The sequence below is a fragment of the Erpetoichthys calabaricus genome, chromosome 5, assembly GCF_900747795.2.
Source record: "Erpetoichthys calabaricus chromosome 5, fErpCal1.3, whole genome shotgun sequence".
Taxonomy (NCBI): domain Eukaryota; kingdom Metazoa; phylum Chordata; class Cladistia; order Polypteriformes; family Polypteridae; genus Erpetoichthys; species Erpetoichthys calabaricus.
In genome coordinates this window covers 24,797,286-24,869,374 of record NC_041398.2, presented here as the reverse complement: position 1 = coordinate 24,869,374, position 72,089 = coordinate 24,797,286, and the positions used below count along the sequence as shown (strand labels likewise).

The following is a 72,089-nucleotide window of genomic DNA, read 5'->3' as shown; positions in this document are numbered from 1 at the left end:
CCAGGACCGACGTTGCCTACCCCTGGTGTGGGGTACGTTGGCAGAGAATCCAATACGCGTAAGGATTGCAACGCGAGGTCCGGACACGTAGGGGATGGCCGTTTTAAAAGGCTGGCTGCATTGGCCGGGAATCGAACCCGGGCCTCCCGCGTGGCAGGGGAGAATTCTACCACTGAACCACCAATGCAAGACGAAAGGCTTAAACCAATACGGATGCAATATACTTTTTGACCACAGCCTTTACCTTGGCGCTCTTCTCCATGCTTTGAAAGGCAACGTCAGCTTGTCTCATTTATCTCTTAACATCACTGCACAGTGGATGGAATTAAACTTTCATGATTGAATGATTGATATACAGCTCAGTTTCAAGAAGAAAATATTCCAACGCTGCTTTCCGCAAATGATCCCACCTCCATCTAAACGCAACGATTGCCACTTATGGGAGTTTCTTAATCTGAGCAACACCTGATGCTCACCTGCAGTATCTTTGTCCATAGTTCAGAATCGAAGTATTCTGCCCTAAGCCTTCTGTTTTACAGAGTGAAATGGAAAGATGGCCAGTAAGTGTCTCATGTGGGGCGCCGTGGCTTAGCTGGTTAAAGCGCCTGTCTTGTAAACAGGAGATCCTGAGTTCAAATCTCAGCGGTGCCTTCTTCACTTTGCGTCCTTCAGTTTCTTTTCTACAGTACACGCACAGCTCAACCGGTGGTAAAGTGAACTTTAAATTAGACTGCTTTCAAACCTTACAGCATATCTGCCCGGATAAACTAATAGGTTATTATGTATTATTTTATAAGTCTTTAAGGGCAGTCGAAAAAGGGAAATAGACAACCTCGATGAAGAAATGACTTTAAGGTGCCTTTGAAGATGAAGACTGCTTTTCTCAGGTACGTGAGTGTGTTGTGTTTTTCAGATGACATCTTGATCGTCCTCATCACGGATTATGTGAACGTTGTCTCTTCATCGAGCGCTTCCTTTGAACATTGGATTCAAACAACGTAAGGCAAAGTTCCCTCTTTCCAGAAGCGACTGATCGTGGAGCTGCTCTTGCTGAAAGTGCGTTCTCCTTTATTTTTTTTTTATTATAAAGAGGTGGAAATTTGTGCATGTTAACTGGCTCTTAGGGATACGAGATCACATTGATAAAAAATCTTCATGGTTTATGGCGCTGTGGCTTAGCTGGTTAAAGCGCTTGCCTAGTACACAGGAGATCCTGAGTTCAAGTCTCAGTGGGGTCTGCTCTTTGTCATACTGTATTTCTTTGATTGGATTTTCATCTTGGCTCTCGGATGTGCCTGGAAACTTTGCGAGGAACAAGTTAGCTTTATCCGTTTCAGTGCGGAAGACGGTGGTGGAGCAGATATCTCAGCTTTAATTCTCTATGCTTTGGCCAGTGAACGAAAGAGAGGAAAGCGAAAGCCTGCCTGCTTGCCTGCCTTCGTGACGTGTAACAGATTGTCTGTAGCAAGGCAGCAATGAGAGAGAACAATTGATCACAATATAAGTACAGATGAAGTGTGCGTGTTTAAACATAGATCGTGGCATGAAGCCTTACCAGATCTGTTAATTTGAATATAGCAGGAATGGACAGAAGGAAAGATGAAGCTTTCACATGACAAGGTGGCCGAGTGGTTAAGGCGATGGACTGCTAATCCATTGTGATCTGCACGCGTGGGTTCGAATCCCACCCTTGTCGTGACTTTAAACCTTAAGAGTCTATTATCGTTTCTGCAGCTATCAGTGCCAGCAGTTCAGTTTTAAGAAGAAAATATTCCGATGCTGCTTTCCGCAAATGATTCCTCCTCCCTCTAAAGCACAGGTGTCGAACTCCGGTCCTGGAGGGCTGCAGGTTTTCATTCTAACCATCTTCTTCATTAGTGACCAATTTTTTGCTGCTAATTAACTTCTTTTGCCTTAGTTTTAATTAACTTTACTCAGCCCCTTTGTTGTTTCTTTTTCCATAATTAGCAGCAAAACAATAATGAGACACAAAACGAGCTGCCCACACAACCAACTATCCACAATATCTGAAAATAAAGAAAGGTGAAGTTCTCAGTAAGACTGATCTCTCAGATCACCAAAACATTTTGACGGTGTTCTTAGAAAAAACAGAAAATCAACAATTTTGGAAATGTCTGCTGTGGCAGAATGAGAGCAGCAAGAAGCCGTGGAATTGAAGAACGAGTTTAATTAACAGCAAGAATCAGCTTCTCATTAAGAAACTGGTTGGAGTGAAATTGGTTGGAGTTTGAAGACCCAATTTAGCTGGTCATCTGTTGGCTTGTTTCACATCTCATTTCTGTTTGGCTGTCATTTAATGAAGAACTTAATCAGGTCAGAGCACTGAATCATTAAAAACAGGGCTATTAAAAGAAAGGGCAAATGAGTTAATGAGCAGTGAAAACTGGTCACTGATTAGGAAAAGGGTTAGAAAGAAAACTTGCAGCCACTGCGGCCTTCCAGGCCTGGAGTTATAATGGAGAATACTTCGATTCTGAACTATGGACAAAGAAACTTCAGGTGAGCATCAGGTGTTGCTCAGATTGAGAAACTCCCATAAGAGGCAATCTTTGCATTTAGAGCAGGGGTGTCGAACTCCAGGCCTGGATGGCCGCAGTGGCTGCAGGTTTTCTTGAATTTAATAGACGATACTGAGTTGATGTAACTTAATTTTTATAAACTTGTTAATAACACTCATCTTAAATAAGTGATGTGTACTTTTAGGTGTAAAAGCTTAAGTAAATTAATGTCCTTTAGCTGAATTAACTTAATAACAGTAAGTATGTAAACACTGTGGCAGTGGAGGGCAGAATTTCAGTCCACTTTACAGAAGACAACAGATTAGAGGTTTTTATTTTCATACACTGTACTCTTACTCTTGGTTTGGAAGCTGATTGAGTTATAATAATCGTATAATAGAAATTATCAAGTAGTTTGTGTTTATTGGTTGATGTACAGTATGAGTTATTGTAATAAATTGAAATGTAACCCATTTTAGAAAAATAAACAAAATAATTAAATAATAATAGTATTGTCTCAGTGAATAAAAAAAAGATAAAAGAACAATAAAGTAGTTAATTACAGAGAAGTACATCATCAGAATTTATTTAAAAAGCTCGGGCATGCGCAGAGAACTGATGAACTATACTTGGCGCGTTTTACGGCAGTCATTTTGTGCACATGCCATTACAAGTTTAGGTGCAGCCAGGAGTGAAGCCTCACGAAGCAGGAACACGTTTGAAGCAATTGTGTCGGAAATCGTATCGAAACTTCGAAGCATTTGACACTCACCTCTCTAGTGACACCTCCTGGCCATTTTCATTAACGTTACACAAACTTATGATCCACTTCAATGACGTCTGTTACAACTCTTATTGCTTTTATTTTTTCGCAGCTACAGACTGACAACGAAGAGAAGGGTTCGTCAGCAGCTTCTAGTGTCTGATGTCTAAAAAAATATAAATATAACTAACGCCGACAGGCAGAATGCACTATACGATAGCAAGAGTTAAAAAAAATAAGACGCCTCACCTCATGGATTCCCGGCTCTTTCAATTAGTATTTACTTTTGAACAGTATCATTATAATCGCTCCTGTTATTAGTATTATAATTAACCCTCATCTTTTCTTGAGATCACATTTAATAGCCTTAAATGTTTTCTTTGGTCTGACTTAATTAAAACGGAGTTGACAGAAAATAGAGGTTTATCCCTGTACTTTGCCATGATATAGGTAAGCACCTTTGAGAAAGAAAAGGTGAAATCCTTAAATCATAGATGTTATTATTCGATCAAGTATTAAAATCCATCCATCCATCCATTTTCCAACCCGCTGAATCCGAACACAGGGTCCTGTTGGAGCCAATTCCAGCCAACACAAGGCTGGAAACAATCCTGGGCAGGGTGCCAACCCACCGCAGGACACACACAAACTAGGGCCAATTTAGAATCGCCAATCCACCTAACCTGCATGTCTTTGGACTGTGGGAGGAAACCGGAGCGCCCGGAGGAAACCCACGCAGACACGGGGAGAACATGCAAACTCCACGCAGGGAGGACTCGGGAATCGACCCCAGATCCCCAGATCTCCCAACTGCGAGGCAGCAGCGCTACCCACTGCGCCACCGTGCCGCCCTAAGTAGTAAAATATTTCATTTATTAATAGGCTACTTTACAACATTTTTTGGAGCTCAAAAGTAACAAGTTCGCTACGAGAAAAGATGCCGTCAGTGGCTCAATTTACTAAGGTAGTTGCTTTTCAAATTCTGAGCATAGTGCTAGCCCGAGTTCGATCCGAACTAAAGGCTCATAATAATTTCAATTGAAGTCTTTATAACCAATTTGAACTAAATAATTTTGAGAGATACTGTGGAAGGATCTCATAAGAGATCTGTTCGGGAATCATCCCCACTTAGAATCGCCATCAAAATGCGCTAAACTAATTGCGTAAGGAAGCTCACGAATTTACATTAATTCATCTTCCATTCATCGTCATTTGACGTCCATGAACCCCTGCATTGAATAAGGTGATAACAAACCCACTGTGGTAGATCAGGTTCAATTTGCTCTGCTGCACCAAACGTTCAAAGGTGTCAATCCGGAGCACATCAGAGAGGCTGAGAGACACGGCGCAGATCAGTCACCGGCACACCGACACACAGACACACACGGGACACTCCGAGGTGAGCAATGCATGGATCAAGCGAGCAGTGCACGTATCAAGGTCGGCTTTAAAGATCCTCTTGAGTGCTGAGGCAACAACAAAAAGCAGCGGGATAAACACATCTGGACCTGCTGCCGAAAAAGCATTTGCTTTTAACAACAATCTGAACACTTTTAACAATAGCATCCCTCCTTAGTGAACACATCTTCAAGGTCTGGATAGGCGATCAGTAAAAAGTGCAATAATAAAACATTTCCTAAAACATATAGTTGTCCAGTCTGTATCATTCCTAAGCAATCTTCCAGTTATAGTTGCGCAATCCCACTTACTAACACATTTACCGTGTAGCTCTCCCCCACCCCGACCCCCACCCAAAGTAAGAACACATTCCACCTTATTAATTTAATATTTAAAAATTTAAACCGCTAATGTATATATGTATGTAATGAAGACAAAAACAATTATATATAGATGTATACTATATGACATACGTTCAGTGTTGCATGAAAACGTTGCATGAGGTGATGAATGGATATTTATGAGAGTATTATAGTGAGAGATGTGTCGTCACCGTCTTTGCAGCATTATGCATTCTACAAGTCAGCATTTGTATGATGTATAATTTATAATATTATTTTTTGCCACAAAGTATTATTGGGCACAATCATTTAACATGTATGGATCATCCACAAACATTCATTTCAATGGGAATTCTGTTGAGTTTTTGAACTCTGTTGATGCCATATGTACTTTAAACGGGAGCTCGATGAATAATGATTCGAAGCACTAAGCAGACATGCACACTGGAATCATCAAGCTTGGTTAGAAGCATGAGATTGCATCATGATGGGTATGCGAAACCTCAGACATGCGTAGTACTGAGATCATGACGGGGCTCCGAAGCCTCGGACATGCGCACTGGGTTAACTGAGGCTTTGAAGCCTTGAACAGATTCAAAGCCTCAGACATGCTTAGTACTGAGATTGCGTCATGACGGGCTTCGATGTGACCTTGAACTTCTTGCACCGCATAGGATCTTTCCCAAGACTACTGATATATATTTCGTTCTCTTCCCTTCCAGGAATGTTAAATGGGGCAATGGAGTTTACATTTATTCATTTGTTTATTTCCTTCTCTCTCTCTCTCTCTCTCACTCTCTCTTTAATTTTATTTATTTATTTTTTTTAAACTTGGAAATGTACAGTTTGCTTAGAATGAAAGGGAAAAATAATTAAAGCAATGCTATCAAGATTAAAATAGATTGCAAAGAGAGAATATCCCTATCTTGAACAAAGGACTTTGAGTAATCTGGACGGACTGTATCTTTTGACTACTCTCGGTGAATGATGGAGCGATATTCATTTCAATTAAAGTTTCAGAGGCAAAACTGAGTAGAAACTATGTTGGCGGTAAATGAATTGTTTGTCTCTAATTGTCAATTACTTTTAATTTGAATGAAAATGCATGGAGGGTGAATGAAAAAAACCTGGGATAAAAATGCGAAGGAAACAGAGCTTAAGCAAACGACCAGTGTTGATCAGATCGTTGCTGGCCCATACGGGGATCGAACCCGCGACCTTGGCGTTATTAGCACCACGCTCTAACCAACTGAGCTAACCAGCCAAGTTATCGTGTGCAACCTCTTGATGAATAATCTGTTCTTTCACTGCTTAACTTTAAGTTTGCTATCGATCTATTATTACCGAGTTCGTCATGCGATCTTAATTTTTCGTGAATCCGAGAATACCTTCTGTGCAGCTGATAGAAGAAGCGTGAAGAAAAGGAAAAGCATTTCATTCTAATCAATCCAGTCTTCAATCATTGTTTGTTCATTTCTCTTCTTCATTTCTCGTCATATCACAGTGAAGAGACGGAAAGGCTGGTTCATTTTTTTTGGCAAAACGTACATGCTTCTACACAGACAATAGCTAAGCGTGACTTTTAAAACTGGAACAAATCTAACGTCTCGATTTTCATACATTTCTGCACGTTGAGCAGTGGTCGCCTGCACTCTGTGCAATCCTTTTCTGACACCTGGAATATCAGACAAAAGAGAAGGTCAGAACGATCCCGATGTGGACATTTTGTTTCTCGCTAGATTCTTGCAGTGTGTAGGACTATTTAAGTTTGGAAACAGCTTTGACGAGTTGGAACGCTAGGCTCATCTTGCGATTTTTCAGATCAACAAGTCATTTTCCTTCAAAGGAAAAGGACTCAACCGCCCAACGTGGGGCTCGAACCCACGACCCTGAGATTAAGAGTCTCATGCTCTACCGACTGAGCTAGCCGGGCAAGGGATCAAGGAGCCACAAGTGTCTCTGTCCAAATTATATGAACGTTAGTTAATCTGGCTCCGATCCTTAGTGCTGCGGATTAGTCACTAACATTGCATTTTTAACAGAAACATTTGCTAGTTTGCAACGGACGTTAAGCATCCTAATGTTCATGAGACCTTGTAGCGATCCCTCGATAATCTGTGTTATTGTCAACGTCACGCAGTAATGTGGAGGGGACGGATGGGGCAATCTCGTCCTATTTGTAACCCGTTGAGTGTCAGATTACCCTCCAGTTAGAGCTGAGAGGTATGAAAATAAAGCTGCTCGTGGAGAAACTTCCATGTTAACTGCCCACAAGAGCACTGTGACCTTGAACTTCTTGCACCGCATAGGATCTTTCCTAAGACTGAATGATATATATTTCGTCCTCTTCCCTTCCACGAATGTTAAATGGGGCAATGGAGTTTACATTTATTGATATGTTTATTTCCTTCTCTCTCTGTCTCTCTCTCTCTCTCTCTCTTTCTCTCTGTTCCTGAAACTTGGAGATGTACAGTTTGCTTAGAATGAAGGGGAAAATACTTAAAGCAATGCTATCAAAATTAAAAGAGATTGCAAAGAGAGAATATTCCTGTCATGCACAGTGGACTTTGCTGCACTGCTCACAGACTGAGGGCTGCACTTGATTGATCTGTGCAATCCTTTTCTGACACCTGAAATATCAGACAAATGAGAAGGTCAGAACGATCCCGATGTGGACATTTTGTTTCTCGCTAGATTCTTGCAGCTTGTAGGACTATCTAAGTTTGGAAACAGCTTTGACGAGTTAGAACGCTTGGCTTATATTGCGATTTTTCAGATCAAGAAGTCTTTTCCTTTATAGGAATCGATTCAGGTTTGAATCCCTCTCATGGCACATTGCTGAATTGAAGAATATATCTCGAAAATATATATATTTTAAACTTTCTCTTCAATGAACGGTGCTTTGAATTCTACTTTGCAGATTTAGTTGTTTATTTTTCTTTTTTGAGTAAACAAAACTGTCTAATGAATGATTGATTTGTCCAGGAACACATGGACAACAAGCATTGTTAAAATCACAATTAAATAAACTGCCTGCAAATTCTATTAAATCATAATTATAACAAATATTAACGCATTTCTCTTACTTATATAGCACCTTTACCTTGGACTGAGACGGCTGCCTAGATAACCAAGAGGGGTACAATAAAAATGAAATAACAATAAGAATGAATAAATAATAGTGCAGTCTTGTGTTTGTATGTTTTTATAAAATGTGGGAAGTAATATATTCTAGTTCATACTGACATTTAATTAATCTGAACTAGGTAAATTTAAATATTTGGAAATATTGCAAAGGGAAATGTTTATATACTTATAGTAAACAGCACAAATACCATTTAGTTAAATATATATATTTAATATATATATATTTATATATTAGAATCGTCTGAGTATTAAAGGTGTAACATCAATGTTAATATAGAGTATAACTATAATTATTATTATTTTGTATTAGCATTGATATGAATGATTTGTGAAATTAGTGTTAAGTATAAAAAATGAAACTATGATTATACAATTCGATGTTTATTATATTTATAATAATAATAATACATTTTATTTATATAGTGCCTTTCCCATGCTCAAGGCACTTACAGAATATAAGAAAGAACTACAGGGTATACAGTATATAGCGTTGTACAAACTAGATAAATAAATAAAGAAGATTACGACAGTGAATTCTGAGAAAAAGCCTAACCAACAACATAATTGATGGTCATATACACATATACAGGTTACAGAGATGCACTAACTGCAGTCAAGAATACACACTACGGCACAATAATAGAGGATGGCCATGGTGACCTAAGGGCCTTGTTCTCTGCGATTAATGAACTACTTCAACCTGCATTTAGCCCAATCACCTGGTCCACTGACGACTTTGAAAAATCCCTTCACTTTTCCTGTGATAAAATTGAAAACCTAAATAATTCATGTAATACAAATACTCAATTCATTCTTTCAAAAAACAACTTAAAACTAATTTGTTCAGGAGTACTTTGAACTTACCCTGACATTCTGACTCTTCTCTTTGCTTACTGTCTCTGTCCTGATACCCAGGAAGATTTGTGTTTGTACCACAAATTATATTATTTGCTTTGGGTTTTCTTGTGGTATTTTGTATTTTTGCATTTTGATTGCAATGCTTTGTATATCCTGTAATCATGTTTTCCTAAGTGTTATATGCAGATATTATTTGTATGTAATATTTTAGGTATCCTGTTGCTCTTTCTGAATTTCTCTGATGCACTTTTAGCATGAAAATGGTATTATATAAATAGAATGTATTATTACTATTATTATCATATTTTAAATATTTTTGTTAATGATAAGTTATATTCAAAAGTAACAGCGATAAGAGAATGTAGTTAAATGCATTAGTAGACTACATTAAATAAATATACTGTGTGTATTTTAATATCATGTAGTTAAAAACAGTCCAAATGGGCTGTGGTGGCTCAATAGTTTTTATAGCAGAGTACAATTCAAGAAATGTAAGAATGGCACTGATTGATGTGCTTTTGTTAGCTGTTGATTGTGGAGTGTGTTTCACTAACTGTATTTTACATTTCTTTACATTTCTTTAAATATAACATTTTTGAAAATCTTAAGTTTAAATTTTTGGCTGCTTTGGCCCATTATGGAGAGCATGTCTGGGGCTTTGCTGATAAATGGTAGTGTCAGAAAAATATTGAATCATTACAATGTTCAAATAATGCTGCTGGAAAGTTTTCAGTGGAACATAAACACTCGCTTGCAGTTCACACTTTCTTTACTCTTATTTTTATATATTGATACGTTACTTTTACGGTTAACTTATCTCAGTCAGCAGGAGAAGTGAGCAGGGGTAGCAGAGATGTAGCTCACGAGTGGGCACTATTCCTGGCGTTTCACAAATATCTATTAACAATTTCTTTTGCTATCTGACAGGCAAGTAAAACAGGAAAATATACAAAATATACATGTTAAAGGCACTACTCAAAAGGCAGATTTAAAACAGTAATCCTTAATTGAAGTCGCACAGAATGTTTCTTGTTTCAAAACAGATGAGTTTGCAAATTTGTCAATGCTTTTCAATGGAATCAAATACAGTATGTTCACAGTGTGCTCTGTTCAAGGTATTTTAACAAAAATGAACTACCTCGACTAATTTCCTTGCAGAATAAGTGTGCCAAATTTCAACAAAGCATGTTTCATTTGTGCAGACAGACAGACAAGGCTATTCCAATGGCACCTTTTCACATTATACACCAAAAAATTAGTCTTTGTCAAAAACGTGCTTGCACCCTCTCATTCAGGCTGATTGGAAAGAAGAGGTGCTGGGATATTACTATTTTTGAAAAAAATATATGACTATCTTTTGCAAGAATTTCAGTTTATTTCAAGTTATTGTTGTATGGCACTTAAAGAGATATGACTATAAAGTGATAGAAATAAACTGTAAAACTTAATATAAATGGACATTTATACTACCTTAAAAGAGCAGTATGTATTTGGACCAGCAGAAACTAATTATGTTACGATAAAGTCAATTAAAAATGACATATGGGATGCTGTATGATTAACATGGAGGAGAGGAAAGAAAATTTGATGGGAAAATTAATTTCTGGGGGGTTCCAAAAGTGCACAGACAAAGTGGGCTAACTAGGCCACTTCTAATTGGGCATTCCATAATCTCATAATCACATAAAGAACCACAAACAGAAACAAATAAAGGATTATTTGTGTATACTGTAAATTTGCCAATTTATGAATGTTCTTCATAGATATACCTCAAGTGATCAAGGTATAAAAGGGGAATAGTCATGCTGATATGTCTAAATCATATATTTTTCCAAACAATGCGCCACACATTTATCATTTTTTTGTATTTGAAGTACAGTGTATAAACATACTATTGCATGTATCTGGAGAAGTAGTAATTCCATTTTGAGGTCTTCCTGCATTCTCAGTCTCCTAATCTCATCAATTCAGTATGGAATGCCTGTGCAAGAACTTCATTTTATGCACATAAACTCATAATGTAATTGTTTTGCCCACTGCCCATAACTTGTGAGCATTGATGAGGATTGTGATTAGGAATAACCAGTTAAAAGAGAAATCACCTGAATCTCGCAGTGTTCACAACTGTCCTCACTGCACTAATTCAATAGTCAATCACACAGTGATCTTTGCCTTCAGTTACATTGATACCTAACCTGTACAGCAGAACACATTCTTTTCAAGGGCAGGAGCTCTCATCAGAATTGTTCTAATATTCTTAAAGTATATATCCCATGAGAGTGTTAGACCACCAGATTTCTATTTAATTGTAATTAATTCTAATTTCTGAATGAAAACATTTCAAGGTAATGGTTTTTGCCACTACCATTAAAACAAATATATTTAATATATTTATTATATAAGATGTTTTTCAGTTGTCTTCTTGGATTCAAAATTAACTCATCAACTATTTCAGTGAGTAATAACAAGTGGGAAGCTGCACAAAAGTTGAGAAATACCAAGCATACTCAAGTCTGACTTCATTCAATATGTCACTAGTTAATTGTCAAGTATATGGAAAATCGTAACATAAGTGTAGCAACATAAATTTGCTTGCATGAAAGTGTAGGAGTATGCAGCTGAGTAATATATTGTGGGAATATGTTGTAATGTTACAGACACATACGGTGATTCAGCAAGGAAAGGGTGGGCTTAGTAAGGAAATACAATGAGAAATCTCTTAGTGTCCTTATGACGTATTATTCTGTTTAAACCTGACACTAGTTTCAATGCATATCACATAAGCATCATCAGTGTCCAAAGGTGAAAATAAGGAGGTATCAAAAGGCATGTTTTATTGTTAAAGGTAAACATACTTGATAAAATATTTGTAACATTTTCCAATACTATTAGTGTGTTCGTGTTTCACATCTATTTATGCTCCAGTGCTGCAGAATATAAATCAAGTAGTCAAATCAAATATAAATCATTGCCTGAAGTATCCAAAAAATAGGAACACTACTCATGAACACAGGGGAGAGTGAAAAGGGATACATGGAAAATGGAAAAATTAAATATTAAGAGAAAGGTCAGTGCAACTGACTGCCCACCATCAAATTTTGAAACAGCTTCACCACTAACTCCCACCTTTCATTACTGGGACCAGATGACATATTAATCTGTGCTACGGTGAGTTTGAGTAAAAGTAAATTATAGAAAGAAGATTTCTAGAAGGAAAAGTGTGGAGATTCAGGGAATTTCCAGCGAAAGGCTAACAATATTTTTGCAGCGATTGTTTCTAAAAAGAGTAACCTCTGAAGGATAACAGTAAACGTAAGAGAAGAAAGGTCTAACAAAAGGAATATATGAAGTACTAGAGGGTTATTATTAGAAAGAATTCAGGACAGCAGCCCAGAAAGTATGAACCAGTGGGAAGTCCCAGAACATGTGTGAAAAAATACCATGAGCTTTTATTGCACACATGTAGTACTAGGGTGTTGTACCGTGTGAGCCATTATGAATGTAAAGAAAAGCCAAGCAAAATGACACCTTTTATTGGCTAACTAAAAAGATTACAATATGCAAGCTTTCGAGGCAACTCAGGCCCCTTCTTCAGGCAAGATGTAATCATCTTTTTTACATCTTGCCTGAAGAAGGGGCCTGAGTTGCCTCGAAAGCTTGCATATTGTAATCTTTTTAGTTAGCCAATAAAAGGTGTCATTTTGCTTGACCTTTCTCTACATTGCACACATGTGACAGTTAGGATCCAAAGTCAGACTGTTGGCATAGCACTTATAGGAAAAAATATAAATGGTATGCCGAGTATGCTGAAAACTACACATTTTTAAAAAACAATTTTCATGAGATATAAGGGACGCAGGAAAGGTTGTGCTGCCAGATTTAATTTATAGGTAAGGACCTGTAGGATCCCCCACAAAGAACTACATCCAGGGCAGCCACCAACCTCATTGTGGGGAAAGACAGTAAAGAGAATATAGAGAGGGTGGGAAGAAGGAGGAGAGGACTGTGGTACACCAGTCACCTTAAGAATACATCTGAGTTATAAACAGAAGGAAGAAGAAGTGGGAATGTTATAAATGAGCCTCAGCGACTGGAGGGTCCTGAGCCCAATGTCATCATAAATATCCCTAAGAGTCAAAATACACTGAAGCATACAAGGTAGGGTTGCCACCAATACATAGAGCTAAATTGCGGAAAAAAGGGTTTGTGAATTACAAACAGAATAATGGCCATGAAACATTCCATCCTTGTGCCACATCCTCAAAGCGTAGGAAAAATTGGGGCCAATAAACAGTAGTAGAGATGGGAAAACGGTGATGAAGCTAGGAGATACTAAAAAAGATTCGATGGAAAACAAGGAGAGAGGATTTTTGGAGAGGGTCTAGCCTAGTGCTGATATTCAGTGACATAATTCCAAGTCTTCCTTTGGATTTATTATAAATTAAAGACTAGTGTTTAATAGAAGGTCTTCTTGTATAACACAAGATTCAGGATGCCAAGGATCTAACTTCAGTCCAGTACCTAGTAGGAGGCGAATGGGGTAAAATTGCATTAATACAATTAAAGTAAGAAACTATATTCATGTTAATAATTGATATTCTGTTGTTACAGAATAATAAAGGGAAAAAAGGGCAGTATACAAGGGTCTCCTTAACAATTTTTAAGGTCTGATAATAATTTGATGATATGGTGCTCTGTAGCAGGGGATAGCATATCAATGTCAAGATATTTAAACCAAGTGAGCAGAGAGACGTGAAGAGAAACATAACTTTATTAGCACGGGGTTTTAAGCAAAGAAAAACAGATTTAGACCAGTTTATATTATAACCTGACAAGATTTGGAAATTAACCAGATAAAGTAAGTATATGGGAGTGATCGTAGGGGGCATTCATAAGAGACAACAAACCCATTAATATTAACATATATTCCAAAATAAGTTACAAAAAACAGGAAAATAAATTAATTAAGATAAGGAAAAAGCCATCTCACTCTTTCCATTCAACAGTTTTTACAATATAACCTAACATTTTATTTGACTTTTAATTTTTTTCTGCTGTACACATTGCCTATACCAGTGGTTCCCACCCTATGGTCTGCAATGCATTATCAGGTGGTTTGTGGCTAATTATTGATTTTGTGTTAAGTAGTTTAATTTTGCCTCTACGTTTATTGGTCATCACAAATTACTTTTGATATGTGGCCTTGTGGATATACCAGTATTTCTTAAACTGTGGGTCATGACCCAGTTAATTTGATGGGCCCTGCAGTCCATGTTAGCCTTTGCAGAAGTACTGTCTTAGTGGCAGGGTTTTATGCTGAATGCAATTTCAACGGGGATGGAAAACTGGTCAGTACTTCAATCAGTTAAAATCTCTAACAGAGATGCAAAGAGGTTTTGAATAAAGTTTATCATGCTTCTCTTAACTCTATTTTAAAGAGGTTAGATAAACCTCAGTCTACTGGTAGGGTGAATGGTGAATTTGTTGGACCATTGAGAACTGTAAAAACAAGGTTGAGACAGGCTGTAAAGTGAAGCCCTCAACAATTCTGCATGGTCTCAATTGGTAAGATTAAATATTTCAAGTTAGACTGTTTCTCCATTTTATTTATTACAATTTATCCTGTCATCCATATAAAGTACAAGTGACAAACACATATTTGTTAGTTAGCTGTGTAACACAAGCTTATTGGATTGTTAAATTTAAATTGTGATGTTAAACTATTAGCAAACTTATTTGGAAGGTATATTGTTAACAGTAGAGGTCCGCTGAAAAATGAAGTTAACGTAAGTTATTCTTATTTACTTCAAGAGGTTGAAGTACATAATAAGAAAGGATAGTTGCATCAGATATTTGAAATATTAAAATGTATGCTTCAATTTAAACATTTAAAGTCTAAATATTCTTGATTGTAATAAAAAAATAATATATTCATAAACACTGGCCATGAAGCAATCTAAAACAATACCCCACATGTTTTTGTTTGAAATTTGCCATTTTTAAACTTCTGGGAGGGCTAGGAACATCACAAAAAAGTAGATTATTAAAAAAAAAATCATAGTTTTGATAAACAATATTGAAATAGGATAAAACAGAACTAAACATGCCTATATCACCAATCCCCATTTTTTCGATATCTTCTTAAAAGGAGTCAACTTGACCCTTCATATCCTATTAGGAGGTGAGACCCTGGGGTCAACTGATGGGCCATGCACAAATTAAAGTTATTTTGATCATTTTTATTGGGAATCCCATTGATTTGTTTTTTATGATGAGGCTGTAATTTTTTGCAGAAAATATGGCCCAGAAAATGGTCTAGAAATGAGTGATTCCTGGATCTGGAGAACGAAAAATATGGAGGAGCCTGAAAAAGCTCAATATCTTACATAACTAGACTTCAAGACACATTGAATGGCATATCATTGTGAAGAACTAATTTCTCTCAGGTTTACTAAAGCTTAACACTAGACATTTACACTGGCAGTGATAATTATTGTCTTATTAACAATATGTTTACTTTCCACTTTTGTCTTTTGGTAAAGGTCACATGAGAAATATGCTTCACTTCTTCAGTCCCCGCAGTTTGGTACTCATTTTCTTATATTGGTCTTTGAATTAAAAAGTTTAATAACCACTGATCTATTGAATTAAAATTATTAAGGGGTTTGCAAAATTACATATAAACTGGTCCACAACTTATATGTGGTTGAAAAAGTGGTCCTTGGGAGGAAAAATGTTGGAAACTACTGGCCTAGAAGATAAGAAGATTGCATTAACCCCAACCCCTACATCCCTTACATTGTCTTCCTGTATTACAATGTCTTATATTTATAAGTAGCATTGGTTTAACACTGTGCACTTTTATACATTAAATACATTTCCCAAATGTTTTTCCATTTCTGAAAACTGTCCAGGTCTTTGTCTGATTTATAATAGCAACAACATGAAGCATCTCATATGTGCTTCACATTTCATCTGTGGAATATAAAGTACACAAATTAGTACAGGTTGACCATCAATTTTCCTGCACCCTTAGATCCTGAGGCTTTTTGACTTACCAATTTTGTCAGCTTAAAACAGGTCATTCAGCAATAATGGCAAAAATGAACTGTAGAAGATTTAATTTAAAAAATGACAAAAATGTATTACATACCGTACTTACAAGGTTTTTGAATCTTTCTTATCTTTTTAAACATTTCACCCAGGTGAAAATATTTCATGTGTTTTGATCTCTCTTTGCATCAAATAAAAATTCATTAATTCCTATTTTGTCACAAAGAAATATTCCTCTAATAATTCGACTAAATCACCAAATATCTCAATTAATTTGTTAATAGCCTTTCAGTTTTATCCATCGCTGCCACATATGTCACCTGCAGTGTTTATATTAGAGTTTGAAACAAATTTCAGAGTCCGTAAGGTCATGCACAGGTGTTTTGTCATCGGTAATCATCCACTCATATAGGATTTTTAATAATGATTACTTGCTGTATCTTTGAAAGCAGGTCCTGTAACGCTTTTGCAAATGCAGGCAAATCATGAACAATCACAGCACTCTGTCTCATCTCTTAATTTTGTCCAAATTAAAAGAATTTCCGAACCTTCTACTGTTGCTCAACCATCTATAAGACTGAATTTTATTGAGTTTTGTGAGTAATATGTATTTCATTTGGATATAGTTTTACTTTAAATTGCCATTCACAGCAAGTAATATAATTTCCTCTACCAAGACTGGGATTGAGAAATAACTTCCCCTGTGATCATATGGCTTTGGTAAAGACTTCCGGTGCTCTTTAAAAGAAAGACCATTCATTCAGCACACTCATTTTTTTGGCAGCATCAAGCAATGGATAACGAAAACCTTTACAAGTCATTGGAGAAGCCAACTGAAGATATTTACACAGCACTAGCGCAAATCTTGGACAGAAAAAGAAATAAGGGGGCAAAAGGTAGGTCTTCAGATACTTAGTCAATAATATGGGCATTAGTAACCTAGCATACCATCAGAATGATCAGATTATATTTAGGTTATGTACATAATAAAGAAGAATATTATAATGACATTGTGGCCCAGTCCATTGTCTAACTGAAAAAATCAAATATAGTATTTGAATCAGTTAATAAAATAAGCTGTCAATAAATAATCTTGAAGGACTATAAAAGTATAACAGCTTAAACTTTGGGCAGATCCAAATGACCCTTTGCATATATAACTGGCTTTTGGATCATGGTGTGTAAATTCTCTGGTGGGAAAGAAGTCGAACCTTGAAAATACTGGTGATGGGTAGAAAGCTTGAAAATACTGGTGATGGGTAGGTAGAAAGATAGATACTTTAAATTATGACTCACATCTACACACAACATTTGCTTTTATTCTACACAGCAGATGAACCTAGTCACAGACCTCCAGCTAGCTGTTGCACAGCTGGAATTTGTACCAGTGAATGAGATATGATATGATTTTATTTATCTGGACTTTCAGAAATCATTTGATAAGGTGCCACATAAAAGGCAGCAGCACTACCACTGCACCACTATGCCACCCAGTATTACGCATAGTAAGTAAAAATGTTAGCTTTGAATACACAATGGGAGGACTGAAAAACGAGATTGCACCTTATGAAAAGAATTTAGGAGTCATACTGGACTCTATGCTATCAACTTTCAGACAGTGTTCGGAAGCACATTAAAACGGCAAACAGAATGTCAGGATATACAGTATAGCACCCTGACGTGTGGAGTACAAGTCCAATTAGGTTCTGCTCAAGCTTTATAATACACTTGTGAAACATCATCTGGAGTACTTTATGAAGTTTTGGTCTCTAGGCTACAAAAATGACATAGCAGCACTAGAAAATGTCCAGAGAAGAGAGACTAGGTGGATTCCAGGACTACAGGGGATGAGTTATGATGAAAGATTAAAAGATCTGAGCCTTTTCTGTTTAAGCAAAAGAAGATTAAGAGGTAACATGTTGGAAGTGTTTAAAGTTATAAAGGGAATTAGTCCAGTGGATCAAGACTGTTATTTTAAAATAAGTGCATCAAGAACATGGTTGGAATATTGTTATGGGTAAATGTCACACAAACATTAGGAAGTTTTTCTTTGCACAGAGAATCACAGACACTTGGAATAAGCTACCAAGTAGCGTGGTAGACAGTTGAACTTTAGGGACTTTCAAAACTTGACTTGATGTTTTATTAGAAGAATTAAGTGGATAGGACTGGTGAGCTTTGTTTGTCTGAAATTTCGTCTTCTTGTCTAGATTGTTCAAATGTTCTAATGAGAGAAGCACTTCACTGTCTCTGTTAGGTGCAGAGTGGAAAACTTTGGTTTCGCATATACTGTATTGTGTTTGTTTTAATTGGGAACATTGAAATCATACATTTCAGGGGCTTTCTAACCCAAATAATTAATTTTTATATATGTTTTTGTTAGGTGGTGTCCTTGTAATGTTATTCATTATTTGCAAAATTGAGCACTGCATCAGTGTAGTGGTCAGGCATTTTCTTTTGCTCCTTGATACTAACCATTCTGTTTTTTTTAAATCTATTTAATATATTTGACTGGTTTTGTTTTGGGGTTTATGTATTTTGGATTATGAATTGTGGATTTAAGTCTCTTTATTTTGTCTACAATTTGATCTTCACTTAGTATAAAGTGTTGCATAACTGATAATTACACCTTCACTGAACTGAAAGAAACTGTCCAAAGAAAAGACTCTCTCATCTATTGAATTGTAGTATTAGTTGACATTCCAGTTTCATGTGTTGAAAAAATGTTAATCAGTTTTTGATTTATTTCTTCAAAGCACATATTAATAGAGTTAAGAGGGACCCCAGTAGCCCTTCACACTTGGAGGAATGTAGAGACACTGAGACAGTCATAAGAGGTAAGATCATTTTGATTGAAATGACTGTAAAGTATGGTTCAGCATCAATGCCAACTCTCTTTTTCCATTCCAAACTTGTCTCCACCAGAGTCTCCCTCTAAAACAATTTGGAAAGGCATTCTACTGAAACTTCTTTTTTTTGTGTGTGGTGCACTTGTGGCTACCTTCATCTTCCTAGTTCTTTACTGTAAGTAACTTCAGCTTACTCATCAAGTCTTTTGCTGGGGCTTATTTGTAGTACTAAACTTAGATTTAAATTATTTTGACATATGGTGGTGTTAAAGCTGATGAAGAAATTACTCAGAGTAATAACAAATAACATTAGTATTTATGTTTAATAAGCCTATATATGGTGAACATATAACTAAAAGTAATATTTAAAATACACCCAAATCCTAGAGAAGATAAGAAAACACAGAATGCAAACACAGCTAATCCAGAGAGTAAGTGAATTTAGCTGAAGGGAATCTCCTGTTCCGTGTCTAGCTTTAAAAGACAGTTATCTGTCTTAGGACTGGAGAGAAAACATTAAAATAAGGAATATCCAGTAACTGATGTATGTTATATTAGTGATTTAACACAATTTATTTAGAATTCAGACATATTTGAAGTATTTACAAATTATATAGTATGTGCAAGTGAAAACTGCATTGCATTTTTGTGCAAATAGAATTCTGGTAAATTCGATAGTGGTGACCCAAAAGGTGATCTAAAATAACTCCTTAACTAATTAGACACTGTAAAAGGCGCTATATAGCGCCCGACCCGGCACAGACTCAGGCAGAGGCACGTACTTAAATAAAACGCTCTTTATTATTTCTTCAGCCGTGGGGCACGCCTTCCCCGTGTCCCACAGGCCCAACACAGTCCCAAATACACTCACAATTACTCTATAAACAACAATCCTTCTATCCACCTCAGCACCACCACTCCTCCTCCTCCTCCTCCTCAGGCTTAGTCCTCCTCCTCCCGACTCTGGCTCTCCCGAGTGGTGGTGGCTGGCCTTTTTTATACCCCACCCGGAAGCGTTCCAGATGCTTGATTACCTGGTCCTAATTGACTTTCCGGGTGGGGCTGACGAGTTGACCAGGTGGGCTGGAAAGTCCATGCAGCTCCCCCTGGCGGCCATCCAAGCCCCCAACCAGGCTGTAGAGGACTCCATCTCCCATGGAGCCCTGCGCCAGGTTGGGGAATCATCGTCCACCAGGGAGGCTGCCACCAAGCGTCCCGGGGGAGGTACTGAGCTGCCAATGGTGGCTCCCCCGGAACAGATGCAGCAGGGGCGTCCCTGCCGGGCATGGGACCCGGCTGTCCTTCACAACACACTTTCTGTCCATTTCAAGGTGATTCATGGTAGCTATGTACTCTACTTGGTCCTTTTTACTTCACTAGGCAGTGGGCTCCCTGTAAAATGTATAGGAGGACGTGACTTCCTCTTTCCTTGACTATTACAGTACTCCTCATTGATATCTGTAGTTGATTATAGTACAATACTCTTTTCCTTTAGATCTCACTGCCTTCAAGCAGACATACAACAATGATAAACTTCAGAAAAATGAGTCCTTCACTAAGAAAGAACTAAAGCAGCTACAATCTCAGTTGGAAGAACTGCAACAGAGAAATAATGAGCTTTTGTCAAAACTAGAAGCCCTTGATGAACAATGTCCTATAACAAATAATTATACTCAAAGTAAGTGAGCTCTGCAAGCAGACCGAGTCTAATTCTTTTCCTTATGTATAGAAATCTGTATATTATTGGTAGATTTACAAGCCTATAGTACTGGACTGACAGCACCACCTTCAGAGATAATAATGAGGCAAGCTGTCTTTTCTACATATTCTTTTATTCATTCAGCTAGGTCACTTGTCTGTCACATTCATGATGAAGTGGCAAACATATGACCTAGAGTATAAGTATGATCATGGGTGGGGAAGAGTGAAGAATTTGTGTTTTAATGCCTTTATTACCAGTTTGATCATTTTTTAACTTCTTATTTTTCTGGTTGTTTATAATTTGTATTATAATTCTGCAGACACCATTTTGTTTTTTTTATTTTTTGGCCTTGGTGTAGTCAACATTATTATGTCTTTCCTTACATTAATATGACCAAATTATAAATATTTTGATATGGGGTCACAGGCAAACTGAGTAAGAGACCCAACGTAAGCCAAGACCTTCACCAAACTGCCCAGGTAAGGCTACACCTCAGGCAAGCCAGTCCTCACATACTAATAGCAGGCTTCAGACTTAGTAGCCCCAAAATGGGAAGCTGGCTATGAAAATGTAATGAACGTGCCAAAATATATAAAAAATGCTTAACAATGGAGTGGTTAACCACAAACAACTGACTAGTAGAGACAATCTGAGAATTTACTGACAAAAATTGGAAAACAGCAAACAAAAAAGTCATAAAAAGGCCAAAAAGGATTTGTCTAAAAGGTAATCTGAGATGAACAGGTCCCAATACACAATCCAAAATCAGTAACCCAAGAGCAAAAGCAAAAATTAAATTAACCAGAAAATTCAATTGAAAGCAACAATCATAAGAAGCTGTATAAACTCAATGATCCACTGCTGGGGCTCTCTGTCTGACCTCAATATAAAGGCCCAAGCATCTCCTTGGGTTCCACCTACAAAGCACAAGGAATGGCAGAACATTTAAAGTCACAGTACAACATAACAAAATAATAAACAAGCAAACCTAACACAAATTATATAAAAATGTAAGAAATAATAATTCAAGATTAACAAGGATAAGAACAAAGACGAAAATACTCAAAAGCCATGGAAGAAACCCTGGCTGAAACATAGCAGTTAAATGTCACTTTGCTGGGTGCTGGACACACTAATAGTAAGTAATATGATGTGTTATGCATCAAGCCCCACCCATTTTAGATGGCTGCACATAGTTTCAGATATTTAAGACTTGATTCACAACTATATAACAACTAGTTGAAGTTTGGGCTGTTTTGATTGAATTAGGACTTTTTTGCTATGTATTTTCTAATGACTTTGGTTTAGTGTTTTGGCTGTTGGTTTTGTTTAATGGAATTCTGACACCAGCCTATTTAAAGACTTTTTGCCAGCTACCTGGTTATTTTTCTTGCTCCCAGTTCCTCCAGAACACTTCCACTTCACAAGGTGAAGCTCTGTGGGAGACCGAGGCACCGCTGCAACCAAGGGGGTTGCCATTTAGCATCTCAGGGGAGGTAACGCTCTGGCCATACTTGCTACCCTGGTCCTCCCAGAGTGGAAGCGTCCCAGCTGGGCAAGAGCCTTGGCCGGATGCTACACTATACTTTTAATTTCATTGTTTGTGTTTGAGAGCTGTAGTAAGTTTTAAAATTCAGGTTATTACATTATTTAAATACGTTTTTAAAAGTTTTTTAATCTGCATGTTAACTGGTTGTCTCATATTTCTTAAATTTTCATGGCTACCTGTAAACTTGTGAGGAAATGTTGGAGGAGTGTTTTTGGAAGATAACAGTTTCTCTCAATACTGTATTGCTTTTGTAATTAATAAATACATAAAATATACTTTTGTGGCTTGTTTAGGACATTTACCAATAGTCAAAGGAGTATCGGCATGAGGGCTCCATTCTTTTTAATAGCTAGTAAACAAGTACACTACAGCTGGATTCTGGAGAGTTTTAGTAATAAGGCAAGAAAAAAAAGAAATTCAATTTACACAGAACACACCACTGAATGGCCATTGTTTTGCAGGACCAGAGAGACAAAATGCAGAAAACAACTTGTGGTGCAGAAAACCCTATTATAAGCTTGAAAACAGAAAGCTAAATGACAGAACTGCATGCACCTTGCTTTAGTTTACTTCACTTCTGATTCTGTATAGTCAACACGAGTGGCTACCTAATTTAACTAACTGTGAAGACAGCAGTAAACCACACAGTGTTGAACAATAAGTTAAAAACTAACAATATTAAACAAAGCAAACAAGATTACAAAAACTGAAAAATTCACATGCATTAATAAGAAAAAGTGTTTCAAATAAATTAGTACTTGAATGTATCAAAGACAATGTCTGATATTCCCAAAAGGATGAAAAAACTAACCAAACTAGCTGAGAAAAACAATTAGTCTACATACACCCTGTAAAGTCATGAGTGGCTGGGCAGGAAATAATGGTGAATGAGCAAGCAAACAATGCAAAATGAAGACACAAACAAAGCAAATTGTAAAAATCATAAAAGCAGCTCAAAATGACCTTAACTGACTACAGTAGTTCATGTTCACTGCTTCACTTGTAATGGTTGCAAGTTTCAGAGTAACTATTAGCATAAGATAATCTGAAAATAAACCATACAGTTTGTATGGGTATGTTGTTATTTTAGGGTAGAAATTATTAGAGCTAGATATGTTGGTAAAGACAGACTCACCCTGATGAACCAGATAGAGTTTTAAAATCATCATGGAGAGATTGTAGCACTATCTTCTACTTTTCAAGTGTTGTGAAAGTTACCTTTAAAAATGACATGCCAATTTCAGTTAGCTCTTAAGGACATAAAGACAAATGAGTAAGCACAAAAGTATGGGGAAACAGAAGCTCTGATGGCAGCAATAGAGCTATCACAAATATTATGAAGAAGATCCCTTTTACATTAACAAGTTACATTCTATTGTTTCTTTGCTTATTCTCAACATTTTCTTTCTGTTTTTGACTGATTTCAGTTACATATATAATCATATATATTATATACTTTTACTCTCTCTCTCTCTCTCTCTCTCTCTCTCTCTCTCTCTCTCTCTCTATATATATATATATATATATATATATATATATATATATATATATATATATATATACATATATATATATATATATATAATTATTGAATAATTGGGAGTGCGGAGTGGTGGCTCTGAGGCTAAGAATCTGCGCTGGTATACCAAAGGATGCCAGTTCAATTCCATGTCACTGCCAAAGGAGATTCTACTCTGCTGGGCCCTTGAGAAAGGCCCTTAACCTTCAATTGCTCCAGGGGCATTGTACAAATGGTTGACCCTGCACTCTGACCCCAAGGGGTATGTGAAAACTAACAAATTCCTAATATGAGAAATTGTATAAGGTAGAATAAAAAAAAAATATTTTTCTTATATAGCACCTTACTAAAACCCAATTAATAATCCAAATTAATTAATTATAAAACATTTAGATGGAAAGAATTAGTTAATTGAGATCTAGACTAGGTCTAGAACTATTTCTAACCATGACTGAAGAAGCATATTTCAGTTATTTAGGTTTAAAATGTCTTTTTAGTTGTGGACTCTGCCCAGGAAACCACTCCCTTATGCTCTATCATTATTTTGTTAATTAATACTAATATTTTGTAAATTAATATTTAATGTCACTCTGCAAAGTGTATAAATTGTCAATTAATGTTCATTATTATTGAATAATATTAATTAAAATATATTCAACATAAAAAATATTGGACCTACTAGCATCTTCCATTTGCAAATTCAGTGACATCTCTTTAGAGACTTCCTTTTTGAGCTCTAGAACAGCTTGGATATTTTTCACAAATAAAATACTCCAAGGGTGGCACGGTGGCGCAGTGGGTAGTGCTGCTGCCTCGCAGTTGGGAGACCTGGGGACCTGGGTTCGCTTCCCGGGTCCTCCCTGCGTGGAGTTTGCATGTTCTCCCTGTGTGGGTTTGCTCCGGTTTCCTCCCACAGTCCAAAGACATGCAGGTTAGGTGGATTGGCGATTCTAAATTGGCCCTAGTGTGTGTTTGTGTGTGTCCTGCGGTGGGTTGGCACCCTGCCTGGGATTGGTTCCTGCCCTGTGTTGGCTGGGATTGGCTCCAGCAGACCCCCGTGACCCTGTAGTTAGGAATATAGCAGGTTGGAAAATGGATGGATGGAAAATACTCCAATGTTTTTGGGTTTTATTTTGCTTGCACACCTACCTGTCACTTAGTGTAATGCAGTGGCTGTTTGTGATGAGAGTTTGATACCAATTGTTTATTTGAATAACCAATCTGAGAGCTTGTTGGGCAAACTCTTGACCATGAGATAATTTCTCCAAATTTGTTTTAATTCTCTTTTTCTTGTTCACAGGCAGGATTTGTTCTGGGTGTCCAGCAGGGTGGGTGTTGTTCAATTCTAAGTGTTACTTCTTCTCTACTGATAAAATGGACTGGTATTTGAGTGATGCGGACTGCAACTCATTGGGAGGGCACCTGGTAATTATTGAAAGCTATGAGGAGCAGGTAAATTATTTGCCTTTATGAGTTTCACAAAAGGGGCCTACTAGGAAAAATAGAGGAGAGGGTGAGGCAGTGTATGACTTTGTAAAGTGGGTATTCCATTCCTGTGACTGTCTATGGAATAGTAGGTGTCATGATGCTTATATCTGGTTGACACAGCAATGACTTTCTCATGCCTCCCTAAAGCCACATGCTCTTTCTATCAGCAACAAGATACCTTCTTTATAATTAAAAACATGCATATTCTTTATTTAAGTTCATTCACAAGTTAATTCTTAAAGTACCTATTGCAGCTGTCATGACAATCTATCTGTATATTGTGATGGGTGGCCAGCAGAATGGAAGGACCAGGGGACACTAGAAGGCAACCCTCCTTGTCGGCTGTGGCACCACAGATTCCCACAGGGCATGCTAGGACTTGGAGTCTAGTACAGCCCTGTTGGGTTCTGTGGGGGCCACCAGGGGGAGCTACAGAGCCCTAAAGTGAACTTCCACCACACTTGGGAGTGATTCCAGGTAATACTAATGAGGCACCTGGAACACTCCCAGGAACTGCATAAAAGGAGCTGCCTCACTCCATTCGAGTCAGGAGGTGGAGGACAAAGATTTCTGTGACAGGAGTGGAGGCAGTAGAGAAAGAGACGAAGAGAGAAAGAAAAAGAAAGAAGGAGAAAGAAGGGACTGAGCATTGTGTGCTTATACTTTTGTACTGTGCCCTGTAGTGGGGAGCGAAGAAAAAGCGCCGCCCCGCATAAATAAAACTTCTGCTGGATAGCATTTGTGTCTGCCTGTCTGTGTTGGGTAGGGTGGCTGGTACGCACCCTTGGTGGTTAACAATAGATAGATAGATAGACAGATAGATAGATACTTTATTAATCCCAAAGGGAAATTCACATACTCCAGCAGCAGCATACTGATACAAAAACAATATTAAATTAAAGAGTAATAAAAATGCAGGTAAAAACAGACAATAACTTTATATAATGTTAACGTTTACCCCCCCGGGTGGAATTGAAGAGTGGCAAAGTTCGGGGGAGGAATGATCTCCTCAGTCTGTCAGTGGAGTAGGACAGTGACAGCAGTCTGTCGCTGAAGCTGCTCTTCTGTCTGGAGATGATACTGTTTAGTGGATGCATTGGATTCTCCATAATTGATAGGAGCCTTTTGAGCGACTGTCGCTCTGCCACGGATGTCAAACTGTCCAGCTCCGTGCCTACAATAGAGCCTGCTTTCCTAACCAGTTTGTCCAGGTGTGAGGCGTCCTTCTTCTTAATGCTGCCACCCAGCACACCACGGCATAGAAGAGGGCACTCACCACAACCGTCTGATAGAACATCTGCAGCATCTTATTGCAGATGTTGAAGGACACCAGTCTTCTAAGGAAGTATAGCCGGCTCTGTCCTTTCTTACATAGAGCATCAGTATTGGCAGTCCAGTCCAATTTATCATCCAGCTGCACTCCCAGGTATTTATAGGTCTGTACCCTCTGCACACAGTCACCTCTGATGATCACGTGGTCCAGGAGGGGTCTGGGCCTTCTAAAATCCACCACCAGCTCCTTGGTTCTGCTAGTGTTCAAGTGTAGGTGGTTTAAGTCGCACCATTTAACAAAGTCCTTGATGAGGTTCCTATACTCCTCCTCCTGCCCACTCATGATGCAGCCCATGATAGCAGTGTCGTCAGCGAACGTTTGTGCATGGCAGGACTCTGAGGTGTATTGGAAGTCCGATGTATATAGGCTGAACAGGACCGGAGAAAGTACAGTCCCCTGTGGCACTCCTGTGTTGCTGACCACAATGTCAGACCTGCAGTTCCCGAGACGCACATACAATATCTTTGTGTCTGCCTTTCTGTGTCGGGTAGGGTGGCTGGTGCGCACCATTGGCGGTTAACAATATCTATCTTGTTTCCCAGTGTATCGATATCTTTGATAATGGGTATACTTGTTTTTTAAGAAACTTTACCTGAATAGTTTAATTTCCATTGTGATATCTCAAATAATGCACACATTTTTGAAATCTGAAAAACTTCTATACAAAATATAAAATATTTTCTAAATCGTTAATCTTAAACCAAAGAAACATTCTGTGTAAACTCAATAACTGAATAATTTACAGTTTCAAATTCACTTTTTTGTTTGTATATTTGCATAGTGATTTTTATTCACTTCATAGTCGCTCACTTACAGCAAAACAGATCCCCAGTACCAGTAGAAGTTTTTGAAACACCAGTAGACTATACATACCTCCGACAACACTCATTTTAGCTGATTTCGTAGAACAGTTTCAAGACAGTTCTGTTAAAGGCTTACTTAACTTGTTTCATTTCTCCATCAAGTATCATCAGGTTTGGTGATATAGTCATATTACATGTAGTACTGTCAGAAAACTGTATGCCAGTGTTCTATTTGTAAACTAATCTAACAGTTCATGCTTGTAGAAGAGAGACTATTTCCTAACTGGCTTACATAGTAGGGTGTTATACCATGTTAGCCATTATGGATGCAATGAAAAGTGAAGCAAAATTACACCTTTATTAACTGAACAGATTAGATTATACTGTTTGGAGAAGGTTGATCAAGCACATTAACCCCACATAGAAATGGGAAAAGATGATGGGGCAGAAGAAGAAGAAGAAGGGGTTGTCCACTTGAACTCAGATTTTAACTAAATGATATTAACAGCAAAAAATTATATCAGTTTTTTTTGATAAAATAAACAAAAGGTAAAAATGCTCCAACTTTTACAACAGTTACATCTGAATGTTTTGCAATTGGCATCTTTTGTAATTTGTATTCATTTTGCAGTTATTATTAAGGATCATATGAAATTGTTCAGTTTTAGATCAGAACAAATTCTACGGCACTCTAAAATCATCTGTCTGATGAAAATTACCGTATATACTCGCATTTAAGTTCTCCCGCAGATAAGTTGGGGCTTGATTTTACCGTATAATTTCTGGTATTTTAAAATATTGGTCGTATAAGTCAAATGTGGAAAACTCACGCTATCCAAGAGATTATGATATGCTAACACCCACCTGAGGGAGTATAACCATGGAGCAGACTGCCTTTTTTTCTATGTATTGTGCCTACATGACCACACGGTAATACCCAAACTATTCCGAAGCGACGTTTGCACTGTTTTGTGTTTTTTGTATCTCACACCCTCATACACCTTTATTGTAAGAGCATCTCTTATCTACGATGGAGTGTTTGATCCGAAGAAAATATGAAACTGATTTTAAATTAAAAGTCGCTGAAGTGGCGAAAGAAATTGGTAACTGTGCTGCTCAATGAAATTTGATGTGTCTGAGAAACTGGTGCAAGATTGGAGGAAGCAAGAAAATGTTAAAAAAAAATAATTAAGTGTTGTATTTTTGAACGGGCATATAAGTCGGGGTCTGATTTTATGAATGATTTTTTGGGTTTCAAAACCCGACTTATATGCAAGTGTATATGGTATAAATGTCACATAATGATGGGAGGATTTTCATTCACAGCAAAATGGACAGGTTTGTGTTAATTTCATTTTATATAACAGCAATGTTTATAAAGCTTTAAATGGTCAATTTCAAAATTTAAGTATAAAACGAGAAATTTTGCTCTGTAAGAAACGTAAAAGAAGAGTGTTACTAAAGTCAAAGGTCTGAAAATATTTTAAGTTTTACATTTGAAGCACAGAAATATTACTGTTTTGTCCCTTATCCAGTTATATACCAATGTATGCAAAATATAATTTTGCTACTGTCTATTCATATGAATTTTATTTTTCTACAGCAATTTTTAAAAAATGAGATTACCAAACGAGGCCATGGGAAGTCCTACTGGATTGGGCTGACTGATTGTCAAACTGAAGGTCGCTTTTTCTGGGTAGATGGAAGTCCATTGGATTCACATAAAAGGTATCCAAACTTTAGAAAATCAACTAATTACTCTGAAGACTCTGTAAAGAAGATGTAAATTATTCATTTAACGAAGAGAATAAAAATAGAACATGTAATAATGCTTTGAAACATACTGTGTAACTTTCTAACTTCTTACTTAATGCTGTTGACACAGACACCTGTATGAAAATTTATAGTAAATAAGAAAGAGAAGGCGAAGGTGGTATCCAAGAATTACTCATGAGTTTCTTAAGGTTTCCAAACACTTTACCTCCAATGATGGCTTCTCTTCTTCTGACCCACTTTGCTTTTGGCTCTAATTTTCTCATTTGCCCCAGCTTTAAATCATCTTTATTTTATTCTTTTAATCTTCTTTGTCTAATCTGTTCACCTTCATTTTTAGGATCTTCTCAAATGCAATCTCACCCTCCATGGTTTCTCCTTCCCTTTGATTCCTTTGAGGGTGTTTTGGTGATCCAATCTCAATTTATAGCACTTCAAATTTGTAGGGTTCATTTTAATGCATTGTGGTGTCGCAGATAAGCCCCTTGTCCACCTCTTGGACCCTCAGGTACCACTCCAAACACGATGTAAAAGCACTATAACTATTTATTTTATTGTTATCATGTGCACAAAGCACCCTCCACTCCACACTACTCATAAATTCACAATCACTACAATAATCACAAATCCTCCTCGCCCAGACACTTCGCCACCCTACCTCCCAGCTCAGCTCAATGTACTGGGCTTCCCAGAGTCCTTTTATACACCCTGACCCGGAGGTGTTCCTGCCCAATCAGTCCACAGTTCCTTATTCCTTCCGAGTCAGGGTAAACAGTCCTTTTCTTCACCCCGGGAGCACGTCGTTTCTTCCCGTCACGTGACCATGATGTACTCCCGGGTTATAGGGCACATACGAGCCTACGAGCCCCCCCTACAGCGACGCCTGGTGGCCCCCAAGGTATCCAGCAGGGCTGCGTATAAAAACTACATAGTCCATGAGGCCCTGCTGGAACTCGGGGAATGTTCACGCTGTTGGGAGAGCTCCTCCTGGCGGCCTGGGGGTGAGAGCCGGAATCGAAAGCCGGCAATCCACCACAGTGGATACTTAGCAGAGTTAACGTTTAAGACTACCTCTTCTCTTTCAGCTTCTGGGACACAGACAACAATGGAGGAATTCAACCAGATAACTGGAAAAATAATGGACTTTCACCAAAAGGAGAAGACTGTGTGCATCTACAGATACTTCCTTACTCTAGCGGCTGGCATGATGGCTTTTGTGAAAGGCAAGAAAAAAGGATCTGTGAAGCAGCTACACAGACAATAACACTTAACATGTAAACAAAGAATAGAAAAAAATTGAATAAAATTACTTCTTAGGTTGGTGGACACTTCTTAAGTGACTGCAAAGGAACCAGTTTATACAAAGAGTGGGATTTATTTGTCAGATTTTAATACATTTTAGATGTTCACATGTACCTCTCCATTGAAATAAGCTGCATCCTCTCTTTGCCCATCCAGATGCCAAGTATTTGCTTTTCCATTTCCTTGGATCTTTCAATAAAAGTCTTAAAATATCTGCTGTACGGAAGCATTCATTTCAAATTACACCTTTTATGGAGATTGTGATAGTGAGTGACGAAACTCATAGTACATTATCATTCAATCTCAGTTAAAGTTAAAAAAAGAAATGTTATAGTGGTGTTGTGAAGACTGGCGGAGTGAGAGGGACATTAGGGGATTTGTGGGGTAGCAAATCAAAATGGTTAAGTAAAGATCATTTAAAGTTCCTGCCACTACATGACTTTTCCAATGATTTTCCATTGTAGCTTTTCATTTTCATGGACAGTCATGGTATGTACTCATGAATGCTAGTGGTGTAGTGTGACTCAATAATAATGATTTGTGACTAGCTATGACATAATCAGAAAGGTTTTGGTAGAAATCGTGGGGTGGACGTTTGTGTGTCCAACAGTTGACAATCTGTGAATTTGAAAGCAAAAGTTGATGCCCAATTAAATCTACCAGAAGAAGAAGAAGGGAGAAGAGTAATTCAAGTTCTGAAAAATAACAACAATCTGTCATTTCTACAAAATTTGACACTGTTTTGAGAATTTGTGATGGACTATTGTAATCTCTCATCCATTGCAATTCTCTGCCATGTAATATGATATCCTCAAGGCAGCGAGATTCAGCAACTGCAGTCATTAAATGTGACATGCTTTCCAAGTCACATGTTGGCTTAGAGTAATTACAATTTTACTTTCCTACTATCATTGTTTCAAAAACTTCAATTTTGTTTTTTAGATAATAGCATGACTAAAATGAACTTAAACATAATGGAATGAGGTATAAATTACCAGGAACACATTACATGATTAGAGCAACAGGTGACGCTCTTGAGATGATCAGCTCAGCATTCAACCTGATGTACCATTAAAACTGATTACTAGGACCCTGGACTTGGGACTTACACCCACTCTCTCATATAAAGTTACAGCCAGGGTTTTTTTCCATAATTTTTGATTATTTTCCTTTTTCTGTGCCTTCCTTGTTTATTTTTAATTATTATTTTTCTTATGTTTATTGTAATTATATATTTTTGTTAATATTAAAGATTATCTATGTATTAAGCTCCTATGTTTTTTTGTAGTCAAGGTTCAAAATTTTATTCAGTCATCTCTATACAAGAAAACACCCTCATACACCTTTATCGTAAGAGCATCCGTTACATCCGATGGAGAGTTCGATCAGAAGAAAATATGAAACTCGTTTTAAATTAAACGATGTTAAAGTAGCGAAAGAATTCAAGGTGTCTGAGAAACTGATCTGAGATTGGAGGAGGAGGCATGAACATGTTAAAAAAATGAACGGGCGTATAAGTCGGGGTCTGATTTTATGATCAATTTTTTGGGTTTCAAGACCCAACTTATACATGAGTATATATACGGTACTTCTAGCAGTTTGATAACACATTTAACCTAAAGCGGGTACATGATACATCTGGAATTTATTTAATATTATCTATGGTATAGCTTACTAAAAGACTTATGGCACTGGGGAGAAAGGAATTTCTGGAACAATTTGTATGGGTTTTTATTTTTATTTTATTTATTTTTACTGAAGTTCACGTTAGCATGTAATGAAGGTCTATCATCAAAAGAGACAAGTTCCTTTTATTTAACATTGCCTTCTGTCACACAATTACCAGATCATCAATGCCAGCCCCAATAGCTTTAGCTGCAAGTTTGGTAATCTGATGGAGGTATTTTTAATTTTGGTTTGTCGGACCACTAAACCAGGTAATGAAGCTGAAAGTGATAACAGACTGGATCATATTGCGATTAAAGGATAAGATAAACACCTTCTCCACTTTAAAAAGTCTGAGATTACATAAGCCCATACATTTAATCGGATTGGCTGGCCCAGCGCTGTCTCAGCTATGGAATGGTCAATAGGGGGAGGCAGCTTGATGGCTGAGGTCTCCAGGACTCTAAACAAATCCAAATCATATTATGTGATATTATCTACTGTTAAATTCTACTCTGTACTTGTAATATTTTTATTTTACTATTATATTGTATTAAGGATTACTTGTCTTCTGTTCTGTGTATTGTATTGTATTGACCCCATTCTTTTTTACACCCACTGCACGCCCAACCTACCTAAAAAGGGGTGTCTCTTTGAACTGCCTTTCCCAAGGTTTCTTCCATTTTTTTCCCTTCTTGGATTATTGCTTCTGTTCTTGGATTTTGATGGTGTGATTGTGGATTAAAATTTGTTGCTGTTAGTTGCCTTGTTAGGCACACCCTTTTTGCCTTTGCATTTTTGTTATTTTGTTTACATAAATAATGTCTTCTTTTATAAAGATTCTTGGTAGACTTGATCCCCAAGCCAATGGTTTTTCATGGTTTTCCTTTCCCATGAGAAACTTCCTGATATATTTTGGGAAACATTTCTAATTTTGCAACAAGCCTGCAGCCTGCCTGTGGAGTTGGGAGATCAGGCTGCTTTGAGTGAGGCCTGTTCTAGGCAGGTTAGGAAAGGCCCTGTCCTAGTTTTATTGGTCTTTTGGAGAGAGCACACCATTTTTCTGTTTTGTATGCTGCTCCATTACAATGTCTGTGATTAGATTTTGGACTATGTGGTAAGATGAGCTCCACATCTCATTGACTTTTAAATAAATAATCACCGCACTTGCGGTTGAAGGAGGGGGCATGGTAGTGTGGCTGCAGCAGTTCCCAGGCGTGATACAGTATGGGTGTTTCCTCACTTAAGTACACAGGTGCCACATCCCCACATATAAGATGAGAAGCGCAAGTGCAAGGAGGGGAAAAGGAAAAAGAAAGGAAATAGATGGAATGAAATTGTTGAGAGGTAGAAAAACAATTAAAGAGCAGTCTTGGGAGGATGATCTGAACTCCTAGAACAGAAAAGTAATACAAGCTGGGGCCCCGCGAAGAAGTGTAGGCTATGGTGCTCTAGGGGCTGCTTCATCCCACTGAATAATGGTGTCGAATGGGGCGAGCATGGCGGATGACCTCCCTATTGATTCGAGGTATGACTGTGGGTGCTTGAAGAAAGATGGGAGGAGAGCCGACCTCAGATGGTCTGGCTGCGTGGTTTGGAGGCAGCCAAGATGGGAGTCGGAGGAATGAAGTTCGTGGCTGCTGTGTATCTGCTGCTGCTGTGCAAGTGATGGGAGACAAAGAAGGAGGTGGGCTGAGATCGGGAGGAGCCAGTGACTACATTTTAACATCTGGTTTTACTGATTAATTTATTGTGTTTTTATCCCCCACTATTCACTTGGTTTTTATAGATTATTTATTTATGTATGTTTTTGAAGCACTGCCCTTTAGACGCTGTTTTTGGTTTGTTTTGATTCTTGCACCTTTGCACTTTTCCATCATTCCCTTGTTCCATGTGAGATTTGTCCCCATTAGTCAGCTCAGTTTGGTCATAACTATCGACGGTGTTGGGTTCGGGCGTCTCCCAAATGTGAAGATGGAGCAGGGAGTGTAACTTTCAGACCTCTCAGTATGTGCAGGCTTCCAGCAATACTTTCACCCCAATGCATGGTACTGTGCTGAGATCAGAGTTTGATTGTGTGGCCAGAAACAGCTGCATCTTCATCAATAAATTTGCTGATGACACCACCAGCATAGGAATAATTAAACAACAATGATTAAACAGCTTCTAGAGATAAGGTCTACCTGCTAATGACTTCAGAAAACAGATCTTACTTCCATCCCCATCAGAGGAAATGCCATGCAGAGTTTGAGCACTCTCACATTATTTTTGAATCACTATAGCCAATAACCTGAAAGGGGAGCAGCTTTTTGTAGTGATCATCAAAGCAGTTAAACAACACCTTTCATTTTTAAGTGTCACGTTTCATCCAGGATTTCTCCCCTGACTGGGATTCAAGTTCATGTTTAATGTGTCTTTTTCATTTTTGATTTGATAGTTTTTGTACTTAATGTTTATTCTTTATTTTCCCTTTGTTTATATGTAGCCTGTGTTATGTACAGTACCATGTGTTCTAGGGGTGGTTCCCCAAGAGCGGGTGCCAGCTGCCAGTCACTGAAAGGAACCGCCCTATAAATCGGGGAGCCTTTCATAGTTTCTGATGGTTTATTTCAAACTGACTCGTCTTTTCAGGCAATCCGTTTTGTGCTCTAAGGGGCTTCTTGTGTTGCAGAACATTTTTTGTTAAAAGTAAATCTTTTATAAAGATTCTTCAAGGCCCCTTTTGTTTCTAGTTGGGGTTTTAATAATAATAATAATAATACATTTTATTTATATAGCGCCTTTCCCATGCTCAAGGCACTTACAGAATATAATAAAGAACGGCAGAATATACAGTATATAGCATTGTACAAACCAGATAAATAAATAAAGAAGATTAAGACAGTAAATTCTGAAAAAGAAACAGACAACATAATTGATGGTCTCGCACACACACATACAGGTTACATGAGCATCTTGACAGAGAAGTAAACTGAGAGAAGGGTAATAAAGTCAAGTAGAGCTAAAAGCCTTCCTGAACAGATGAGTTTTGAGTTGTTTTTTAAAAGAATTCATGGAGTCAGCTGACCTGATTAATTTTGGTAGGTCATTCCAGAGTCTGGGCGCTATACAGCTGAAGGCCCTGTCACCCATGGAGTGTAGATTAGTGAGGGGCACAACAAGATTACCAGAATCAGAGGACCTTAGTGGGCGGGCAGGCACATAGTGATGGAGAAGGTCACTGATGTAGTTTGGTGCGAGGTTATTTAAAGCTTTGTAGGTTATTAGTAGGATTTTATATGCGATTCTGTAGGACACAGGGAGCCAGTGAAGACGGAGCAGGATGGGTGTGATGTTTTGACAGAAATTGCCCTAGAGGCCAGTTTTTTTAAGTATTTATGAGACTTGTGTGCTTTTGGGACTCCCAGTTTACGACATTCAGAAGTTGGAGGAAAGCCCAGACATCTCCTTCTGTGGTCACTATCTTCTATAGGTGTATAGTGGAGTCCATCTTCACTGGTTGCATTACATCCTGGTACGCAACCTGTTTTACTCAAGAATATAAATCATTAAACAGGGTGATGAAGGCAGTATAGAGTGTTCCTCCGTTCAAGACATTCAGGTCACACTTCTCCCATCTCCACAATCATTGGATTTCTGGCTAAGAGCCCCATAACTACTCCCAGATGTAGGTGAATGGGGATAATTACTTCAGGAAAGCCAGGTCTGGCAGCTTATATGTTCTCATAGCTGTAAGTCTTCAGTTAACACTGCATGGTCAGGTCACAGTGTCAGCACCCACACTGATTTTCTTTCAAAGGCACAGCACAGTGTTCTATGATTCTTAATGAGACAGAGAACATTTTGACAATCAAGAGGTGCTGCTGTGACATACCAAAGGTATAATCACATTTTTTGGGATAGTGTTTTGATATTATTTTTATTCATGTACAGATTATTATGAAGTTCTTCTCAGAAAAAAGTGATTGTTGCAAAGAAAATGATCAAACAAATTGTTGTGTATAAAAGAATTAATAATAAATATAAAAACTTTATATAAATAGTCAGGTGTGGTTAACAAAAGGCTAAACACAAAGTGCAAAATTAATAAACAAGATATAAAATTCTGTTGCCTCAGTGGTTCATAACAACAGCTTTGTATCCTAGTCTATCCACTGGGAAGGCTTGCCAACTTGCTTATTCAAAAAAGTGCAACATGGTCACCTTTTTTCCTCACTTCTCTCTCACTTGTGGCCTTGGTCTCTCACTTCCACCCACAAATCAAGCAAGCATTTGTGTCCACAAACCTCTCAAACTCTACACTGGTAATGGTGATGAGTTGGCATTATACCCCAGGCTGGGGCTACTTTTGGTGACAAGAACTACTTCCAAAATCAGGGACACTCCCACAAAGTCATGTGACCTTGTCCCTGACCTCTTCTGTAATTCAAAACATGACATAGGACTGGACATGTACTACTACCCAGTATGGAAGAACTCACGTGCAGCTCTTCCTACTCCTCAAAGCTATCAATTAACCTGAGAGCTAGGCATTCAATCAGTCTTCTGGACTACTTGATTGTGTGTTTTCAGTCTGGGTCACAACTGTTTCATATGTTCGTCAAAGCCCCTATTTACTATACCTTCAAGGGGACCTACAAAGCCCCACCCCCCTATTCAGCTGCTTACCTACACTGGCATTTGGAGAGAGCTGTCCTGCAGGGTCTTGGCCAGTCCTTGACTCTTGTTTTGCCTTTGCTTGATGTTTACTTTCACCTCGTTGCCATCCTTGTACCTTTTCATAATAATGAACTGAAGAAGAAATAGAAGAATATTTCCAACAGAGAGCTCCCAACAGCTCCCTCAGAAGTTAGATAATGTATTGTACTTAGTCTGTTTTCTGTTAATGTTGAGATAAATGAAAGTTAATCAGAATTAATTCAATTAGACTGAAATTATTTCCCTTGAACTGTTTAATAAAATTAAAGAAAAGCATTCCTGTAATCACAATAGTCTCAAATTCTCTACTACTTCTGTATATAGGGACACTCTAATGATATATTACTGCCAAATGTGCAATCTATTATACACATAATATCTTTTGTTTCTGTTTCTGAGCTTGAAACAATTTAGCCTACTTACCATGACCGCTTCCCTTACATGGGGGTCAGGGACCCCTTATGCTTCTATTGCATGGACTCTTGTTTGGTTTCAGGGTCATGGTGGTGAACCCATGTTTCATCCTTATAACAATCCATGAAAAAATGTCAGTGAGATTTTGCCTAAAATCCAAGTTCTTGTGACTAAATTCCTAGTGACATGCTTTCTAACTCAACGTCAGCATTCAGGGAAGCCATTGGGAACTGACCTTTGACATCACCAAAATAGTATGGATGATTATGGAAAGTGTACCAGCTGAAATGCTTGTTTTGTGGGCTATAAAATTACTCTTACTACAATGATCTTCCATAATCATGGCCTCCACTTTTTGGCACACTTCCTGTGAAGAGGGGGCTCATGCTATGGGCATGGTGTTTGCCAATGGGCATAAAATATACGTGTAACTATTTGTGGAATTACAGGTTGGCGTAAATAGTTATATGATGCGATTACCTTGCCAATAAGAGAACTCGGTACTGTGAAACAGTGAAGCAGCTGTATGAATGTGGTGCAGCAGTTGGGGGGCCTCATGGTACACAAAATGAGCCAGCCCGGTCAGGAGCTGTGAGTAAAGAAGAAAATGTGTCTGAAACCGTTTTGGAGAGAGAGGAGGGCCCAAGAGAGAAATAGAAGGTGGTTACTTGCTGGAAGGTAATCAAAAGTTGGTTGGTCAGTGGCAATTCTCGTGCATATTAGCATGAGTATGGATTTGTAGGTTTCCTTTCTGGTTATGGGGCTTAGAACAAACTACATAGAGGCTTGCTGGGTATTTAGAGGGACCTTCAGGATTGATTGGAGAAATCCCAAAGACATATAAGAAAGTGAGAAAGGACAGTAGAAGTCATCTTCTTCATTTTCCATGGAGTCTTTTAGTGAAGGGTAAACCACAAAACTTCTAAGCAGCCTGAATAAAAATAGGAGGAAGTGCACTTACTCTTATTTATTCCCATGAGCATAAACGAGTAGGGATAAATGTTTATTTATTTGCAACCTGAAAAGATGGTGAAGGGGTAAAGGACTAGGATTTTTATCGAGCGTTTGTTTGAAGTTGAAAAGCTCATGGTGGTTTCTTTGAGCAGCCTGAATAAGGAGAAGGGAACGAGTCTAGAATCACTACTGAGATGTGTGAGGTGTTTTTGCTTGGACTTGGAAAGTCCTTAGTGGTCCCTTCTAGCAATCTATACAAGGGAGGAGGGAACAAGACTAGAAAGGTTTTATCTGATGTTGGAATGTTTTTCTTTTTATTTAATCATAATTATTCACATACATTAACTGTAATTTGGGACAGAACTTACCAGCGTGTTTTTTGTTATACTTCAAATTTTGATAAGAATGGGTATTTTCATATCACCTTGTTTTTAATGAAGAACAATTTATTTTTGAAAGATACTGTCTGTGTCTCTCTCACTCACTCTGGTTTATTCTCATTTTGCCCTCATGTCCCATGGTAGAATCACCGAAGGACACGTGTTGGGTATGAGGCACCATCACACTTTAAACAACTCCTAATCCCATTTAAATTGCTTGGCCCATAATCTAACTTTTTAGTACAAAGGCGAATCATCAGCATACACAGAATTCAACCTCTCCTGAATTTCCTTTAACTTCTTTCTTTCCTTTATAAGGACTTTAATGATGGAATGATGCTGCTAATGTGTCAGTTTCTGCATGGACTTGCAGGTTGATGTCTTTGCCATCATCTCTCTCTCACTCTCAAAGCTTGATATGAAATGACCTCAAAGTATGCGGGTGTCATGCCAAGACCTGTCTTCATCTTTAGTGACAAGTTCAGATTTGTAACACAAATACATGATACTCAGGTGCTGTAGGTAACTTATTGAATGCCCCTTCTGTATACATATACAATATATATTAATATTAATTATCCATCAAGCTAAAATATTGCTGGGACTGGCACATCATTATGATGTCTTCACCTTACCACCTCTATAGGGCCAAAACTAATCACTCCAGGTCACAAATTAACAACTTAAGATGCTGTTCTCATCTAGTGCAGCAAAACAAACCCTTCCCTTAATGAAATTAGCACCCAAATGTTGAGGAATAGGCCATAATTTGATTCTTTTTTAATTTATTACTATTCCTTTTCTACTACAGCTATTTTTGTAACAATGCGCATTGAAATATCCTGTTTACTTAAGTATGTTGTGCAACATTTTTTCATAAGTCATGCTAACTGAAAGAATTCTGCAAGCCATTCAAACTTTATTTTGTGATACATCATATTCTGTATAACTATGATAGTGAGTTGTTATGAAAGCAGTAAGGTGACCTGTAGGCTTCTCAGAAATATCATGACACAATCCAAAGCTGCGGACACATGCATATTCAATTATTGGTTCTTCTTCTTTTAAGACTGTAAATGGAGTGAACTCTTTTTTTTCTCTCTCAGATTCCATCACAGAACAAATATTTTTTTCTGTAAGCCATCTCAACTTTATTGATGGTCAGGCCTATAATGGTGGTGTCATCAGCAAACTGAATAACTCATATGTGAGCAAGGAGTACAGCAAAGATGCTCAGCATTCTCCTCTGTGGGGTGCTTGTGCTGAAGATCAGTGTGTAGGAAGTGTCACTGTCAACCTGGAAATGGTGAAGTGTGCCAGTTAAGGAGTCTAAAATTGAGATGCTCCAGGTGTCCCAAGTCAAGGAGCTCTGTTATCAGTTTTGCTGGTACAGCAATGTAAATACTGAGCTGCAATCTATAAACAGGACTTTGCTACACTGTAGGATAAGGCTTGCTAATGTTTCATTTTACATTTCAGTTCCTGCCTCTGCATTGCCGAATGCAAAAGACAAGAACAAATCAAACCTCTTCACATCTCTCTACTCCCCGACTAAATTCACATATAGATATCTCAGATGCCACACGCAAGAATGATAGGGAAAACACAAAGTATAAAAGGAAAATAACAGAATAATGTAAAGCTAAGAAGCCCAATGGGGCTTAAATAGACAGTTTTATTTCCTTTTTGGTAACCTGTTGTGATGGTGACTTCACTCTGCTGTTTTGTCTTCTTGCTTGTCAGAGAGACATTGCTGAGCTCACCCACCAATTCTAAATGTGTTTTATCCAGCCTTCAAGTAGCCTTCAAAATATATACTGTCACATCTGGACCAAGTGGCCAGGATCACTTGTTGAGTTAGGGCCAATCCTTTGTAGTTAAAGTGCCACCAGCTTCCCCACAACCTCGAGTCCTAGATGGCATTTAAAGGACTAAGATTCAAAGGTGCCTTGTTAATTATGTTCTGTCTTAATTCAGTAGCACTGACCCACTTGTCTAAGCATTAAGCTCGCTGCTGTCACCATAGATTTTGTGTTAGATGGTCAGGCACCAAAGAGTCTGAGAAAATGTTGACAGCATTCATTTATTATTGTTGATTATATAAAATATGTAGATTTTAAATTTTTATTCTTTATTTTATTTATTAAAATATAAGAATTATATATTGTTTTAGGTAAAATAATAAAAACACTTCTGTCTTGACACTACTCTGTTTGGTTAAAATGAATCATCTTCCATCTTTCCTCATATCACATATCTCTTAGCCCCCTAATGAGCCAAGTTGTTCTTCTCTGGACTCTCCCTAGTGCTGCTATGTGTTTTTGTAATACGGAGACTAAAACTGTACACAGTACTCCAGATAAGGCCTCTCTAATGTGTTACTTAGCTTAATCTCCCTTGACTTCTGCTTCATATATCCGGCTTCCTAATCTTAGCAGGTGCCGTAACCAATGGCATGAGTTCTCTCAAGACGCTTAGTGATTGTCTTGAAGAAATATACTCATAAACGGGTCATAACTTTCTTTGTCAAATTAAAGCAAATTATAGGTGCATTTATTTGGACCTTCAAAACATAAGGGAGTCGGCTTCCACTTTATATCTGCCACAATTTTTACAGGCTAGTGTATTCTCTATTGGTTTGGTGTCCAAAGAAAATACATGCATTAGAGGAAAAATCATCATGTATTAAACAGACACACAGCAAGCAGAGCTCAGAAAATTATTAGATATATGGGTTGTAGTAAAAACAAAATCACTTTCAGTTGTTTAATAGCCTTAATTTCCCACGACACTTCTGTTAAATGATAAAATTAGGCTTTTGAAATTCTATTTTATTTCTTTAAATATTAAAGATCCAAAGGAAAACTGTGTCTTTTTCTAATTAAAACATACATCACTAGGTTTAATGTGCTTTTTAAAGCAAGAATAAAAACTAAATAAAAAGAAGTGCAAGTCAGCAAAATCTTAGTTTTATTATTCTAAATGTGTATTTTGCATTTGGTGTAATTTATAGGTTTCCTCCGGGTGCTCCAGTTTCCTCCCACAGTCCAAAGACATGCAGGTTATCACCAATGGGTGATTCTAAATTGTCCCTAGTGTGTGCTTGGTGTGTGGGTGTGTGTGTGCCCTGCGGTGGGCTGGCTTCCTTGCGCCCTCTGTTGGCTGGGATTGACTTCAGCAGACCCCAGTGACTCTGTAGTTAGGATATAGCAGGTTGGATAATGGATGGATGGATGGATGTAATTTATAGTTCAAAGTACTATATAAAGTTGAGAGTTTGGACAAGTCATTGTTGTCATCGTGTATATTCCTCCTCGGGCGGACGTGGAGATAGCGAGTGACATCATCCATTCTGCTGTTGCTAAGTTACAAACGCAGCACCCCGAGGCACTTGTGCTAATCGCTGGAGACTTTAACCATGTGACGCTGGACAAAACATTACCTGCATTCTCCCAGTATATGGACTGCAACACCCGAGGAAATAAGACTATTGATTTACTGTATGCAAACGTTAAAGACGCATACAGTGCCACCCCGCTGCCTGCGCTTGGGAAAGGAGATCATAACCTGGTTCTGCTTCAGCCTCACTACAAACCAAAAGTGAGAGTCCTACCTGTAACCAAACGATCATTCAGGAAGTGGACCCCGGAGGCTGAGAATGCTCTGAGACAATGTTTTGGAACTACAGACTGGGATATCCTGCAGTGATCACATAGTGAGAACATTGAAGAGGTTGTTGACTGCACTACTGACTACATCAACTTCTGTATGGACACTTTAGTTCCAGTAAGAACTGTACGCTGCTATGCTAACAACAAGCCATGGATTACAAGTGACATCAAGGGCCTTTTGAACCAGAAGAAAAGGGCCTTTAAAGACGGTGATCAGCATGAGCTCAAGCGCGTGCAGAAGGAACTCCGAGTCCAGCTCAGGGCGGCGAAGGAGCAGTACAGGAGAAAGCTGGAGCAGAAGTTGCAGAACAACAGCATGAAGGAAGTGTGGGATGGGATGAAGATCATCACTGGCTGCAGCTCGAAGCGGGGTGCCACCATCGAGAGAGACGTGAAGAGAGCAAACCAAATGAACATCTTCTTTAACAGGTTTGACCACCCTAACCCACTCTCACCTCGGAGTACTGCACTCTCTACACATCCTTCTGCTGATACCAACATAGGAGAGACATCCCCACCCACAATTACAGCAGCGCAAGTGAGCAGAGAGCTGAGGAAACTTCATGCCAGCAAAGCAGCAGGTCCAGATGGAGTATCGCCACGACTGCTGAAGGTCTGTGCATCAGAGCTGGGGTGTCCTCTACAGCGCATCTTCAACTTGAGCCTGGAACAGGGGAAAGTCCCGAGGCTTTGGAAAACATCTTGCATCACCCCAGTCCCAAAGGTATCACGTCCTGGTGAGCTGAATGACTTCCGGCCTGTCGTTCTAACATCACATGTGATGAAGACCATGGAGCGGCTGCTGCTTCACCACCTGAGGCCACAGGTCCAACACACCCTCGACCCTCTGCAGTTCGCATACCAGGAGAAGGTGGGAGCGGAAGATGCCATCATCTATATGCTACATCGATCCCTCTCCCACTTGGACAGAGGCAGGGGCGCTGTAAGAATTATGTTTTCTAGACTTCTCTAGCGCCTTCAACACCATTCAACCTCTGCTCCTTAGGGACAAGCTGACAGAGATGGGAGTAAATTCATACCTGGTGGCATGGATCGTGGACTATCTTATAAACAGACCTCAGTATGTGCGTCTCGGGAATTGCAGATCTGACATTGTGGTCAGCAACACAGGAGCGCCGCAGGGGACTGTACCTTCTCCAGTCCTGTTCAGCCTATATACATCGGACTTCCAATATAACTCGGAGTCCTGCCATGTGCAAAAGTTTGCTGACGACACTGCTATCGTGGGCTGCATCAGGAGTGGGCAGGAGGAGGAGTATAGAAAGGACTTTGTTAAATGGTGCGACTTAAACCACCTACAACTGAACACCAGCAAAACCAAGGAGCTGGTGGTGGATTTTAGGAGACCCAGGCCCCTCATGGACCCCGTGATCATCAGAGGTGACTGTGTGCAGAGGGTGCAGACCTATAAATACCTAGGAGTGCAGCTGGACGATAAATTAGACTGGACTGCCAATACTGATTCTCTGTGCAAGAAAGGACAGAGCCGCCTGTACTTCCTTAGAAGACTGGCATCCTTCAACATCTGCAGTAAGATGCTGCAGATGTTCTATCAGATGGTTGTGGCGAGTGCCCTCTTCTACGCAGTGGTGTGCTGGGGAGGCAGCATTAAGAAGAAGGAGGCCTCACGCCTGGACAAACTGGTGAGGAAGGCAGGCTCTATTGTTGGCATAGAGCTGGACGGTTTGACATCCGTAGCAGAGCAACGGGCACTCAGCAGGCTCCTATCAATTATGGAGAATCCACTACATCCATTAAACAGTGTCATCTCCAGACAGAGGAGCAGTTTCAGCGACAGACTGCTGTCACTGTCCTGCTCCACTGACAGACTGAGAAGATCATTCCTCCCCCAAACTATGCGACTCTTCAATTCCACCAGAGGGGGTAAACGTTGAACATTATTCAAGTTATTGTCTGTTTTTTACCTGCATTTTTTATTACTTTTTAATTTAATATTTTTTGCTGCTGGAATATGTGAATTTCCCCCTGGGATTAATAAAGTATCTATCTATCTATCTATCTATCTATCTATCTATCTATCTATCTATCTATCTATCTATCTATCTATCTATCTATCTATCTATCTATCTATCTATCTATCTATCTATCTGTTCTTAACATACATGTGAGTGGTTACAAATGATGCCAATAGTCAGTGACCATCCACTTCACATTTTATTTTGTCTTGTCAGATTAAATTCTTTTTAAAATACATTGGATTTTTGATATTACATCTCAAGGTAAAGCAGGTTCAGAAAATGGATGGATGGATATTTCATCTTTCTTTTAAACATTAGAGAATAATCTTTAATTACACACACTAATATATTAAAAATATAACATTTGTGCCTTAAAATTGCCTTTGTTTTAATACCATAAGTAAATTAGTTTTGTGGTGTTAGACCTGTTTTATTGTATTAAAAAAAGATCAGCCTCGGCACAGACAGACACGGACGCCAAATATTCAAAACATGCACACTAAATTGTGCAACACACAACACCAACACAGTGCACAAATCACCACACTATACTCAGTTCTTTTCCTTCCTTCAGCCGCCTCCACTCCTCTCTCTCATGCTCCGTCCTCTTCTACCCGACTCCGGCCTCTTGAGTGGAGTGAGGCGGCCCCTTTTATCACACCCCGGATGTGCTCCAGGTGCTCTGTAATGGTCTTCCGGCAGCACTTCCTAGTTTGGCAACACTTTCTGGTGCTTCCAAAAATATATTTAAACACCCTCACCCCAAATTGTTTTAAAGTTTTGTTTTTTGTTTTCTATTTTAGTTTCACAAACCTGTATATAAATTGAAACTGAACTAGTGCTAATATGGCTGACTGTGTATCAGAGATTCATTTTTATGGAAGAATTCGTATTTTTATAACCAAGCAGCACTAAAACACCAGTGAATTTTTCACCAAACTCTAAGGTTTCTGTTATTTTTTTTATAAATTGCATTAAGAGAGACTTGTTTTGTTGGACCTGAGAGGTGGATGTTGTTCAAGTCTAAGTTTTACCTTTTCCTGTACCTAAAAGTTAGACTGGACCTCAAGTCATGATAAGTGCACATTCATGGGAGGGCACCTGGTGATCTTAGAAGGTGAAAAAGAGCAAGTATGCATGGTGGGTTTTAAACACAGTCAATAACACCAAACCATTGATGCCTAAGATAAATGATGGAGGCATAACATCTGAGTAAGTAGAAGGGACATCCCAGTTCTCCATCCATCCTGGTATGACTGCTGCCTGAGCAGTTTCAGGTAAAGACAGCACTGACACAAGATTTGTTTTATATCTAGAACTTCTTAATAAATCAATGTGGGACACAATGAAGGTGGACTTGGTTTGACAGATCAAGCAAGAAAAGGTGAATTTCTGTGGGTGATTTGTGTTATTATTTGAAATATTCTATTGAATATGGAATACACAATAATGGGTGGCAATTACTTTTGTCAGTTTCAAGTTATTTTAGAGACAATATTGGGTTCTTCTTTTTTCCTGGAGAAGTAAAACAAATTTGTCCATGTCCTGTAAGTAATCTGTTAGTATTTACCAGAGAACTCGTAACGTGGCTCTGAGCTTGCACTCAGTGAAGAACGCTATACAAAAACAAACTGACTTGAATTGGTTCTTCTCAGCCCTCACTTGCTTAATGATTTCTTCTTTTCTTTGCTGCACTGTCTTAGTGATGAAACCACAGCTTCCCTGACACAACTGATTTCCTTACGCAATTAAAGTTTTGTAAATCTTGGCTTCCTCTTTTTTTCTCTTTGTTTTTCTACGAAGCCAGCAACTGAGATGGAAAGCCTTTACAACTCTCAAGAAAAGTCCACAGAAATCCTCTACACCAAACCAGGAAATTATCATGGCAGAAAACCAACAGGACACGCCAAGGGTGAGTGTGGGGTGGCACTGGTCATATGCTATGGATTGCTTGTTGTTTATTCACCAGGGACACTGACTGTGAAATTAATTTTAAAAATCAGCAGAATGCCGTATTGTATGATAAACTGGCCATCATAGACCTAAACATAGGAGACTTTATATTTTCTGATTGTGTTATATTTCTTCTTCAGTTACAAATTTCTCATATGCTATCCAGAAAATGTTCTATTGTTTCTCTTATTTTAAGCAATACCAGCCAGATCTCTTTTTTGTAAAAATTCTAAAGTATCAAGTAGATATTCCTTTAAAAAATGTGCAGCCAGGTCATTTTCTGGGCTTGTTTATCCTACTCAGGGTCACACATAACCAATGCCTTTCCCAGAAGCATTAAGAGAAACCCTGGCCAGAATGAGTGGACCACACTGCACCTTTACAGAACTTCTCTGGACATATGATACTACAGCTAACCCCTGGACCATCTCCAAGTGCCTTCATTTAACTGTTTAAGTGTTGTGTTGTGTCATGTCATCACGTTAGCTAGAGCCCATCCCAGCCAGCATATACCTCAAGGCAGGAACAAACCCCAGGCAGGGTGGCAGTTCTTTACGAGGCAAACACATACAGACGCCACAGCTAGGGCCAATTTGGCGGCACCAATTCACTTAACCTGGATGACTTGGGATTATGGGAGGAGACCCACGCAGACACGGGGAGAACATGCAAACTCCATACAGGGAGGATCCAGGACAAGAACCCTGGTCTCCTTACTGCAAATCAGCAGAGCTACCACTTTGCCACTGTGCTGTCCTGTGTTTGATGTGTTTAACTTTGTGACTAAGTGAAGTCCCAAAAAAAGTGAACCACAGAAAAAAGTAGAGACCAGTAAAATGTTTTAAGAAAACTGAAATATGAGTGGTGGAAATAAGCTTCTGTAGAAGTGGGCTGAAAAAATAAGGGACAGCAAGGTGTAAGAAATTTAGCAATTTATTTGGACTTCCTCAGAACAAGGAACCAACGCAAAGTCATCTCAGCTGCCTGTTTACTCGGACTAATTAGTATATATTTTTTTGCATTTACACATCTGGCTGACACCCTTATCCAAGGTGACTTACAAAATTTATGATACAATTGGTTACATTTCTTTTTGGTTTTCCAAAAAACAGGCAGGTCAAGTGACTCGCTCGTGGTCACACAGTCTCAGTAGTGGGATTTGAGCACACAACCTCAGGGTTTGAAGTCCAAAGCTTTAACCATTACACCACTACCAATTAAAATACCATGTCGGCCAAGAATGCTCAGAACATTTCTATTAACAGAAATTGTTATTTTTTAAGGAGCAGAAACTGCAGTGGTGAAGTCCATCCATCCATTATCCAACTCGCTATATCCTAACTACAGTGTCACGGGGGTCTGCTGGAGCCAATCCCAGCCAATACAGGGCACAAAGCAGGAAATAAACCCAGGGCAGGGCACCAGCCCACCACAGGGCGCGCACCCACACCAGGGACAATTTAGGACCGCCAATGCACCTAACCTGCATGTCTTTGGACTGTGGGAGGAAACCGGAGCACCCGGAGGAAACCCACACAGACACAGGGAGAACATGCAAACTCCACACAGGGAGGACCTGGGACGCGAACCCAAGTCTCCTAACTGCAAGGCAGCAGTGCTACCCACTGCGCCAGTGGAAGTTCAAAATTTACAAGCACAATGTCAGCATCTAATATACAACAGGTTGGAAGATATACACGTGGCGTAACGTTCAGGTCAGGGACTTAGTTAACTGATATGAAAGTCAGAGCATTTTGAATTGTTCTAGTTATTAAATCAAAGAGACAATGGCCATATTTTTGTTTATTATTGCTTTGCATCATTGCGGCATATTAAAAAATAACAGTGTTAATTTATTATCATTAAATGTGTTAGAAGACTATATTAAACACATGCTTTTTAAGAGAACTTAATAATGTCATGTAGTTAAGTACTGAGCTCAGATAAACTTTTCATATTTTCATAGACAGCAGAGTCCAACTCAAAAATCTAAAAACAGCATTGATGGGTGTACTTTGTTAGCTATTGGCTGTGGAGGGTCTGTGACTAGTGGTAGTTCAAATTACTTAAAATAAATAACATTTCTGAAAGTTGTATTCAATGTTGAGTTACAATTTCTGTTGAAATCTCTGACCATGACGGACAGCGCGTGTGGAACTTTGCTTATAAATACTACTGCCAAGGAAATACCAAATTATTATAATGTGCAGATAATGCAGCCATTAGGATTGTTTTTAGTGTTGTGTAAAGGCTGAGGACATATCTGTTCACTCTTTGCTTACAAAAATTCTTTTTCTCTTGCCTTAGTTTCTTAGTTTTGAAAGGATATTTAAAGATTTTTTTCTACAGTAATTTTAATAATTTCTAACACAATACTGCTCTCTATACAGAACAGGAAGCGTTTCATCATTACTGGTATCTGCACCTTCAAAAATTGGTTGTAGAAAAAATGATGACAAGAAAGTTTTTTTTTAATTATACAATCTAGAAAGCTAATCAGTTCAGATACTGCCAATGTTTTGTTTCATTCCCTACTTCAAAACTGTAAATCTAACAAATTGTAAATGACAAACTCTAAGCAGAGAGGAGGGGAGTGAGTAGGCTCACATCAGTTCCTAGGCTGACCTCACCCTCTTTTTTTCTTTTCCAGCTGTGGCACCATCGCCTAACACTGTGAATCACAAAGCTTGTCTGCTCAAGCTGTTGCTGGTGTTCCTGTGTTCTTTGGTTGTGTCCATTTTCATCATTTTGTCAGTATTCTGTAAGCATCTTCAGAATCAATAAATGCTTCTCTTATATAAAGTGTGGGTGCAGACTTTAGAGGGTGTCTTGCACCTCAAACCCCAAACACAATTGACACAGATATAAGTTCTACTTAAAATACATTTTTATTTGACACAGAACCTTCTTCATATGTGAAAACACCACATAAAGTTTTTGCAGACACAACAATCATAAACCAGAATGCTGTACTTCTTCTATTCCTTCCTCCTCTCCAGGCAAGTGTTGTCCTCCTCCATTCCTGCCTTTTAAAAACTGGACCCAGGAGTACTTGTAACATGACAGGGTTGTATCTGTGAAGCGCTTCAAGGTCAGGCAGATGCTCTACATGGTGGGGAGCCTTCCTCCAGTGGTGCCCAAGGACCCCCATAAGGTTATCCATCAATACTACAATTCACATGAATCTCTGCAGGTGTACAAATGGCAGCATTACCATCCAGTGCACTAAGGGAACACATGGTTCTGGGTGGCAGTATTCCACTGTCCATTCATTGTATTTATTTCCAGGGATGAGTTCTCAGTTGAACTGAAGTGAATATGGAGAATCTTCTGGTCTTAAGTCCTTCTGGCAGGAAGAGGCAGGTCCATGTGGATGGACACCAGAAGTGACATCAGTGGTATTATAGCCATCAATCGTCTGGTCTGCAAAGGAAGGAAGAGAAAAGGCATTAGGATACAGAGCCTACCCCTGGAGCGGTGGGGAATTATAATCACCAGAGCTCTTAAGCTGTCCTGCTCACATGATTGACAATATATACTCAAATAATATATATAATAAAATGAGTCAAAGCAAATAAATGGGGAAGCCACATTTAATGTCCTGAATATCTTTAGCGCATTAATAAAAAAATGAATGCCATCATGCCAGGCTCAATTACTTTGACAGGAGCTTTGTTGTTGCTGGCTGCTAGTTATATATAAAACCAGCAAAGCAGGGTAGGGCTTAGAGTGCATGGCAGGAAGTGACTTCAGATCTTCATGTCTTCATGTGACTTCTCCTCCATTCTAGATAAGGAAATAGATGTATGGTTAGTGGTTGCCCTCAATCTTCCTTCCATATTTCCTTTGTTCTGCTACCATGAGTCACTCCAGAGGGTTGCGTGAGTGACTATATATGTCCACCCATCTGTCACAAATGTCATTCGCAGAATCCATTATCACACTGCAGTTTATTATAAACAAAAAAATGCTACAATACAGTAACATACTGTAATTTAAAAGCATGAAATACGAACATATAATTGACCAACACTTTGAGGAACTTTAAAAAGACAAGATATCAATATAGAGAGTACTGAACTGTGGCACTGATAGGTAGTCTGTAATTGGGTATATTACTGTTGTACAGTATGTGGTCATAACCAGTTTATACAGATGCGGATTAAACATGTTGGTCAAATTTTCATGAGAAATTCAATTAAAAATACCTTCAATCTGTGTAGCAACATGAAAAAAAACTTAAAATTTAATAGGCTATTCAAATTCTCTTCAAGGTCATTGTCCATTATCCATATATTTATATTGTAATGTGTGGAACGAGCCCCAGACACAGACAGAGGGACATCGTGTTTGCACCCAACACACGTTTATTTACAATATTTACAATTATTTAAGTTGCACAAACCCCAGTGCCACAGCACCAATCACCCCAGACCAGGCCAAAACCACAGTATGCCTTTCTTCAGACCGGCTCCTTCTCTCTCTCCTCAGACCTTGTCCTCTTCCACCTGACTCTAGCCCTACCATGAAGGGAGGCGGCCCCTTTTAAATGCACCCAGATGTGCTCCAGGTGCTGCCCGGCAATCTTCTACTGGCACTCCCCAGTGTGGCGGAAGTGCCAGCTGCGTACCCGGAAGTATTCCGGGTGTCCCCACTTCTCTTCCCCCCAGCACTTCTGGGTGTGGCGAAAGTGCTGATATCCAGGGCTCTCCAGGCATGGGGGTGCCCCCTGGAGGTGATCACGGGCCCCTATAGGGTTGAGCTTCCCAGCTTCGTACCCGTGGCCACCAAAGGAACCAGGTCGCCCCCTTGTGGCCTTGAGGAGGCACAAGCCCTCCTCCGGTATTCCTGGGCGTCCCGGCTACCCAGCCGGGTGCCACAAATGGTACAGACAAGTTACATCAGCCATGGATGAGTCACCCAAGTATGAGATGGCATTACATCACCAGTGGCAGGGGCGCCTATGTAAACAGCCAACCTGCAAAATTGCATGCTTTACAAACAAGTGCAGCCAAAGGTGAGCAGTCCATTAAAGGATAGAAAGCCACCTCAAAGAGCCACGTAAAGAGTAAAGAATCCATCCACTGGGGTGCTGGTGCCGATGCTATAATACGTGCTGCCAGTGTTTTTATAGGTTTTCCTCTAAGCACCCACATTTTCCTTCTACATCGCCAAAAATGGTGTTCTTAGGTTTATTCTTGATTCCAAATTGTCTTTGTATGAAAGGGAGTATGGGAATGTGTGAAAGTGTGCCTTGTGATGGACTGGCACCCTGTTCAGGGCTGCTTATTGTGTAAAAGACTTTCAATCCCGACCCACAAACCTGGACTGAGTTAAGCAGTTTTGAAAATTTTATGTTAAGTTACCAAGTGATGGTATTCATATTATAGCATGTTTAAGATTAAGCAAGGAATTCTCTATGAGGATAACTTCTCCCACACTCTTAGCTGATTCAACTCATGTTCTTGTCTGTATTTTTTTTTAACCACAGACCTTGGTGGCATGAAAGAAAAAGAGAGGAATGACACACCTTCTGATAATGTCACTGCCATCATTCAAGAGTATACTCAACTAACAACATCATTTAGCGGTCTGAACAGTGATTGCAGTGTCTTATTCAAGGATGGGCTCAGACTAAAAAAGAGCATTGAAAAAATATCGGACCTTTATTCAGATCTGACTTGGAAATATTATTCACTCTATTCAGCTAGAGACAAACACTGTCCTATTTTTAATCCATCTACTCAGGGTAAGTCAGCTGAAGCTAAATCAATTTCTTTCTTGCTACTCCTTACTAATTACCAAATTACCATCTAGTATTAATGAATCAACTCACTGCTGTAAAGCTGGATCTAGCCAGGCATTGTTAAATCTGCGCTATACTCATTTAAAGCACTCCTTTATTAGCCCCATGTCTTTACATGCCTTTCATAGAGATTCTCAGTCTTAGTCTTCATTTACATAAGCTTAATTAGCATGGAAAGTCACAGTGTGCTCCTGTGTTCACTAATCATGTAGTGTGACATTCCCAGAGACTCATTCAGACAAGTCTGTGACTAACCTCAGAAAAATTAAACAGAGCTGATTTTGTTTTAAGTTGTAGGGATGGGTTCATGTGTTTGCAAGAGCTGATACTGTCACAGAAAAAAACTTTCTCTGTCTTCAAAGAAGGCAATTACGAAATCCAAATGAGAATGCAGAACAATTCCTTATCTGCACAGAGTTATGCACAATTGACTCAGTCCATTGAGTGAGCCCTGAATTAAACAATTCATCTGCTTTTATACTTTTTCTGATTACATCACCTCATCTAATACATCACGTTATCTGATTCTTAATATGCAGAACTTCACTACCTCTTCCATTCAACTAATGCCACCAGTAATTTCTGACCTCTGTTATTCTGAACACTGCTTTGTTAAGAGGAGTGTCTAGCTGATTTTCCTATTGATCTTAGGACCACTTCATAGGAGAGGTGTGTGGGCTTTGCCATCAGTTTATCCCTACTTTCTGAAGTGGTGTTTGTCACTCATTTACCTCATTGTAACCTTAGAAAATTATGTTGGTAGCTTCTCGACCTCACATGCTTAAGCTTTAACTTACATTTAGTTAATCCTTGAGTTACATTCAATCCTTTTCCTTATGTTTAATAATTTATTCTGTTGTAGCTTCATATATACTGTATACTTTGTCATGTACAACTTGTCATCCCCCTGCAATTACTAGTTATGTAATATGACATCCTAAAGGTGACAAGATCCAGAAACTGCAGGTCTGATAGTGTGATGCCCTTCCCAAATAGAACTCGTTTAATGTGCTGCTGGTTTTTAGAAGAAACCATAAACTCTGATCTAAATAAAAGATCTGACTAGAGTGTGACTTGGCACAGCTTCCACTTAATTCACTATTATTATTATTATTAGACCAGTGTTTGGATATGTTTGTTTTTACCCAGTAGAGAGTTTCACTGCCCTCCCTGAGCTCACATGGGTGTTCTCTGAACACTTAATTCTCGCCACATCCCAAATTGGCGCAGCTCTAGTTTGTTTGTGTTTTTAAAGTGACCTGGTATGAACAGTTTTGGGTGTGTGCAGTAATGTATACAATTTCTATGTTCAAAAAATAAATGAATGTTCAGATGTTTGTCATATTGGTTTCCCTTTCAAATCAACCTGAAAAACATCTTAATATAACCTCCTAGTTATTTTTTCCCAATGGATATAGAGGAGTATGTATTCAGTCAGAAGTTGACTGATGGTGGCACAGATATTAAGGCCTGCAAGTAATTCTTCTTCTGTATCTGTTTCTTTCTGTCTTTATACAGAAAGGACCTGTTATGTTTGTCCAGAAAAATGGCATCTATTCAACGATAGGTGCTACTTATTCACAAGCAGAATTCGTGATTGGTACTCCAGTCGAGATTACTGCGTATCAATAGGAAGTCAGCTGGTGATTATAGAGAGTGAAGAGGAGCAGGTAAGCCCTTCATTTTTGGGCACTTTGGAAAAGAGAAAATGATCTACAACATTTAAGAAATAAATACAGGTACATCGTTCAATATACCCCTTATGTACTTCAGCCCAGTACATGAGGAGATACTCTAGAAAACATAACTATTTCTATATTTCTAGAAGTCACTATCACTGGTGACCTGAAGTGGACACATTTCAGCTATCATAAAGAAGGCTTACCAACACCTTTCTTCCTTAGACATATGAAGAAAGCCTGAACGTGTCCATCTGTGGTTTACATATGCATAGTTGGGACCATACTCACTTGATATTTCACATCATGGTAGAAAACATCCCAGGGCCACAGTTTGCTAAAGTGCATGATGGAGATGGCCCAGAATATCACTAACACCCACCTCCCATTTGTTCAGGCCAAGTATAATTCCTTCTGCTTACAAAAGACAAATAGTATTATTAAAAACCTCAGCAATCTAATGTAGTCACTTTTCTTTCTCCTCCTTTCTGGCAAACAGTATAAGACCATTAGCATTCATACCACTAGTTGGAGGGACTATTATAATTGCCAGGCTATACCCCGTCAGACTGATAATAGAGTGTTTCTTGTATCATCTAATGTTACATTTACTGTACACTAATCAATCACAACATTAAAACCACTGACATGTGAAGTGCATAACATTGATTATCTCATTACAATGGCGCTTGTCAAGGGGTGGGATAGATTAGGCATCAAGTGAATAGTCTGTTCTTAAAGGTGATGTGATGGAAGCAGGAGAAACTGGCAAGCATAAGGATCTGACTGACTTTGACTATGGCTAAATTGTGATGGCTTGACCACTGGGTTAGAGCTTCTCCAAAATGGCAGGCCTTGATGGGTGTTCCTGGTATTCAGTGGTTAATCTATCAAAAGTGTTCTAAGGAAGGACCATCATTGAACCAGCAACAGGGTCATGGGTGTGCAAGGCTCACTGAAGTGCATGGAGAGCAAAGGCTGGCCTGTCTGGTCATATCTCAAAGAAGCGCTACTATAGCACAAACTGCAGAAAAACCTAATGCTGGCAATGATAGAAATGTGTCAGAACACACTTTGCCTTGCAGCTTGCTGTGTATGGGCCTCCATAGCTACTGACCGGTCAGAGTGCCTATGCTGGCCTTGTCCACTGCTGAAAGCACCTACAATGGACCAGTGAGTGACAGAGCTGGACCTTGGAGCAATGGAAGAAGGTGGCCTGGTCTGAAAAAGCACATTTTCTTTGAGATCATGTAGATGGCCGGAATTGTGTGCATTGTTTACCTGGGGAAGATATGGTAGAAGGATGCATTATGGGAAGGAGACAAGCCAGCAGAGACAGCGTGATGCTCTACGCAATATACTACTGGAAATCCTTGAGTCCTGGCATTCATGTGGATGTTCCTTTGACATGTACCACTTCCCTACTTACCTAAAGATTGTTGCAGACAACATACACCCCTTCATGGCAACAGTATTCCCTGATGGCAGCAGCCTCTTTAATCAGGATAATGTGCCCTGCCACACTGTTAAAATTGTTCAAGAATAGTTTGAGGAACGTGACAAAGAGTTCAAGGTGTGGACTTGGAGTCCAAATTCCCCAGATCTCAATCCAATCGAGCATCTGTGGGACGTGTTGGACAAATAATTTTGATTCATGGAGGAACAACCTTGCAAGTTAGAGGAGTTAAAGGATCTGCTGTTAAAATATTGGTACCAGATACCACAAGGCAACTTCAGAGGTCTTTTCAATGTGTCAGAGGTATTTTGGCAGCACAAGGGGAACCCACACAATATTAAGCAGGTAGTTTAAATGCTGTGGCTGATCAGTATATACTGTTGCATTGTTTGTTGTTCATATTTGACTATTTCACTATCCTGTGGTAGACACGTAAGTACTGCATGAATTCTATTGTACTTGTACACATGACAGTATATTTAAATTTGAAATGAGAAAAAATGCTGATTTGCAAGTTTATGTGACCAAAGGATGTTCTGTGGACACTTCATGGTTGTGTTTATATGTGTGTGAATATTTCCTGCAAAGAGCTGGAATGCTATCCTTTGTTGTTGTTTTTTGCTTTGCACCTAACGCTGCTTTAATGCTTCAATGTAAAATAAATTATACAGAATTAACTCGTAAGGATGGCTAGAAACTGCGGTGGGTTGGCACCCTGCCCAGGATTGGTTCCTGCCTGAATCACAAATTAAAGAGAAAGAAAGTATGCTCTCACCTAACAGGCTTAAACGCTAAAATAGTATTTTTACAGGAGACCCACTTACTAACCAAGGATCAGTTCAGACTACAAAAAGACTGGACTGGAGAAACGTTCCATTCTAGCTTTATAAAGAAAACTAGAGGGGTGGGAATTCTCATACACAGAACAGTTCCATTTGTAGCATCAGATGTAGTATCGGACCCTGAAGGGAGATATGTGATGGTCATGGGCAACGTATATAACAGTAAAATGATTTTGATAAATGTTTATGCACCCAATGTTGATGATAAGGAATTCATGCAAAATCTATTTGCATCCATTCCCAATGTGAACACTCATAAAATTATAATGGCTGGGGACTTTAATTGTGTTTTAAATCCACTCTTAGATAGGACTCCTGTGACAGGGGAGACGACATCTAATACTGCAAAGATAATTACACAGTTTTTAAATGATCACAACTTATAAGACCCCTGGAGGTTTCTTAACCCAAACTCAAAAACATATTCATTCTACTCACCAGTGCATTATAGCTACTCAAGAATTGATTATTTTTTTATAGATAATAATTTCTTGCCTACAGTTAAATCATGCAAATATGACACAATTGTTATCTCTGACCATGCCCCTCTAGTCTTGGAGCTAAAATCATTAAGCCCCTCACACTCACCTCGTAGATGGCGTCTTAACCCTCTTTTATTGGCAGACGAGAACTGCACAGAATTTATATCCAAACAAATCAGTTTCTTCCTAGAGACAAACACGTCCACAGAGGTTTCTGCAGGAGCACTCTGGGAAACTCTAAAGGCCTTCTTAAGAGGCCAGATTATTTCATATCTTTCCCACAGAAATAAATTAGAAACCAAGAAAGTGTCAGAGCTAAGAAGCGAAATTACTAGAATAGATGAAGAACAAGCCAGGCGTCCAAGTGAAGTTCTCCACAGGAAAAGGCAGGCCCTGCATACAGAACTTAACATCTTAACAACTAAAGAAACTGAACAACTTATTTATAAGTCTAGACAGCATTACTATGAACACGGAGAAAAAGCTAATAAGCTTTTAGCTCAACAAATTAACAAACAAGAAGTTCACAATGCAATACCAGTAATCACCAACAAGAATGGAGAAGAAATTATTGACCATAAAAATATAATGCACACATTTAGAGATTATTATAAGTCTTTATATTCTACTGAGCCCAAAGAAGACAACACACAATCTAATGCATTTCTGGATACATCACAGATACCACAAATAGATGCTTTAAGTGCTGAGGAACTGGATAAACCTCTAACGCTAACAGAATTACTAGACGCTATAAAGTCACTACAAAGCGGGAAATCATCAGGCCCTGACGGTTACCCCGTAGAATTTTATAAGAAATTCTCCACTCAGCTAGCTCCCCTCTTATTGGCAACATTTACAGAAGCTAGAGACAACCAAATACTACCTCAAACATTTCGACAAGCATTAATCACCGTCTTTCCTAAACAAAATAAGGACTTGTTACAATGTGCATCATACAGACCAATTTCACTCCTGAATAATGATGTTAAGATACTGTCAAAAATCCTAGCTAGAAGGATGGAGAAAGTGCTGCCCTCGGTAATATCACAGGATCAAACTGGATTTATTAAAGGCCGACACCTATCTTCAAATCTCCGACGCTTGTTTAATGTTATATATTCACCAGCAAAATCAAACACCCCAGAGATATTACTATCATTAGACGCAGAAAAAGCATTTGATATGATTGAATGGAACTACCTTTTCACTGCATTGGAGAAATTTGGGTTTGGCCCGAATATTTGTACCAATCCAGAAGCTTCAGTTTGTATTAATAACATTTGCTCAGACTACTTTAAACTAGAACATGGTACCAGGCAAGGATGTCCCTTGTCGCCACTGTTGTTTGCAATCGCTATTGAACCACTGGCGGTTCACTGCCGAAATTCTTATCAGATAAAGGGGATTATCAGAGAAGGACTGGAATAGAAAATTTCTCTATATGCAGATGATATGGTCTTATATATATCAGACCCAGAAAACACTGTCCCTGCTGTTTTAACAGCACTAACAGAATTTCAAAAGATATCTGGTCTTAGAATTAATCTGAATAAAAGTATACTCTTTCCAATGAATTCACAAGCATATAATATTAGATTAGACACCTTACCTTTTACCATAGCAGATCAGTTTAAATACCTAGGGGTAAATATCACAAGTAAACATAAAGCTCTTTATCAACAAAATTTTGGCGTCTGTATGGAAAAAATTAAGCAAGACTTGCATAGATGATCAACCCGTCATCTCACTCTAGCCGGAAGAATTAATATTGTTAAGATGAATATCCTTCCTAAACTTCTCTTTTTATTTCAAAACATTCCAATATATATCAATAAATCATTTTTTAAACAGTTAGATTCAACAATAACCTCATTCATTTGGATCTCAAAACACCCATGTATCCGAAGAGTGACCCTACAATGACCTCAGGCAGAAAGTGGCATGGCTTTACCTAATTTTCAGTTTTATTACTGGGCAGCAAACATACAAGCCATATAAACCTGGACACAAATAAATGAACATACACAGGCTTGGTCCGCAATAGAAAAAATCCTGTAGTACTTCTTTATATTCCCTGCTCTGCTCTCCAATAAATGCAAGTTATCGCAAATATACTAATAACCCAATTGTCCTTTACTCACTCAGAATATGGAACCAAATTAGAAAGCATTTTAAGAGGGAAAATCTTTTATCTGTGACACCTCTGCAAGAGAACCACCTCTTTCAACCTTCGCAAGTATATCCAGTTTTTAATACCTGGAAAAGTTTTGGGATTAAAATGCTCAGAGATCTTTATATAGACAACATATTTACATCTTTTGAACAATTACGTTCAAAATTCAACCTCCCAGCTACACATTTCTTTTACTATCTTCAAATTAGAAATTTTGTTAAACAGAAATTGCCCGATTTCCCCCACATCGCACCCTCCACAATGCTGGAAAAAATACTGCTCAATTTCGAGGAATTAAACACTATTTACGCAATATATAAAATCTTATTAGAGTCCCTACCTTTCAAAGATCCAAGAGGACATTGGGAAGAAGATCTCTTAATTAATATATCAGAAAAGGAGTGGAAGGTAGCAAAGCAGAGAATTCACTCGAGTTCTATATGCGCAAAGCATAGAATTATTCAACTAAAAATTATATATCGAGCTCATCTGTCTCGCTTAAAACTGTCCAAAATGTTTCCAGGGCAGGATCCAACCTGCGAGCGCTGCAACCAAGCTCCTGCCTCACTGGGTCACATGTTTTGGGCCTGCACTAAACTAACATCATTTTGGACAAAAATTTTTAAGTGCCTCTCAGACAGCCTTAGTATCACAATCCCTCCTAACCCATTAACAGCTGTGTTCGGTGTTCTTCCAGATGGACTTGAATTGGAGAAAGACAAGCAAACTGTGATTGCATTCACTACACTTTTGGCACGCAAACTTATTTTGTTAAATTGGAAGAATCCTAATTCTCCTCTTATAAGTCAGTGGGAAACCGATGTTTTATATTATTTGAAATTGGAAAAAATCAAATTCTCAGTTAGAGGATCTGTACAAAATTTTTTCAAAACCTGGCAGGATTTAATCAATATTATTTTAGAATAAGAGAAATAACTATTATCACATTTAACTCCCTTCTCCATCTCTTATTTACATATATATTTACTTCTCCCTTTCCTTTTGTTTAATGTTGCCTTATTAAAAAGCCTTAAGCAATTTTCCTTTAGCTAAGCTCTCCTTCTCAGGGGTGGGGTTTGATTTGTCTTCAATTTTGTTGGGTTATAAATTGATCTGTTTGTATGGAATGATTACAATGAAAATTAATAAAATAAAAATATAAAAAAAAAAAAAGGATTGGTTCCTGCCTTGTTCCCTGTGTTGGCTGGGATTGGCTCCAGCAGACCCCCGTGACCCTGTGTTCGGATTCAGCGGGTTGGATAATGGATGGATGGATGGATGGCTAGAAATGTTTGCATAATTTAATATTTGCTATTTTTGGAGCTGAAGAAAAGCAATAGCATAAACAGCAACAAACCACATTGTGGTTAACTCTGCTTCTAAAAATGATCCTGCATGATAAATCTTGGTTAGAAAATTTAATTTTGTGGTGTGCATACACTAATATATGGTTAAAATAACCTTATTTTTTTTACATGCAAAAGATGATTTGGCTGAGGATGTAGTATAAAAATTACCTAATCTTTAGTCTCCCCAAACACCAAAAACCATCTCTTACCTTACTGATAATGTTGTCATTTTCAAATTAAGTAGTTTGAGTACTGTCATCTTATAGCTTCTGGCTGAGGTTAAGGGCAGGACATCGGGAAGAAGCTTTGAACTACCTAATGGCAGCTGGCAGAACAGATCCTCACAGGTGATTCTTATTACACCATGGAGGTATGAGTCTGTAGCTAAAAGTTGTCCAAAAAACACCAGAGATGTTCATGATGGCATCCACTTTTCTGTTTTCCACAACAGCCTCCAAAGTGTCCAAAGTCAGTCCTGTGACACTATTCAGGTGTTTTTGCATCGCCTGAACTGAAATTACTTCTCCAGGAGACCATAGCATAGACCAACACAATGGCAACAACGGACTTATAAAACATTTTCAGTTGCTTGCTGCATATTTTAAAAGACCTGAGTCCCCTCAGAAAGTACCATCTGCTCTAGCCCTTCTTATACAGCACCATTGTGTTGTCAGGCCAGTCCGTTTTGCTCTTATTACAGATCACCAGGTGCTTATAGCTCTTTTAATACTCACACTTCCTCCCCTTGGATGGTGACTGGTCTCAGGGGCTCCTTGACATGACAGAAGCCCACCACCAACTCTTTTGTCCAGTTGATATTGAGCTGCAGGTTGTTCTTCCTGAACCATTAGACAAAGTCCTCCACCAGCCTCCTGTACTCTGACTCATCTCAGTTATCAAAACAGCCTATAATGGAAGAGTCATCTAAAACTTCTTTAGATAGCAAAAACTGGTATTATACTGGAAGTCTGTTGTAGAGTCAGGACAGTTCTTTGAGGTGCCACAGTATTACACACCACCATGACTGAAACACACCATTTGAGCCTCACAAACTATTGTTTATTGGTCAGGTAATCAAGGATATTTTGTGGGAATCAAAATACATAGTCCTTAGTTTGTTCTTTAGTCTGTGTAAGGAAGGTGATGTTAAAGGCCCAGAAAAAATCAAAGACCATGTTTCCAACTGTGTGCCGGCTTTGTCCAGGTGGGAGTAGGCTCTGTGAAGCATATAAATCAAAGCATCTGTCACACTTATATATGCCTGGTGGGCAAACTACAGATGGTCAAGATGGTCTTTAACCCGAGGTTGGAGTCTTGCAGAACCAGACTCTCAAGGGTCTTCCAGGTGCTCTTCACTTCGCTTAATGTGTAAAGTGAAAGCAACTGGTCTAAAGTTCTCGGGGTGTGCTAGAGTGTCCCTGGCTTGACACTTGGACTATACAAGATGCTTTCCGCAGCAATGGAATCTTCACAAACTATGGGAAAGGGAGAAGAGGTACTGAAAGACCATGCAAAGCTGGCTGGGCATGTATTTTCATCACCCTTGGTGTAGCGACCCCGGGCTGAATGATGGTCAACTCTCAGACTGATGGTTTATGAATGTTTATTATTGTTTCCGTGACCTTGTTTCATAAACACACTGTAAGAGCTATAAAAGGAAAAGTACAAAATAAAAAGCATGTAAATAACTTAACATAAACATTCGTAACCTTTGTTTTACATATAACAGAGAAATTAATACCTTGTTCACTTTTCAGCTAGGTGCTTGTTTGTTAACCCCATATGTCGCCATTTTCCTTTCCTATTCCCGGCAAAACTGCACAATTAATTATACAAACAAAAGACACCCAATAACTTGTCAAAATAAAAGTCACGCAAACGCTTTGATTCAAGCCCTGCTGAAGCATCATGTGTCCTTTACACTTGGGCTGATTCCATCAGGCCCAGCAACTTTGTCCATGCCAAAGATCCCCAGCTCTCTCCTCACCTGGTCAACACATGCATCGCCATTGGAGGGGTGGTACAAGGGTCGTGAAGGAAGGAACAGAGGTTGTCACATAAAAAATAAGTGTTATAACATAACCCCATGGCTCAATGTACATCTGTGCCTTTGTCTGATTAAATCTATTTAACCTGTCATCAGTTAAATTTGTATTTTTTCATGCTTTATGACTAAAACTTGCACAAATCTATGACAAAGCCAAGAAAATAAGCCATGGGCAGATCCTGGCCAAAACATGACACCAGTCCACTACCATCTACTGCACTATATGGTAACTCAAGGCACATATTTGTGACATACTGTGGAAATATTTTTTTCTTATTGTTAAGCAACTGTCATTTGTGCCCTCATGTTCTAGTTGAAATTAAATTTTTAATACAACTATTGGCATCTAATTTTCTTCATAGTGTCTTTCACTTCTGCCATATCAGCTCTTAATGTTAATTTGCCTAAACTGAAAATCTTCGTCAGTCTCTCCACATACCTCATAACATCCCACAGTACTAGAAAAAGCCTAGTTGCTATCCAGTGAATTTAACCTGCAGATTTATGTATGTAGTATGGAGAGCAAAGTACCATATGGTATCCTCGAGGCGGGCTCACTTGTGCATTCTAAAGCCAACCTCCTTTGATTTGAACTTGTCTCAGCCAGAATGGTTCTTGAGCCTCCACCACATCCAGGGAGACAAGGCCAAAATTACATATTAAAAATGTGACTTATGGTGAGAAGTTCAGTACCTGTCTGCCAAATTTCTAGTCAGTGACTTGGTAAAGAGAAGTGTATATTAAGAACAAGAAGACAGTTTGCTTTACAAATATAGAGGCTAATGGTGACACTCACATTTACAACTCATAGGTGGAATCACATTGATTTTTTGTACAGTTGTTTGCAGTGAGTAGGGAAAGGAAGTTGTGTGTCTGTGTGTTTTTAATCTGACGAAACTGTTGTATTGTTTATTTGAGATGTATCTTTGTCTAAACTGTTTTAAAAAATGCATACACAGCAGAACTCCAATTTAACATTTAGTAATTTCCAGCCTTTAGGTTTTTAGATGCTATTGTTAATTCATTTTACAATGATCCAAATTTGATATGAATGTGTTCAGATGTTTGTCCTTACCGTTCCTATAAATAAAAACAACAACAGAAGCGACCCAATAGACAGATGCTGGCTGCAACCCTACTTCACGTTGTTTCCAGTGCAGGATGCATGGAAATTCATCAGCTCCTGATGGCAAGGAAAGGAAAGAGTAAATGAAAGATTGTAGCTGTTATTTTGAGAGCTGGTCTTATCTGTGTGTAGAAAGCTGTATACACAAGAGAGGGGTCAGGCTGTTGGGTTCAAAATAAAGAGGGTGGATGCAAAACAGAGAACAGGCGATGCAGATGAATGATTTAGAACAATTGCAGATTATTGTTGTTTCTGATTGAGTTATGTGTTTGTATTCATTGTTTAGAAATTCTTGGAAGAGAAAGTGACAACATTAGGACATCATGTGGCCTATTGGATTGGCCTAAATGATCAAGTAACAGAGGGTGAATTTCGTTGGGTGGACAACACATTACTGGAAACAAAAATAAGGTAAAATAAAATTACATGAAAGTGTATTCTTGTCTGTTACTAAAAGCAAGAGGAGAAATTCTACTGGAAATTATTGATTCATGGAATGGCCTTAAAGTTCATCCATCCAATATCTGTGCCCACTTTGTCCATTTCAATGTCCTGGAAGTCTTTGTGCCAATAATGCATTACAGAACAAATACACTTTCACTCAACTTCATAAAGTAAGCCATTGAATCTACCAAATAAACTTTTAGCATCTAGGAGTTGGAGTATAGTGTGCAAATTGTTTCCAAATAGTTTTCATTAAGAATGACAGATTATGCAGAGAGGAACATTTCCTAAATCAAATAATATCAAAGACGGAGTCCTGCAGAAATTAGAATTGATGCTGCTGATCCTTTTAATTGAGATAAAGAGAGCATCACCATGATGCTCTGGTTATTGCAGTTGCCTCATAGATCTAGCATCCTGAATATGATTCCAACAACTGAAAGGGGTTCAAATTCAAAAGTTCCCTGAAGTTTGCACCTTCTCCCCATATCTGTGGTTAAATAGTCATAGTCAGTGCGGGAGTGTGTGTGCACTGGCTTTGGGAAATTCAACATGGTTAAACACAATGCACAGTGAGACAAAAAGAGGTACTCTTACACCTAAACTGTAATCCAGTGAGACAATGAATTTTTTATTTAGATTAGATAAGAAGAAACTGCTGTATGTACTTGTGTTTTTGAAGAGATCATACTTTTGCAGCCGTTTGTAAATTTTGAGTGCACTGATGACAATGTCCTCCCATTAGCCTCAAGTGCACTCCTGCTGGGGAATTTTAGTCCCTGTATCAGCTCTGATTTTTGGGTTGACACCCCCCCCCATTATAACCCCTCTCCCCAATACAATATACTGTGTAGTCTATATTTTAAGAGGGACCAACAGCAATGCACATGAAAAATTTAGTGAAAGTAGTGAACAAACAAACAGACAGTCAAATAAACAGACATCTAAATGGCTTACAGTTTAATTTATATAGATTTATAAATATTTCAGTTTTTGCTATAGGTTTAAATACATACCACCTGCACAGGGCCGCCACGCCCATATATATTGAATATAAAACAGAAAGAGAAAATAACAACACAGCTGACGGCAATGTGGCCGAAAAACATTGTGTTTCTTGTTAATCTGTAAGCTGTATTTACTAATGTCGCTAGAGTCGGAGCAGTAAGCTATATGTAGTAATATAACGTTCTGCCGTAATGAGAATATCATGGGCCTCCACTTGGTTTTCAAGTCACAGACACGCGCATATAGAAGCGAAGCTAGTGCAGGTGGGCGAGTCGTCTTACAAGTTAGTGTTTCACCTAGTTTTAATAAAGTATTAGTGTTAGCGCAATAGTCATAGTGAATATCTGGTTGGGTAAGGGACACAAGACATTCGCATACCCATTCTAAGCAAAATGAAAAGATTTCGAGTACACGAATCCGGTTATTCGAAACTAAAGAGAAAGGCGGCTCAGGAGGCTTTCATTGCGTCACAGGAAGGAGCAATCCTGAACTTTATCACCCAAGGGAAACCTAAAGATTGAGAATCCTCCGTCCAGAGTACTGCTGATACACGAAGTGAATCTGGCATTGATGACCATAATCAAGAACAAAAAAGTGCTGATATCCATGAGCAGAATGATACGGCAAATTTTGGCAAAAGTTAAACGTTTGTGTCATGAGCACAAGGCGGCTATGCAGTGTCCGCAACAGACATGGTCATCCGCCATGCATAAGATACCATTATGACATTGGCGGGCGAAGGGGCCACCGATTCGTTCTCTGCCCAGGGCCGCCACGAGCCTAGAGCCGCCCCAATACCATAAATACTCGTGTTTAAGTTCTCCTGCAGATGATTTTACCGTATAATTTCCGGTATTTTATAATGTCGATCGTATAAGTCGAATGTGGAAAACTCACGCTATTAGTCCAAGAGATTATGACATGCCACCTGAGCGAGTAACTATGGAGTCCCACTACCTTTTTTTTCTATGCATTGTACCTACGTGACCACACGGTAATACCCAAACTATTCCGAAGTGATGTTTGTACTGTTTTGTGTTTTTTGTATCTCACACCCTCATACACTTTTATCGTAAGAGCATCCCTTATCTACGATGGAGCGTTCGATCAGAAGAAAATATGAAGCTGGTTTTAAATTAAAAGTCATTGAAGTGGTGAAAGAAATTGGTAATTGTGCTGCTACAACAAAATTCAATGTGTCTGAGAAACTGATGCGAGATTGGAGGAGGCAAGAAGATGTAAAAAAAAAATTAAGTGTCGTATTTTTGAACGGGTGTATAAGTCGGGGTCTAATTTTATGATCGAGTTTTCGGGTTTCAAGACCCAACTTATACAGTTAGGTCCATAAATACTGTATTTGGACAGAGACAACTTTTTTCTAATTTTGGTTCTGTACATTACCACAATGAATTTTAAATGAAACAACTCAGATGCAGTTGAAGTGCAAGACTTTCAGCTTTAATTCAGTGGGGTGAACAAAACGATTGCATAAAAATTTGAGGCAACTAAAGCATTTTTTTAACACAATCCCTTCATTTCAGGGGCTCAAAAGTAATTGGACAATTGACTCAAAGGCTATTTCATGGGCAGGTGTGGGCAAGTCCGTTGTTATGTCATTATCAATTAAGCAGATAAAAGGCCTGGAGTTGATTTGAGGTGTGGTGCTTGCATGTGGAAGATTTTGCTGTGAACAGACAACATACGGTCAAAGGAGCTCTCCATGCAGGTGAAAGAAGCCATAAGCTGCGAAAACAGAAAAACCCATCCTAGAAATTGCTACAATATTACGAGTGGCAAAATCTACAGTTTGGTACATCCTGAGAAAGAAAGCAAGCACTGGTGAACTCAGCAACGCAAAAAGACCTGGACGTCCACAGAAGACAACAGTGGTGGATGATCGCAGAATCATTTCCATGGTGAAGAGAAACCCCTTCACAACAGGCAACCAACTGAACAACACTCTCCAGGGGGTAGGCATATCGATATCCAAGTCTACCATAAAGAGAAGACTGCATGAAAGTAAATACAGAGGGTGCACTGCAAGGTGCAAGCCACTCATAAGCCTCAAGAATAGAAAGGCTAGATTGGACTTTACTAAAGAACATCTAAAAAAGCCAGCACAGTTCTGGAAAAACATTCTTTGGACAGATGAAACCAAGATCAACCTCTACCAGAATGATGGCAAGAAAAAAGTATGGAGAAGGCATGGAACAGCTCATTATCCAAAGCATACGACATCATCTGTAAAACACGGTGGAGGCAGTGTGATGGCTTGGGCGTGCATGGCTGCCAGTGGCACTGGGACACTAGTGTTTATTGATGATGTGACACAGGACAGAAGCAGCCGAATGAATTCTGAGGTGTTCAGAGACATACTGTCTGCTGAAATCCAGCTAAATGCAGTCAAATTGATTGGGCGGCATTTCATGATACAGATGGACAATGACCCAAAACATACAGCCAAAGCAACCCAGGAGTTTATTAAAGCAAAGAAGTGGAAAATTCTTGAATGGCCAAGTCAGTCACCTGATCTTAACCCAACTGAGCATGCATTTCACTTGTTGAAGATTAAACATCAGAAAGAAAGGCCCACAAACAAACAGCAACTGAAAGCTGCTGCAGTAAAGGCCCGGCAGAGCATTCAAAAGGAGGAAACCCAGCATCTGGTGATGTCCAGGAGTTCAAGACTTCAGGCTGTCATTGCCAGCAAAGGGTTTTCAACCAAGTATTAGAAATGAACATTTTATTTCCAGTTATTTAATTTGTCCAATTACTTTTGAGCCCCTGAAATGAAGGGATTGTGTTAAAAAATACTTTAGTTGCCTCACATTTTTATGCAAGCATTTTGTTCACCCCACTGAGTTAAAGCTGAAAGTCTGCACTTCAACTGCATCGGAGTTGTTTCATTTAAAATTCATTGTGGTAATGTACAGAACCAAAATTAGAAAAAAGTTGTCTCTGTCCAAATATTTATGGACCTAACTGTACATGAGTATATACGGTAACTCTTTTGTTGTTTTCCTATTAATTAGCCTTTTTCTGTGTAGTTTGCTTCCTTTATTGTACTCTAAAAAATAGGAATTAAAGACAAGCAGAGCAGACACCAAGGCAAAGTACACTGAATGATAATCTGTAATAAACCAAGCAAAAAACATACAAATGCATACAAATACATACACACAAAATTATCTCCATTTAACATAAATACATACTTGGCATATTCTAATAAATATTTACTAAACTGAGCATTGTAATGTCTACATTTTACTCGAAACACAGAAACTGGGAACTAACAGCTTACTTAATTAAGCTAGGAGTCTGAAGAAAAGCAGAAATTGGTAGACACACAAACCCTGCAGCCCTAAGACTGAGTTACAGAACCAAAGTCCTGGATAGTACTAATCACAGAGCCTTAGTAGTAGTGACATTAAAATTCTTTTCACCTGCACTTAAATACAAAACTCACTAAAAAGGCTTTTTTTTTGGAAGTACAAAGGTGTTTCTTGTGTAGAAAACAATTAATTTTGCTCCTTTAAAGACTCATTCACACTTCTGTGTTTGTGTTTATCCAGCTGTGTAAAGCAGTGATTGAACACCTCATTAGTAAAATCAGCACAAGGGTCTTCATGCTTGATGAACAGTGGAACTCTGAGTTTCATTTCCATATCCAAAGCGTCTTTAAGGTTGTGATTTCCAAAACTTTCAACATAATTGGCAAAATAGGCATCGTCTTACCAGAACAAACACAACACATATTTGATGGTTCAAGAAAATGTGTAGTTGTGACGGTAAAGTCAGATGATTATTTTTTTAACTATAGATCTTCACTTAAATGTTTAATGACAGACACATGCAGAAATATTGCATTAAAATGCTTCCAGACAGGAAAAAAATGCCTTTCTCTTGGGTCAATGGCACAAGGTTCACCATATCTTTCACCTTTTTTTTTTGCAAAGATTTGCTGATTTACTTTATTGTTCATCACTACTTAGCAGTTATGTTAGTCAGCTAAATTTTTGCTAGAGGATCAGTCAGTAAAGAGGGCCTTCTGTGACAAACATTAAACTTATTTATTATTATTAGAGTTCAATTTTGTTAAAGTCAACGAATTTGAAACGTGTACTGTGAGAAACATCTCCAAACCTGTACCATTTTATCCTCCGAAAAATAAACATGATTTATGTTAGGCTGATCTCCAAAGTTTTGGCACCTATCGTAAGACTGGCTAGCAAGATGTCAAGGTACGTTTTGGGTGGTTTTAAAGGCAGGGAAAGCCTTTGTGCTTCCTAAAAGTGTCTTCTTTCTATAATCGTATTGATCACAAGACTAATGGCTTCTTCTCTTCTCTTTTACAGCTTTTGGGTTCAGCAGCCAAGCCATTACAAAGGACAGAGCTGTGTGTATCTAGGGTCTGACTTACGTTCACATGGCTGGTTTCATTCTGATTGTGGTGAAGTGAAAAGATGGATCTGTGAAGGTCCATGTACAAAATTTATTATCTAGCTTGGTTATTGTGATCAAGTATGCATGGAGACAGACATTCATGTACAACACACATTCAGCAGGTTTAATAATTTGCCTTTAGTACCTGACATTAAAGCAGTAAAACAGGATTGGGTTGATAAAGGGTGTTAACTATTTCTCAGATCTGAATAGTCTTACACTAAAATAAAAACTCAAAAAAAATGTGCATGACTTTTCACCCTTACAATCTAATTAGTATAACTTAAAAACACTGAAGGCAGTTTAACCTCCATTACACACGCAATAAAAGTCCAAGTCTCGGAGTCTAAGACATTTATTGGCTAAGCTCGGCTCTGTATTGAATGCAGGCATTATCAGACTGGTGGAGACGGTAGGTTTAAATAAAATCCTGCTTATCTTTTTATGGAAGCTAAAGATATACAATCCTTCCCATTTGAGTGAGTACCAAGATCTGATGGTCTTTTGGTGTTATCATTTAATTAAGTGTTTATTGTGTTTGCTTGTACAACTTTGCTATAGATGAGTTGGACTCCTTTTTAGATGTGATGTCAAATGAGAGTGAAATTTGGTTGCTTGGCGAAATTTTGATTGATTACTTCAGGCTTTATGAAAGTCAGTTTGATTTTTGATTTCTATATTGTTTTTTGATCACACATTTTCCGAGGCACAAATTAATGAATAGTTTATATATCATGAGTTTTGAATCAAGGCAAATGACAGAACTCGATGTACAATCTACGTAAGTGCCAAGACAACAAATAATCTGTATAAATAATACGAACTGGCATCTATTTATATGTTTTATTGTTTACAATACTATTGCCGTGAATCCATTTATTATGCAAATTTTCTGTATCCATTTTTTGACGATGGATATCCACACAAACCCACTAGGTGGTGCTATCTGCCCTTTAAAATTAAGCTTTATGATCTTTACCTCTCTGTGGTTTATTGATAAAAACCAGGGAAGCCACCACAGCAGCACTGAACCACAATACACTCATGTAGTATTTCCTCTTAATTTCTTCTAAGATGAGTTTTTGGTTATGTCTGTGCTTTGCCATTACCCTTTATTTTAATTTGTGATGTTTCTACCAAATAAATACTATGAAAGCTAAAATAGTTTTTAACTGAATCACAATTTGGATTTTGAGAGAGCAAAAAAGAAAAAAAAGGGTCTCTCTTTATGAAACAACTGAGTTTGTGTAGTCAAGTCAAATCAAGTTAGGGAGCTTGCATTGGTATAGTGCATTGCCATACCCACTACACGACGAAACAACTCGGGATCCCGGTTGGCAACCCCCCAGGCAGACACACGGTTCAGTCCCACCCTCCAGAAATGACCCTCTATCTGCCACAGCCACGTGTTATGTGGGCGACCCCTTGGCCTGGTCCAGCCACTTGGGTCCCCAACAATGAGGATCCTATGACCTGGATCGCCCTTGGGGAAATGCACCACATAGCCGTAGTGCCGTAACTGACGCTCCCTCACAATGAAGGTGATGTGCCTCATTTGGGACTCCATGAGCAAACGCTCATTTGGCAGAAAGTCAAACCAACGGTACCCAAGGATTTTCCGGAAAAACATAGTACCAAAGGAGTCTAGTCTTTGTCTCAGGTCACTGAATAGCGTCCATGTCTCGCAACCATATAGCAAGACAGGAAGCACCAGGACTCTAAAGACTTGGACCTTCGTTCTTTTGCATAGATTTCGGGAGCGCCACACACCCCTTTCCAGCGACCTCATGACCCCCCATGCTCTCCCAATCCATCTACTGACTTCATTAGAAGAGTCACCAGAGACATGAATGTCACTGCCAAGGTAAGTAAACCTCTCGACAAGGTCGACACTCTCTCTGGAGACAGACACACTGCTGATGGCCGTGCCCAAGAGGTCATTAAATGCGTGGATCTTGGTTTTTATTCAGGACACTCGCAAGCCCAGGCACTCAGACTCCTCACTCAGTCTCTGGAGCGCCCCGATCAGAGCCTTCACTGACTCCGTGAAGATCACAGCATCATCAGCAAAGTCAGGATCCGTGAAACTTTCTTCACCAACAGATGCCCCACAGCTGCTGGGCCCTATGACCTTGCTCAACACCCAGTCCATACAAGCATTGAACAGAGTAGGAGCAAGAACACACCGCTGACGAACCCCAGAATCAACTCGGAAAAACACAGAGGTTCTGCCTCTGCTCTGCACAGCACTCACAGTACCAGTGTATAGGTCGGCCATGATATCCAGCAACCTTGAGCGGATCCCGCGAACCCTCAGGATGTCCCACAGGATAGCTAAATCAACTGAGTCGAACACGTTATGAAAATTGACAAAGGCTGCAAAGAAACTGTGCAGAACATCTTAAAATGAATAGTGGGCTTTCACTTTCTCCTTCTAATACAACCTGTGGCATTTTTTAAAACAAACTTTTAGATGTATTGAGTGGTATAGAGGAAGTTGTCTAAGTTTAAGGAATGTGTGAAAGACTTTTCAAACCGCAGACAAAGGTCAGAACCATTCACTGCAATCTAAACTGTAGCACCTACCTAAGTTGACTATACAGTATATATACCTGTATATATATTTTATTTTCTTCTTGGTTACACTGGCATACTTTTAGTCTTCCGTACCCTAGATTACAACTACTGATTAGGATGTAAATATTGCAGACCCTTTTCCCAGTTATTTATTTAAAAATAAGAGCTTATCAATCATCACTGACCATTATTTAAGTATCTTTGAACAATTTACTTCTTCTTTCACATTTTTCTAGAAAACTTTGGGGTGGGCTATCTACTTTGATTAGAATAAGATGCAATATTACATGTTATTCTTATGGTTTTTTATACTTAAAGTAATTCCATGCTTAAAATCAATAAAATACATTACAAAACAGAGAGGACATAAGTATTAAGGGAAATCAGTTTGCCAACAGACAACTATAGAATGGCCATTCAAGAATGCTATAAAAAAGGTAATATAACATTGCAATGGGTAAGTCTGAAGGCCTAAATCATTTGACAGTACAATGTAAAGTCTTCAAGGCAAGGAACAGATAA

The 72,089-nt window shown here is 38.7% G+C and overlaps 2 protein-coding genes and 5 non-coding genes across 9 annotated transcripts; 4 read left to right on the top strand and 3 right to left on the bottom strand.

Annotated features, from left to right (window-relative positions):
- Nucleotides 1-116: 116 nt before the first annotated feature.
- On the bottom strand, nucleotides 117-187 carry trnag-gcc (transfer RNA glycine (anticodon GCC)). The gene has a single exon. It is a non-coding gene; the product is annotated as a tRNA-Gly (tRNA).
- Nucleotides 188-577: 390 nt separating this feature from the next.
- Nucleotides 578-651, top strand: trnat-ugu (transfer RNA threonine (anticodon UGU)). Its single transcript has one exon. It is a non-coding gene; the product is annotated as a tRNA-Thr (tRNA).
- Nucleotides 652-1,614: 963 nt separating this feature from the next.
- On the top strand, nucleotides 1,615-1,696 carry trnas-gcu (transfer RNA serine (anticodon GCU)). The gene has a single exon. It is a non-coding gene; the product is annotated as a tRNA-Ser (tRNA).
- Nucleotides 1,697-6,211: 4,515 nt separating this feature from the next.
- On the bottom strand, nucleotides 6,212-6,285 carry trnai-aau (transfer RNA isoleucine (anticodon AAU)). Its single transcript has one exon. It is a non-coding gene; the product is annotated as a tRNA-Ile (tRNA).
- Nucleotides 6,286-6,881: 596 nt separating this feature from the next.
- trnak-cuu (transfer RNA lysine (anticodon CUU)) lies at nucleotides 6,882-6,954 on the bottom strand. Its single transcript has one exon. It is a non-coding gene; the product is annotated as a tRNA-Lys (tRNA).
- Nucleotides 6,955-16,839: 9,885 nt separating this feature from the next.
- Nucleotides 16,840-30,624, top strand: LOC114643583 (CD209 antigen-like protein E). Its single transcript, XM_028792148.2, has 7 exons — nucleotides 16,840-16,975; nucleotides 18,836-18,916; nucleotides 19,005-19,103; nucleotides 20,424-20,606; nucleotides 24,999-25,150; nucleotides 28,926-29,050; nucleotides 30,181-30,624. Exons 1-7 carry the CDS (start codon nucleotides 16,873-16,875, stop codon nucleotides 30,371-30,373), a joined length of 936 nt encoding a protein of 311 aa, XP_028647981.1. The 5' UTR covers nucleotides 16,840-16,872; the 3' UTR covers nucleotides 30,374-30,624.
- A 15,317-nt stretch (nucleotides 30,625-45,941) lies between these two features.
- Nucleotides 45,942-70,095, top strand: LOC114643579 (CD209 antigen-like). 3 transcript variants are annotated; one of them, XM_028792143.2, is made up of 6 exons: nucleotides 45,953-46,091; nucleotides 48,783-48,893; nucleotides 51,624-51,881; nucleotides 53,457-53,608; nucleotides 63,382-63,506; nucleotides 68,903-70,094. In XM_028792143.2, exons 1-6 carry the CDS (start codon nucleotides 45,995-45,997, stop codon nucleotides 69,048-69,050), a joined length of 891 nt encoding a protein of 296 aa, XP_028647976.1. In that variant the 5' UTR covers nucleotides 45,953-45,994; the 3' UTR covers nucleotides 69,051-70,094. The 3 variants fall into 3 exon arrangements, with proteins under 3 accessions (XP_051783562.1, XP_028647976.1, XP_028647977.1); XM_051927602.1 differs by lacking the exon at nucleotides 63,382-63,506 and having other exon boundaries at nucleotides 45,942-46,091; nucleotides 68,903-70,095; XM_028792144.2 differs by lacking the exon at nucleotides 48,783-48,893 and having other exon boundaries at nucleotides 45,959-46,091; nucleotides 68,903-70,095.
- The last annotated feature ends 1,994 nt before the right edge of the window (nucleotides 70,096-72,089 follow it).

Coding starts and splice junctions, on each gene's coding strand:
- LOC114643583 (XM_028792148.2), top strand. CDS start 16,873: ATGGATAACGAAAACCTTTACAAGTCATTGGAGAAGCCAACTGAAGAT. Junction 16,976..18,835: donor AAGAAATAAGGGGGCAAAAG/GTAGGTCTTCAG, acceptor ATTTCTTCAAAG/CACATATTAATAGAGTTAAG. Junction 18,917..19,004: donor CACTGAGACAGTCATAAGAG/GTAAGATCATTT, acceptor TGTCTCCACCAG/AGTCTCCCTCTAAAACAATT.
- LOC114643579 (XM_028792143.2), top strand. CDS start 45,995: ATGGAAAGCCTTTACAACTCTCAAGAAAAGTCCACAGAAATCCTCTAC. Junction 53,609..63,381: donor TAGAGAGTGAAGAGGAGCAG/GTAAGCCCTTCA, acceptor TTCATTGTTTAG/AAATTCTTGGAAGAGAAAGT. Junction 63,507..68,902: donor TTACTGGAAACAAAAATAAG/GTAAAATAAAAT, acceptor TCTCTTTTACAG/CTTTTGGGTTCAGCAGCCAA.